Here is a 72,089-nt window from a genome sequence, read left to right on the forward strand (position 1 = left end):
CAATAACAACATGAAGATTCCTAGAAAAAAATCGTGGCAATGAGATACTCCATTGTAATTTAGTATATTAATCTTTTTCTGATCTATAGCCCTGTACTACTGGATACAGTAGCATTACTACTAGACATTTTAATTACCTAACGACATATTCATTTTGACTATATATGGATATGACAATAGTACCGTTGAGACTATATATGGACATTTTACCTAACGCCATATTCATTTTGACTATATATGGACATATTACCTAATGTCGGGTTGGCTATATAACCGACAGATGAGACTCATCAGCTATAAGACAGGCATGCATCATATGCATTTGTATGTTTTGATTGAGTGTGCATTTGTTTTTGTTTGCCTAATTGCTTAGCCATGTTTATCTACTACTTATTTTACTTGCTATACCTGAATCCTATCTATGATTTTTTTGTTTGTCTTGTTGATAAACCCCAATTTTGTGGTTTATCTTGTGCTCATTTTAGGGGATTTTATCACCTTTCCTCACATTTATTCAATGAAATAGCATGATTTTGTAATTCTCTCTTAAATTGTGCTCAAGTGTAAAAACATGCTTTTTAGGCCCTTAAATTGGTGATTTTAATTCACTTTAATTCCATTTGATGCCTTGATGTGTTTGTTGAGTGATTTCAGGTTCATAAGGCAAGTATTGGATGGAAGAATTGAAGAGAAAAGTATGTAAAAAGGGGAAATTCATGAAGAAATTAGCTTTTGGAGAATTGAGGGCCACGCGCACGCGTCATGCACGCGTACGCGTGCATTGGAGATTTTTGAAGCCACGTGCACGTGTACGCGTGAGTAGGGGTTTTGCCATCGACGCGCACACGTCAAGCACGCGCACGCGTTACAATCGGCACGTGACCCACTTGAAGCTTGAGCAAGGGGAGAGCACTTAGTTAGTCAACATGAGCCTTTAGTTAGTTTTCTAGAGAGAGAAGCTTCCTCTTCTCTCTAGAATTAGGTTAGGGTTAGGTTAATTTCTCTTAGATCTAGCTTTAATTTCATGTTTTCATCTTGTTTACTTTATGAATTCTTACTTCTACTACTTCATTCTCTTATTTTGTGATGTTAATTTTACTTTTATGCCTCTTTTATGTTTATGAATGCTCATGTTGGATTTGGTTTACTTTTAATGAAATTTGATGTTGATGTTTCTTTTATTGATGATTTGGGTTGTTGATTTACTTTTCTTGCAATTGGTAGTTAGTAGATTTTATCATTTCTTGCACATTTACCATGCTTTCCTTTTATGCCTTCCAAGTGTTTGATAAAATGCTTGGAAGGATGTTAGAGTAGATTTTCAGCATTCTTGGCTTGGAAAGAATAATTGGGCAATCTTGAGTCATGAAGACCTAACCTATGTTAGTGATCTAGAGTTGTTAGTTAATATGATTTCCATTGACTCTAATCTCTTGCTAATTCAATTAGTAAGTTGATTGGGACTTTTGGATTGAGGTTAACTAGTCTTGTTTGACTTTCTCTAATGGAAGATAACATACACCTTCTTCCAATATTGGAGATGACAAAATAAGATAAATTCTTGTTAATTATTGTTATTCGTGATTATGATGGAAAGCCTATGATCTCAATCCTTGCCATGAATGTCTCTCTTTATTAATTGCTTTCTTTAATTGCTTGCTTTACTTTTCTTGACATTTATTTTCTTGTCCTCTTATCAAATCAAACCCCACTTGTTCTCTCATAGCCAATAATTGACCACTTCATTGCAATTCCTTGTGAGACGACCCGATGTTTAAATACTTCGGTTAATTTTCATTAGGGTTTGTACTTGTGACAAAACCAATATTTTTTAGGTGAGAATTGTTTGTTGGTTTGGAGCTATGCTTACAACGAAGTTCTTATTTCTATAAGGGAAATTCTAGATTGACACAACAAATTCTTCATTCATCAAAATGGAGCCGTTGCCGGGGAATTGAAATGGTGCTATGTTATTGGCTATTGTAAATATTGTGAACATGTTTGTCTTTTGCTTATTTATTAGTTTTTGTTAGCTTAGGACTTTGTTGCTTAATTTTGTTAGCTTTTTCTTTTATTTGCTATTATGAATTCTCACCCCTTTGGCTATGAGTTTGGCTCAAATTATGTTGTAGGGAATGAAAGCTACAATGATAACATGCCTCAAGGATGGAACAATCAAAGAGGGGAGGAGCCTCAAGGGATTCATCAACCTTCTTGGCAACCACAACCTCCGGTTCCTTATGGGTATACTTCCAATCCTAATGCATATCAATCTAATGGATGTGGTGACCCTTATTGTGATTGTCAACAACCACCACCATATGCCTATGAACCACCCCCACAACATGGTTTTGAACCATCATACTCACAAGCCCCATACCACCAAACACCTCCATATGACCCTAATCCTTATCTACCATACCAACCGCCTTATGAGCCATATGAACCATACATAGAACCACCACAATTACAACACAACTACTTCCAAGAACCACCTCTATATACACCATCTCCATACCCTTACCAATATGAACCACCTTCCAACTACAACGCCTTTCCCTCAAACAATGAACCATCTCTTCCACCACCGCCCTCCGATGAAGCCCTCACGCAAGAACTAAGAGATCTTGAATCTCATATCCTAAGGCAACAAGAGGAGACGGACAAGGAGTTTAAGGAGCTAGAGGCCAAGATGGCTATCCTAGTGGAAGCCGTTAGCAACGTGGTCTCATCTCGCCTAAGCTCGTGCGATCAAAGCACTTCCATTGTTGAATGTGGAGAAGCAACCAAGGAGCTTAGTGAGGGAGTGAGTTTAGAGCTTCAAGGTGAAGAAGAGTGGTTGAAGCAAGAATTGTCACAAGGGGAGGAAGTTAAGACAATTGAGTCGGAAGGAGTAGTTAATGATCTAGGAGATGTTGAAAGTCCATGGGAATGTAGAATTAGAGAGCCTTCTTCCAAGATGCTTGATGTTAATATTAAGGAGGGTGTACAACCTCCAAAGCATATCATGGTGGAAAACTTTGAAGAGGTTGATCAAGAAATGGATTCAATCATTGATGAATTCTTGTCTACAATTGAATCCTCTCCCATTGGGCTTGAAATTGAGGTCAAAGAAAAAGATGCATAACCTCTCATGCCCTTGGTGAGTAATGAATAAGAGATTGAATTGGAAGAGAGCCACCAAGAGAAAAAGGTTGAAGTTGAAGGAAGTTGTAAAGAGGTGGATATAGTCAAAGAAGAGCACAAGGGAGTGGAGCTTGCAAGATCATTGGGACTACCCCTTCCTAAGTCACCATCCTACACAACATTCAAGTGGGTAAAATTCTTATCCCTAAGCTTCACTTTCTCACTTGAATATGGTTTGCTTGAAAATGATGGTCAACTTAGAGCCCTTTGTGGAGTTAAGAGTAAGAGAGAGTTGTGTAGTGGTTGGAGACATCATTCTAAGTTCATGATGGTTGCACGCTCGAAGTCGAATAGTAATGGTTGGTGTAAAACCAAATTGCAAGGGTCTAGGAGAATGTTTGGATGCTCAATTGAGAATTCACAAGCCTTGTCACCCAAATTTAACCATGGTAGTCAACCAGAAGATGGGTGCAAGAATAAGGTTTGGGACCCCGGAATCCATTTCAACAATCAAAACTCTTGGGGCCTTGTCATCTACCTAATCTTCCTTGAAGGCCTTGTGCGCCTAATTTGGGACCCCGGTTGACGTTGGAGATGCAAATATTGGTGGGGATTCAATGATGAATTCAAGCATAAATCTCCATAGCAAGGACCCCCACCAAATGTCCAACTTAAGGACTTAAACTAAAAGTGCTAGGTGGGAGACACTCCACCATGGTAAACTCTTTCCTTTTTGTCACTTTTGGTAAAATTAGTTTAATTTTATGTTTTGTTTAGTTAGTTGAGTCTAATTGGGAGTCTAGTAGGTTAAATAAGATTTTATGATGTTTTGGTAGTTGTTTGGAGGTTTGGAATGCTTGGTTTGGTGCAAAAACATAGAAAAATTTTGAAAAACAAAGCACCAAACCACGCGTACGCGTGATTCAAGCATTTCCAACGATCCACGCGCACACGTGATAAACCCCATTTTTAGGGTTTATCTTGTGTTGAATTCAGAGGGTTTTGTCAACTTTTCTCCCATGTATCCAATGAAATAGCATGGTTTTGTAAATTCTCCTTTAATTGTGCTTAAGAGTGAAAACATGCTTTTTAGGACTTAAAATAACTAAATTTAATTCACCTTGATTCTATTAGATGCCTTGATGTGTTTGCTAAGTGATTTCAGGTTTAGGAGGCAATGATTGGATCAAGGGAATGAAGGGAAAAGCATGAAGAAATAGAGAACTCATGAAGAAATGAAGGAATCGCAAAGCTGTCAAGCCCGACCTCTTTGCACTTAATTGATCATAACTTAAGGTACAGATATCCAAATGAAGCGATTTTAGTTGCGTTGGAAAGCTAACATTTGGGGCTTCAAAATGATATAAAATTTTCCATAGTTGCATCGTGTTTAGAGAGGCACACGCGCACGGTACGCGTACGTGACTCACTAAAGTGCAACTCGTGGCCAGCGATTTTTGGTGCATTTTGGGCCTAATCCAACTCATTTCTGATGCTATTTAACCCAAGGATTGAAGAGGGATGAGGAGTCTAGTCATTAATAGTTTAGTTTAGATTAGTTTTGGAGGAAAAGTTAGTTTTAGAGAGAGAAGCTCTCACTTTTTTCTAGGATTAGGATTAGGTTTTAGATCTAGATTAGAATTTCTATTATCTAGGTTAATTTCATGCTTAGATTTACTTTTTCTTTTGTAATTCTTCTTCTTCTACATCTCTTCTCTCTAATTTAGCATTTAATTATTGTAATTCTCTACTTTCATATTGATGCACTTTTGTTCTTCCATTTTTCTTTAATGCAATTTATCATTCATGTTCCTTTATTGTTGATTTGATTTGTTGTTGTTTAATTCCTTACAATTGAGTAGTGTAGATTTACTTTCCTTTGCAATTATACTATGCTTTCCTTTTATGCCTTCTAAGTATTTGATGAAATGCTTGGAAGGATGTTAGAGTAGAATTTTATGCTCTTGGCTTAGGAAGGTAACTTAGGAACTCTTGAGTTACTAATGTCCAAGTGATTGATGATTGGGAGCTATTGACTCTTGTTCTCACTAATTGAATTAGTGGAGAGTTAGGACTTATGGACTAGGATTGATATAGCTCATTTGACTTTCCTTTACTAGTTAGAGGATGATTTAATAGGATTGATCCTTGCCAATTCTCATGTTGTGGTTAGTGATAGGGATAGAGATCCTTGACCACCAAACCTTGCCAAGACCTTTGTAGCTATTAGTTTACTTCCTTGCCATTTATCTTTCATGTCTCTTATCAAAACCCCAAACATAACTCATAACCAATAACAAGGACACTTTATTGCAATTCCTAGGGAGAACGACCCGAGGTTCCAATACTTTGGTTTATAGATTTTAGGGGTTCGTTACTTGTGACAAACAATCTTTTGTATGAAAGGATTATTGTTTGGTTTAGAAACTATACTTGCAACCAGAATTCATTTGTGAATTTTAAACCACCAAAAATCTGTTCATCAACGCATCATCCACGCGTACGCGTGGATTGCATATTTTTGCCTCCAAGCCTTTTTCCCGAGAGTTGCGCAAACAACGCACGCGCACAGTGCCTTTCATGCAAAGCTGGTCACGCGTACGCGCACCTCACGCATACGCATCGCTCTCAAAATAACCCATCGACACGCACACGTGCTTCATGAGTACGCGTCGCTCCCATTTCCCCATTTCCACGCGCACACGTCACTAACGCATACGCGTGGTCTGCCTTGCATCAACCATCTTCTTTTCTTATCTTCTCTCTATTTCTTTCCTTCTTCTCCCTTCTCTTCTTTTCTTTCCACCCTTCTTCTACTCCTTATCCAACGCTCCCAAACACCATCAACCATTAGTCAGTTAGTTAGTTAGTTAGTTGTTTAGTTAGTTAGTTGTTTGGTTAGTTTAATTTTTGTTTAATTTTTTATTTTTCATAATTAGTGTTGGATTATTCATCTTGTTTACTATCTTTTGCTGCTGATTATTGATGCGATGTTAGTTTAACATCATTATTGTTAATCTTCATTATTGGACTCTATTGTTGAGGTTATAATAATTACTTGGTTTTGAGCTCTTCATGCTTAACTTTGTGAATGCCAAGCACATGTGACATTGCCTTCAAGCTTTTAACTCTTCTTGAATTGCATGATTTGGCCGCCATGTGATTTGCATCATTTACTTTGATTAGGCAATCTCTCGATAGATGATGTACATTTCTCTTAATGCATTGTTCTTCTTGATTATATGCATCCTTATGTCTTTGCCTTGAATGCTTTCATACTTCTTTATTGCTTGTTTGGTTGTCTTGACTGCAAGTTTAGAGCATCTCAAGCACACTAGGGTGAGTGAAGTGCATGTCCCTTTTTGGTGTAATTGTGACATAGTTCTTTTTATGCTAGTGTGTGTTCTAGACCGCAAGCATCTTAGAACCCACACACCCAATTCATTAATGTCACACATTGGGTCACTCACTTTATTCTAGTGATTCACCTCATTCCAACAATGTATGCTTCCTTGCTTTTGCATTTACTTTTCTTACTATTCTCCTTTCTATTTTTCATGGAGGAGTCATTATAAGCAAAAATGGAAGTGGGAGAAAGAACACGCAGCAATCGGTTGACCTACCAGCTGAAGGTGGCAATTCGGAAAGTCACTGTACCCCCTTGCTCATCTTTGAGTGCACCGAGGATGGTGCAAACTTTTTAAGTGTGGGGAGGTCGTCCGACCAATTGGCGCTTGATAGCAAAAATTCTTGTTGGTCTAGATTTTCTTCCTAAAGAAAGGAATTACTTCGTTGTAAGCATAGCTCCAAACCAATAAACAACTCTCACATCAAATTAAAATGTGGTTTTGTCACAAATACAAACCCCAATAAGAATTAACCGAAGTATTTAGACTCCGGTTCGTCTCACGAGGAATTGCAATGAAATGGTCAATTATTGGCTATGAAGGGGCAAAGGGGTTTTGTTTATAAAAGGGCAAGAAAAGTAAATCAAACAAGCAATTAAAGAGGACAAGTAGTAAAGAGAAACAATTATTAAAGAGAGACATTCATGGCAAGGATTGAGATCATAGGCTTTCCATCCTAGCCACTAATAATAATAATTAACAAGAATTTATCTTATTACGTCATCTCCAATGATGGAAGAAGGTATGAGTTATCTTCCATGAGAGAAAGCCAAACAAGACTAGCTAATCTCAATCCAAATGTCCCAATCAACTCACTAATTAAATTAGCAAGAGATTAGAGTCAATGGAAATAATATTAACTAACAACTCTAGATCACCAATCCAAATTGGGTGTTAATGACTCAAGATTACCTAATTACTCTTTCCAAGCCAAGAATGCTCAAAGTCTACTCTAAAGCTCAACCAAGTATTTTGTCAAACACTTGGTGGGTACAAAAGGAAAGCATGGTAAAAGTGCAAGAATGATAAATCTACCAACTACCAATTGCAAAAAAAGTAAATCAACAACTCAAATCATTAATGAAAAGAACATCAAACATTAGATTTCATTAAATATAAACAAATTCCAACATGAGCATTCATAAACATAAAAGAGACATAAAAGTAAAAGTGGCAAGAGAACTAAGAAGAATAGAGTAGTAGAAGCAAGAAATTATGAAGGAACTAAGATAAAATAGAGTAATTAATTCAAGATCCAAGACAATTTATCCTAAACCTAACCTAATTCTAAAGAGAAGAGGGAGCTTCTCTCTCTAGAAAACTAACTAAAGGCTCATGTTGACTAACTAATTGCTCCCCCTTGCTTGGACTTCAATTCTGCATGAAATACACTCAGAAATTGGGCCTGGGCAGCTCAGAAATTGCCCCCAGTGTTTTGCCTTTAAGTGGGTCACGTGTGAGTATCGGCGCGTATGCGCCATGTACATGTGCGCGTCGATTGGCCGTTTCTTCATCCGCGCGTACGCGTCATGTACGCGTGCGCATCGATATGCAATGTCATTTCTGCGCACGCGCCTTGTACGCTTTCGCGCCCCCTGAAGCATTCCCAATCTTTGTTTTCTCATGCATTCTCCACTTTGTATGCTTTTCTCCTCATTTCTTCCATCCAATACTTGCCTCATGAACCTGAAATCACTCAACAGCCACATTAAGGTATCGAATGGAATTAAAGTGAATTAAAATCACCAATTTAAGGGCCTAAAAAGCATGTTTTTACACTTAAGCAAAATTCAAGGGAGAATTACAAAACCATGGTATTTCATTGAATAAATGTGGAAAAAGGTGATAAAATCCCCTAAAATAAGCACAAGATAATCCACGAAATCAGGGTTTATCAAATCTTTCCACACTTAAACTAAGCATGTCCTCATGCTAAAATCAAGAAAGAAGCAATGGGTATCAACATTTATTCAATGCAAGCTAACTAAATGCAATCTATCTATATGAAACCTATTTACATGAATGCAATGGCTCAGTCAAAATAAATCAATCTCCAAGAATACACATGCAAGCACAAGGGCTAAGTCAATAGCAATCAAAGCAAACCACAATTGGATTGAATCATTGAAAGATTTTACAAACTTGCAAGAAAAGATGATCATGGGTGAAAACATGTAATTGAGCGATCGAACCCTCGTCGGATGTGTATCCGCTCTAGGCACTCAAGTGTATGGGGTTGATTTACTCAATTCTCCCATAATCATGCTTTCCAAGATTTGTTTCTTATCTAACAATCAACAATTACTCTATGCATGCATACAAATATTATGAGGACTTTCCCATAGGTTGTAATGGGACTTGGGTCAAGGTAGGATGCATATGGTCAAATGAGTTTGAGAATTGGATCTTTGATTAACTTAAACTTTCCACCTAACCTATGACAACTTATACAATTCTAAACAACCTAGCTATCCATTCTTCACTTTTCTACACACTCATGTATTCTCTTTTGATCACCACACATATGCATTGATTATTATTAAACTTCACCTTGGGGCATTTTTGTCCCCTTTTTATTGCAATTCTTTTTCTTTCTTTTATCATTTCATTTTTCTTATATATATATATATATATATATATATATATATATATATATATATATATATATATATATATATATATTCTTTTTGTTTTTCTCATTTTTTTCTTTCTTTTCAAACTAAAATGTATACAAAAACATCAATACATATGGTTCACACATGATTAATACATGAGTATGTTCCCAATTCCCAAGATTCTCAACACAAATACAAAAACACACTTTTATCTCTACCCAATGTTCTCAACTTTCCCAAAATCAAATGATGAACACTCTCACTAGTCTAAGCTAATCAAAGATTCAAATTAAGGACATTTATTATTTTTTACTTAGGCTTGTAATGTGCTACAATTAAGAACAAATGGGTTAAGCATAGGCTCAAAATTGGCTAACAATGGAAGATAAAAGGTAGGCTATTTGGGTAAGTAAGCTATTTGAACAATGGCCTCAATCATCTAAATGCATGTATACACAAGATAATGGACATAAAGAATCAAACAAATCAAAGATTACACTCTTAGGAAGAGAATAATGCACACAAGAATGAAAATAAGTGGTCATATGATGTAACCACACAATTAGGCTCAAAACTCACATGCTTGTATTCTTTGCTCAAAACATGATCCACAAAGTGTATAATCCAAGCAAGTCCTAAAAAATTTTTTAACCAATTGGGGTGGTGCCCTAGAAATGGAATTCTTGGAAATTTTCATCATATTGACTAAGCTTATTCTAATGCAAGGTTGTGATTTAGAAAACTAAAAAAAAAAATCTTAGTTTATCCCTTTTCCAATCGAAGCAAATTTCATATGCAAAGGGGATCAACTAGGTTTCAACGATTCACAATGTTTTTTTTTTTTCAATTTACAACCAAAAACACTAAAACAACTATATGATAAAAAAATCCAACCAAGATATGGAATGTATACAATCTGTTCACATCCTGGGTCGAGCTATCCGACTTGGGATGATTGGCGACAAAGCGACCGACCTCTTCAGGTCAGGCTACCCGACCTCTTCTCAAAGAGGTCGGCCAAAACCGACAGGAAAGCCTAATAAAGGGCCCAAATAGAGGAACACGACCCAAATCCAAAGGCAGTCCAAGCTTAAAGAGATAAAGGCGGTTCCCTTGAAGATAAGCTGACCCCACCCAAAGATAAGATAAGATAAGATAACTAACTTATCTTATCGGAAAGGTCAGCCCACACTACTATAAATACACTGGAGCACCCAGGTATAATTCATACTCTGATTCTACAATAAACCTGCTCAATACCCATGCTAACTTAAGCATCGGAGTCTCTTGCAGGTACCCCGCACCCTCCGGTGACCAAGGATCAGAAGTGCAGCCAGTCCAACGAGTCGGACACAACAGCTCCGGCCGCCACCAGCCAGTCGGACATGTCATCTTCGACCCGTACAGAAGATCTCACCCGAGATCGACCTACAATTTCAGGTAACCCTTGAAACATTGGCGCCGTTGCCGGGGAACCTGGAAGTCATCTCATCACCATGGCGGATGAACAGGATAACGACCACAACTCAGATTTAGAGGACAGAACGCCGCACAAAAATATGGGTGCCACACCAAAGGACACTCCGGAATCTAACGGAGACAAAAACTCATCACATCCGGGAGTAATAGAAGCACTTCAAGATCGCCTAAAGCAACTCGAAAAAGAAAGCCAGTACCAGCAAGAAGTCGGCAAGGATCTACAAAGAGAGGTAAGGCGACGTCGAGAATTAGAAGATAAACTTCTACAACTTGAAGCCGATCTCAAAGCAAAGACTAACCGGACCACCCCTGAAGACAACTCTTGCAAAGATCAGGATCCATTCACTAGGGAGATCATGAAGACTAAAATCCCCAAAGACTTCAAACTTCCGGATATGACTTTGTATGATGGCACTACAGATCCCAACCATCACCTCAGCAACTTCAGAAGCAGAATGTACCTCACCGACGCCTCAGACGCCGTTCGCTGCAAAGCTTTTCCAATGACTCTCACGAAGACAGCAATTAGATGGTTCGACAACCTACCTCCAAAGTCCATCTCCAACTTTGACGACCTGGCTAAAAAATTCCTAGCCAGATTCTCCATGCAAAAAGACAAGGCTAAACACGCCCCTAGTCTACTAGGTATCAAGCAAGGAGATCGGAAAAGTCTCCGCAACTACATGGAAAGATTCAACAAAACGTGCCTAGACATACAAAGCTTACCAACAAAGGCTGCCGTCATGGGCCTCATCAACAGCCTACGAGAAGGACCCTTCAGCCAATCTATATCAAAGAAATATCCCACATCCCTAGATGAGGTACAAGAGCGGGCAGAGAAGTACATCAACATGGAAGAAAATTCTCGACTTGGAGAAGCCTCGAAATCCAGTTTCACCTACCGAGATAAAGATAAAGAATCCAAGAAGAAGGAAGATCGAACAGGCGAAAAAATCAAAAAGTATCATAATTACACCCCTCTTCGGGTGTCCCTTGTGGATATTTACAAAGAAGTCTGTAACACAAAAAAGATACCCCCAGCTCGACCACTCAAAGGCAAAAAAGGAGGAGGAAATCGGAACGAATACTGTGAATATCATCGGGTCCGAGGACATTCCACCAACGAGTGCTTCGACTTAAAAAACATCATAGAAAAGTTAGTAAGGGAAGGAAAACTAAATCGGTATCTAGCCACCCGAGATGATGAACAAAGAAAAAGACGAAGAGATGAAGACGTCGGACAAGTTGAGCGATCACCTCGTACGCCAGAAAGACATGTCCATATGATACACGGAGGATTTGTAGGAGGTGGAATCCCCAAATCATCCCACAAAAGATACCTCAAAGAAGTATATCATGTCGAAGGGAAGGAGGAAGCACCCGACATCCCTGCAATCACGTTCACCAAAGAACACGCATCCGGTATCATCTCAGGACACGACGATCCCATGGTCATCACCATCATACTGGCAAATGCCAATCTCCACCACACATTAATAGACCAAGAGAGTTCTGCTGACATCTTATTCAAAACTGCCTTCGACAAACTCGGCTTAGAAGAAAAGGAGCTTAGAGCATACCCGAACAGCCTGTTCGGACTGGGAGATACCCCAGTACAACCACTGGGATACGTGTCGCTACATACAACCTTCGGAAAAGGGAACTAATCCAGAACACTCAAGATAGACTACATTGTGGTCAACGTGAGTTCAGCCTACAATGCTCTAATAGGTCGGACAACACTAAATCAACTCGGCGCAATAGTCTCGACTCCACATCTATGCATGAAATTCCCAACTACAGAAGGGATAGCTACGATAAAAGTGGATCAAAAGATGGCACGCCGCTGTTATAACGAAAGTCTAAACCTCAGATGTAGAGGAGAAGAGTTCCATACAATTGAGCTTGGTGGAGTTCAGAGACGTGAAGAACTCCGTCCACAACCCGACGGAGAAATAGAGAAAGTTCAGATCGGGGATACCTCGGACAAAATAACTAATATTGGCACGATCCTGAAGGGAGGCGCAAAAGAATTACTAGTACAGTTCTTACGAGATAATGTCGATCTCTTCGCATGGAAAGTTGCAGACATGCCAGGCATAGACCCCAACCTAATGAGTCACAAGTTGGCGGTCTATCCAGGATCTCGGCCGGTACAGCAGAGATGAAGAAAACTTGGGCCAGAACGATCCCAAGCTGTGGAAGAACAGGTACAAGCACTACTGAAGGCAGGATTCATACGAAAATTCAAGTACCCACTATGGCTAGCTAACGTCGTCTTGGTGAAAAAATCAAATGGGAAGTGGCAAATATGCACCGACTACACCGACCTCAACAAAGCCTGCCCAAAAGATCCTTACCCACTCCCAAGTATCGACATCCTAGTAGATGCTTCCTCTGGATATAGATACCTCTCGTTTATGGATGCATATTCCGGATACAACCAAATTCTCATGTATCCACCAGATCAAGAAAAGACCTCGTTTTTTACGCCAAAAGCAAATTACTGCTACATTGTGATGCCTTTCGGTCTCAAGAATGCGGGAGCTACTTATCAAAGGCTAATGAACAAAGTCTTTTCAGATCATATCGGAAAAATCATGGAGGTCTACGTGGACGACATGTTAATAAAGACACAAAGCAAAGAAACATTATTGTCCGACCTGGCCCAAGTGTTTGACACTATAAGGAAGCATGACATGCGACTCAATCCCACAAAGTGCACCTTTGCAGTAGAAGCGGGAAAATTCTTAGGTTTCATGCTCACACAAAGAGGAATTGAAGCAAATCCAGACAAATGCCAGGCTATACTCAACATGAAGAGCCCGACTTGTGTCAGAGAGGTACAACAACTCAACGGGAGATTGGCAGCCTTATCCAGATTCTTAGCAGGATCAGCGATAAGATCTCTCCCCTTCTATGCCGCTTTAAAGAAAGGAAAGAAGTTCGAATGGACAACAAAATGCGAGCAAGCCTTCTAGGATTTTAAAAACTTCCTGGGATGACCACCTATCCTAAATCGACCACGAGAGGAAGAACCACTCGTATTATACCTTGCAGTAGGAAGTCAGGCAGTAGCCTCAGCACTAGTTCGAGAGGATGACAAAGGGCAACAGCCTGTATATTTCATCAGTAAAGCGCTGCAGGGATCCAAGCTGAACTACCAAAAAATAGAAAAGTTCGCCTACACTCTCATACTGACATCTCGATGACTTCGCCCGTACTTCCAGGCCCACACCATTAAGGTTTGGACCGACCAGCCCATAAAGGGGATACTGCAAAAAATAGATCTAGCAGGCAGAATTTTACAATGGGCAGTCGAGTTATCCGATTTCAACCTCCAATATGAAGCTCGGACAGTCATCAAATCACAATACTTGGCCGACTTCATTGCAGAATTCACAGATACCCTGGAAACCCCCACAGAATGGAATCTCTGCATGGACGGGTCTTCAAATAAGACTGAAAGCGGCGCAGGTGTGATAATAGAAAGCAACCAAGGAACCCAAGTTGAGCTTTCCCTCAAATTTGGGTTCCCGGCCTCAAACAACGAGGCAGAATATGAAGCGTTACTAGCTGGTTTGAAGCTGGCTAAGGAGGTTGGAGCTCAAAAACTCAACATCTTCAGCGACTCACAAGTAGTCACCTCACAGATAACAGGGAGTTACCAAGCCAAAGATCCCACCATGAAAAAGTATTTGGATATAACCAAAGAACAGCTCGGACAACTCGGGGAATATAAGATCTGCTACAAACCCCGCGAACAAAATACCTGAGCTGATGCACTCTCAAAGCTAGCCAGCACCAAACCAGGGGGCAACAATAGAAGCCTCATCCAGAAAATGCTACAAAACCCGTCAATCTCAGAAGCAAAAAAAGTCCTAGCTATAACAAGTCAGGATCAAGGATGGATGACCCCCATAATTAATTACCTCAAAAAAGAAACACTCCCCATAAATGAGAAGGAAGCAAAGAGGTTAAAACGGGAGGTTCAGTACTACACCATCATAAACTACACCCTATACAAAAGAGGGATTTCAATACCATTGTTAAAATGTCTGCCGACCTCTAACACAAGGGAAGTTTTAGAGGAAGTACACAGCGGTATTTGTGGCAATCATCTCGGGGCACAAGCTCTCACCAAAAAGGTACTTCGGGCGGGATTTTACTGACCAACTCTACAAAGGGAAGCTACAGAATTTGTAAAGACATGTCCCCCATTACAGAAACATGCCAACTTTCACATCGCCCTGCCAGAAGAGCTCATCAGCGTAACTTCGCCTTGGCCATTTGCGAAATGGGGACTCGATCTTCTCGGACCCTTTTCCCAGGGATCAGGACAAGTCAAATTCCTTATATTCGGAGTAGACTATTTCACAAAGTGAATTGAGGCAGAGCCTCTAGCCAACGCCACTACTCAAAGAAGCCGGAAATTCGTATATAGGAATATTGTCACAAGGTTCGGGGTTCCATACTCCATCACCACAGACAATGGCACTCAATTCACAGATGCAGGCTTCAGGAAATTAGTAGCCGACTTGAACATAAAGCACCAGTTCACCTCCGTCAAACATCCTCAAGCCAATGGGCAAGCCGAAGCTGCCAACAAAGTCATATTGGCTGGGTTGAAACGGAGACTGCAAGATGCGAAGGGAGCTTAGGCTGAAGAACTTCCACAGGTCCTATGGGCATATCGAACTACACCACATTCCACCACAAACAAATCACCGTTCTGATTAGCGTACGGAGTGGAGGCAATAATCCCAGTAGAGGTCGAAGAAGGGTCACCTAGAGTAGTCCACTACAATGAAGAAGCTAACTCTCAACAGGTCCTATGGGCATATTGAACTACGCCACATTCCACCACAAACGAATCACCGTTCCGATTAGCGTACGGAGTGGAGGCAATAATCCCAGTAGAGGTCGAAGAAGGGTTGCCTAGAGTAGTCCACTACAATGAAGAAGTTAACTCTCAACTTCAAAGAGAAGAACTCGACCTACTTCCGGAAATTCAAGAAAGAGCTCGGATTAGGGAAGAAGCGCTAAAGCGCCGAATGGCTTCAAGATATAATCAAAAGGTAGTGCCAAGAGGTTTCGCGGAGAATGATCTCATCCTAATCCGAAATGATATTGAAATAACTCGACCCGGAGAAGGAAAGTTGGCAGCAAATTGGAAAGGACCCTACCGAGTCATAGAAGTACTTGGGAAGGGCTACTACGGACTATCCGAACTTGATGGACGAGAGCTTCCCAGATTGTGGCATGCCTGCAACCTAAAAAGGTACTATAGATAGAAAAGGTAAAAGATCTCATCATAGGATGCACTCTTTTTCCTGAAAAGGTTTTTTAAAGAGGCACCAAGTTGAGATCCAGATATTATCCGACTTAAAAGGATGAAAAACTCCAACATGTATATATTTGCGCTTTCTTTTGAATAAAAAATATTTTAGATATTCTACAAATTCTCAAGACGCATTAATCTGAATCATTCATCGTCCGATTATAAAGCAACAGATCGGCAGAAAGTGAAAAACAGATTCACTGCACGATCACGATAAAAGACCAATAAAGATGAAAACGCGATTCATCTAAAGGTCGACCAAAGAAAGACAGAAACCACCTTCTACAAATCAGCAAATATGAACACAGAATAATGCAAGAAGTTATCGAAAGTGATCCGAAAAAAGAACCTGACGAGGTCTTACGGATTGCTAAATAATAACTTAAAGACTGGCCGACGCTGAGAAATCGGACCAAGTCAACCCAAGTTATCAGTAAATCCCTGGAAAGAGGTCTGGCCAACCCTATAAAAGAGGAATTTCTATAACTTATAAGAGATCGACCTAACAAAGTCGGTCTCTGATGCGCATAAACGTGTTATGCTACGATTTAGGAAATTGCACGATCGGCAAAATTCCTTCCGGCAAGTGCACCGGTTATCGTCAAGTAAAAACTCACAATAGAGTGAGGTCGAATCCCACAAGGATTGGTTGAGTGAGCAATTCGGATTAGAAGTGTGTTCTAGTTGAGCGGAATCAAGATTGAGATGAGTATTGCGGAATGTAAAAGTGGCGGGAAAAGTAAATGACAAGAAATTGAAATGGCGGAATCTTAAATTGCATGAATTAAAGAGCAGAAACTAAATTGCTGAAATTAAAAGGGAATGGGGGTGATTGCATGAATTGAGTAGCAGAATGTAAAGAGAAAGTGGAAATCAGAATTGGGGAATTCATTGGGTTATAGGAGATATTGAGATCTCCGAATCAAAACATGTTTATCTCTTCCTCAACCAATGCGTTCATTAAATTTTGCTTGGCAATCTTATATGATTGGATCCCAATTCCTTGGCTCACCAATGCTCTCTAAAAACAAACAAATTCCCAATCCCTTGGTTTAAATGTTCATAAGAAGAGATGATGCTTGATCACTGATTATACCACACAATTTCATGAACCACAATTTGGTAGGATTACATGTCACAATATCCATCCAAACCCCAATCCAATCCACTGTGAGAAAGCTTCTCTAGCATGAATCCTCCATTCCTTTCCCAAGGCTCCGAAGGATTCCAAGTATGAGTAGTTTCTTTCCCAAGACAACTACTCAATGGAATTAGATCGAGAAGCTTTCTAACAAAATTCAAGAGAAAAGATTGAAGAAGAAGATAAACTATTATTGATTCATTGAATTACAATAGAGCTCCCTAACCCAATGAAAGGGGGTTTAGTGAATCATAGCTCTGAATTCAATTACAAAGAAAAGGAAAACTAGCTAAAAGTGAAAGTAAAAGTTCCCCCTCAGGGGCTGGATTCCCCTTCAATCCCCTCTTTTTCAAATGCAGAAACTAAGGCCTTTAAATAGGCTCCCTAAATTACAAAATGAAAATGAAATTCAAAGCAAATTACAATCAAATGAAAATAAACTATTCTAGATGATTCTTGTGGCCTTGATTTGGTGTTGTTGATGGGCCTTGCTTGCTTGAAGGGCTGAGTGACATAATTGATCCAAAAAGGATAATGATCCATTAAACTACACTCAAATGTTGCACCCCCTTTCTTGAGTCGTCACTTTGTTCTCTTGTCAACCTTGCCAATTTGATGCCAAATATAGACTATTATACCTCGTTGGAAAGCTATGGATGTCAGCTTTCTAACGCAACTGGAAGCACCTCAATTGGATCTCTACAACTCGAGTTATACTCCATGGAAGGTGAAGAGGTCAGCTGGCCTGATTGCATGTTGGTACTATGCTCTTCTATGCACATTACGGGGCTGTTTTCTCCCTCAATTTTTAGTATCCACCATGCATGCCATATATGCTTGGAAAGCTCTAGATGTCTTCTTTCCAATGCATTTTGAATCACCTCATTTGGAGTTTTGTAGCTCAAGTTATTTATGTTTGAAGAAGGCATGGTCAAGCTGTTCCATATAACACGTTTAAGCTTCAGTTTAAGGTTAAACTGATGCTTAAACGTGGAAATGGAAAAGGTAGCCCTGGAGGTCGAACACGTTTAAGCTCCAGTTTGAGGTCAAACTGGAGCTTAAACGTGGAAATGGAGAGAGCAACCCTGGAGGAGAAAACTTGGTCGAACACGTTTAAGCTCCAGTTTGAGGTCAAACTGGAGCTTAAACGTGGAAATGGCTCCTGGTGCTTTTTCCCATTCTGGCGTTTAACCTCCAGTTTGAGGTCAAACTGGAGGTTAAACGTGGAACTCCTTCCTGAGTGGCATTATCATTCTGGCATTTAACCTCCAGTTTGAGGTCAAACTGGAGGTTAAACGTGGAATGCTTCCTTGGTGAGACTTTTCATTCTGGCGTTTAACCTCCAGTTTAAGGTCAAACTGGAGGTTAAACTTCAATTCCAGCATTTCTTAGCCTTCATGATTCTGGCGTTTAAGCTCCAGTTTAAGCTTAAACTGGAACTTAAACTCCACATGTGATATTCAAGCTTCCTTTATTGATTTTGTTGCTTCCTTGCCTAGCCTCTTCTTTCCTGAAATCATCCAAACAATTGCATCAAAGTCTTGCAAAATTTCATGAGAATTCTTCCATTCATAGCATTCAAGGAATATAACTAAAAACTCATGGAATTTGCATCAAAATCTTCATGTTGAATGATTTAAGACAAGCATGACTATTTGGCCCAAAATGATTACTTAAGGCTCAAGAAAATGCATAAAACAACTAAAAATAAAAGAAAAAGGCTAGTGAAACTAGCCTAAGATGCCTTGCATCACAACACCAAACTTAATCCTTGCTTGTCCCCAAGCAAGTTCTGAATTATTGAGAAGAAAGAATGAAACAGAAAGTAAATTCATTAGCCATATCAGTAAGTAATTGACATTGATTAATGGGGTGTTCATGCAGAAAGTTGTTGCAGCATCACTTTATTGTTTCTTAGGTAAGAATGTCACTTTTTATGTTTCCACTAAAACACTGCTTATGGCCTCTTGTTATTCACATATCCTTGGCAAGTTTCTTTTCTTTGTTTTTCTTTTTCTTTGAGCTTATTTGCTCCTTGTTGCTCAGTGTCATGTGTTGCTCAAGCCTTTGGCATTTTCTTTTTCTTATTAGTGCACTACACATATCCACTACAGGCATTTTAGTTCACATTTCTTCTTGAGACATTGGTGCCCAGCACCTCTTTGTGTGACTAAATGTTTTGTATTTAGGTTGCTCTTGATAATGGACTTTTGGTTGATAATCCCGGGTTAGTTAACCCAAGTTACCAAGTGTTGAAACACTCCTCAGAACCTATTCATCCAAGCATATCCTTAATACATAAACACCACAGGCATTTGTCTCAGAAGTTCAAACCATTGGTGCCTAGCTTATTTTCTCAATTTTTTTGCTTTTTGGTTGCCCTTTTTCAGTGGCTTTTTCTTCTTCTTTTTCTTTCTTTTTCATGGCCAAAGACATTTATTCATCAAGATCCATAGACAGCATCCTAATTTCCACTAAAAGTGACAATTCTAACTTTATTTCTTAGTGAGCTGACTATTCAATCAAACATGCATACCACCACTTAATCTTATTTGATTTCTTACCAAATGGAATTGAGTTACTTTTGTTCAAACATTTCTTTTATTTTATGGAAACAGAACAAGCATGGCAAGCATACATTTAAGCAAGTGAAGTTTATCCAGACACTTAGACTATCACTTATTTGGAATTTAAACAAACAGACAAACAAAAACTGCAATGACTCAAACTTAAAGCAGGGGTGCATGCAAACTTCCAATATCAGCAATTCAAAGTACCAGCAATTAAGTGACAATACAACCTTTTAGCATCTTCTTTGTTGTTCATCATCCTTCCTAGCCTTGGTGTTCTCTTTGATGATGATGTATATTCCTTCCATGAGATTGATTGTCTTCCTGCAAAGCTATTAGAAGTTGCTTGTTCCCCAAGCACTTTGAGAATTGGTTAGCATGCATGTATGTTTGTAGGCCTCTGAACTTAGATTGGTGTGTGAACACCAAACTTAGTTCCTTGCCATATGCAGCAATTTGGATCATATGCAGAAAACCTCATGTGCTTTTATTAAGAAAATAACTATGAACTAGAAAAAGAAACTATGAACTAGAAATTAAACTATTGTTTAAGTAGTTTCCCTGATTGGTTGGAGCTAGTGACTAGTCATGCTGAGGTAGAAATGTGCTTTTAATGAAGTTTTTGGTGGAACACCAAACTTAGAATCTCACATTCACCCTTGAATTGTTTTGGTGTGCAACACCAAACTTAGCTCCTTGCAATACAGATAAATCTACTTAACTCTTTTATTGAAATAACTAGAAAAGAAGAACTACCTTTGGTTGGGTTGCCTCCCAACAAGCGCTTCTTTAACGTCATTAGCTTGACATGCTGTTCCTGACTTTCTTCCTCTTCCTCCAGTTTGTTAAGAGGAATGACTTCAAGTGGATAAAGGAGCTAGTTAGTGCCCCTTGTTGTGAATGCTTCTTTCCAGCAAGCTTTCCCTTGTGATTGGCTTGAGTGAACTTGCTTGTTGGCTCAGGAGTTGGATTGTTCTTCGACCTTCTCTTCTTCATGGATATGGTCCTTTGTTTCTCGGTCACAATCCTCATTTTGGTGCTTGTTTCTACTGCCTTCACATCCTTGATCTCAGAACTTGGTTGTTGTTGGACAGTTGGAGTATCCTGTTCATCAAAAGCTTCCTGAATTTGTGGTTCAATGAACCCTTCCTCTTTGCAACTCTCTGTGTCATTGGAGTGTGATCTCCCTTGATTGACTTTCTCCCTTTCTTGTTCTTCTGATTCCTCCCTTGGGTTTGCCATGGTATCACTAGAAGAATTGTGGGTAGGGATTTGCTTTGATAGATATCCAATTTGTGCTTCTAGCTTTTGAATGGCAGCACCTTGATTTTGTAAGTTGGATATCACTTCTTCCTTAAAGCCTTTCAAATCGGCCACATCTCTGCCCATAGTTGCAAGCATTCCTTCTATCCTGTTTAATTGATCTTGAAATTGTTGGTTCGGATTGGGTTGATGAGGTTGATTATCTTGGCTGTGATATGGTGGCTGGGAGTATGTGTTTTGTGTGGGCTGATAGAGTCTTTGGTTGGAGTGTTGGTAGTGGTATGACTCTTGTGTGTAGTGGAATGAGTCTTGTGGATAGTGAAATGAATTGTATGAATTTGAGAAGGAATTTTGTGCTGAGAAATGCTCAAGTGATGAAGAATTTGGATATGTAAAACTAGGAGGTGAGGTTGGATAATTCAGAGGTGATGGCTCTTGATGAATGGGGTGTGAATAAGTGAAATCTCCTTGGTTTTGATCTTCCCAGCCACAACTTGAGTAGTGATCACATTTACCAAAACATGGACCATTTTGTGGCTCTGGGAAGTACCCCGTTTCCTGTTCCTGATACTCCCACCCACCATGAGCATAATAACATGAATCATTCTGTGGTGGTGGAGAGTTTCTCATGGATTTTGATTGACCAAAAGATGATGGATACTCCTTTCTTTTTTGCAATGTGCCCAGTCTCAAACAATACTCATCCAAAGATAGTGGAAATCCCATAGTGAGGCAATATCACAAACAGCTAGTGGTTAGTATGCTAACAAGTGAATAAGCAAAGAAAACAAATTAAAATTTGCAGAAATTAGCAGTAATAAACTGAAACAAAAACTATTAACAAAAGAAAAGAAAAATTGCTCAATCTAGTTAACTTCCAATTGGAGAATTGTCAATCGAAAACCAATCCCCGGCAACGGCGCCATAAACTTGATGCGCATAAACGTGTTATGCTACGATTTAGGAAATTGCACGATCGGCAAAATTCCTTCCGGCAAGTGCACCGGTTATCGTCAAGTAAAAACTTACAATAGAGTGAGGTCGAATCCCACAAGGATTGGTTGAGTGAGCAATTCGGATTAGAAGTGTGTTCTAGTTGAGCGGAATCAAGATTGAGATGAGTATTGCGGAATGTAAAAGTGGCGGGAAAAGTAAATGACAAGAAATTGAAATGGCGGAATCTTAAATTGCATGAATTAAAGAGCAGAAACTAAATTGCTGAAATTAAAAGGGAATGGGGGTGATTGCATGAATTGAGTAGCAGAATGTAAAGAGAAAGTGGAAATCAGAATTGGGGAATTCATTGGGTTATAGGAGATATTGAGATCTCCGAATCAAAACATGTTTATCTCTTCCTCAACCAATGCGTTCATTAAATTTTGCTTGGCAATCTTATATGATTGGATCCCAATTCCTTGGCTCACCAATGCTCTCTAAAAACAAACAAATTCCCAATCCCTTGGTTTAAATGTTCATAAGAAGAGATGATGCTTGATCACTGATTATACCACACAATTTCATGAACCACAATTTGGTAGGATTACATGTCACAATATCCATCCAAACCCCAATCCAATCCACTGTGAGAAAGCTTCTCTAGCATGAATCCTCCATTCCTTTCCCAAGGCTCCGAAGGATTCCAAGTATGAGTAGTTTCTTTCCCAAGACAACTACTCAATGGAATTAGATCGAGAAGCTTTCTAACAAAATTCAAGAGAAAAGATTGAAGAAGAAGATAAACTATTATTGATTCATTGAATTACAATAGAGCTCCCTAACCCAATGAAAGGGGGTTTAGTGAATCATAGCTCTGAATTCAATTACAAAGAAAAGGAAAACTAGCTAAAAGTGAAAGTAAAAGTTCCCCCTCAGGGGCTGGATTCCCCTTCAATCCCCTCTTTTTCAAATGCAGAAACTAAGGCCTTTAAATAGGCTCCCTAAATTACAAAATGAAAATGAAATTCAAAGCAAATTACAATCAAATGAAAATAAACTATTCTAGATGATTCTTGTGGCCTTGATTTGGTGTTGTTGATGGGCCTTGCTTGCTTGAAGGGCTGAGTGACATAATTGATCCAAAAAGGATAATGATCCATTAAACTACACTCAAATGTTGCACCCCCTTTCTTGAGTCGTCACTTTGTTCTCTTGTCAACCTTGCCAATTTGATGCCAAATATAGACTATTATACCTCGTTGGAAAGCTATGGATGTCAGCTTTCTAACGCAACTGGAAGCACCTCAATTGGATCTCTACAACTCGAGTTATACTCCATGGAAGGTGAAGAGGTCAGCTGGCCTGATTGCATGTTGGTACTATGCTCTTCTATGCACATTACGGGGCTGTTTTCTCCCTCAATTTTTAGTATCCACCATGCATGCCATATATGCTTGGAAAGCTCTAGATGTCTTCTTTCCAATGCATTTTGAATCACCTCATTTGGAGTTTTGTAGCTCAAGTTATTTATGTTTGAAGAAGGCATGGTCAAGCTGTTCCATATAACACGTTTAAGCTTCAGTTTAAGGTTAAACTGATGCTTAAACGTGGAAATGGAAAAGGTAGCCCTGGAGGTCGAACACGTTTAAGCTCCAGTTTGAGGTCAAACTGGAGCTTAAACGTGGAAATGGAGAGAGCAACCCTGGAGGAGAAAACTTGGTCGAACACGTTTAAGCTCCAGTTTGAGGTCAAACTGGAGCTTAAACGTGGAAATGGCTCCTGGTGCTTTTTCCCATTCTGGTGTTTAACCTCCAGTTTGAGGTCAAACTGGAGGTTAAACGTGGAACTCCCTCCTGAGTGGCATTATCATTCTGGCGTTTAACCTCCAGTTTGAGGTCAAACTGGAGGTTAAACGTGGAATGCTTCCTTGGTGAGACTTTTCATTCTGGCGTTTAACCTCCAGTTTAAGGTCAAACTGGAGGTTAAACTTCAATTCCAGCATTTCTTAGCCTTCATGATTCTGGCGTTTAAGCTCCAGTTTAAGCTTAAACTGGAACTTAAACTCCACATGTGATATTCAAGCTTCCTTTATTGATTTTGTTGCTTCCTTGCCTAGCCTCTTCTTTCCTGAAATCATCCAAACAATTGCATCAAAGTCTTGCAAAATTTCATGAGAATTCTTCCATTCATAGCATTCAAGGAATATAACTAAAAACTCATGGAATTTGCATCAAAATCTTCATGTTGAATGATTTAAGACAAGCATGACTATTTGGCCCAAAATGATTACTTAAGGCTCAAGAAAATGCATAAAACAACTAAAAATAAAAGAAAAAGGCTAGTGAAACTAGCCTAAGATGCCTTGCATCAGTCTCCTACAAAAATAAGTTATATAAGTAATCCCTGAAAGAGACCTGACAAAGGTCCAAGAAAGAGGATTACAAAATAACTTAGAAAAGATCGACCTAACGAAGTCGGTCTCCTACAAAAATAAGTTATATAAGTAATCCCTGAAAGAGACCTGACAAAAGGTCCAAGAAAGAGGAATACAAAATAACTTAGAAAAGATCGACCTAACGAAGTCGGTCTCCTACAAAAATAAGTTATATAAGTAATCCCTGAAAGAGACCTGACAAAGGTCCAAGAAAGAGGATTACAAAATAACTTAGAAAAGATCGACCTAACGAAGTCGGTCTCCTAAAAAAATAAGTTATATAAGTAATCCCTGAAAGAGACCTGACAAAGGTCCAAGAAAGAGGATTACAAAATAACTTAGAAGAGGACGATATGAAGAAGTCGACCTCCTACAAACAAGTTATATAAGTAATCCCTGAAAGAGACCTGACAAAGGTCCAAGAAAGAGGATTACAAAAAGAACTTGGAAAAAGATGACGCAAAGAAGTCGATCTCCTACAACTAACAAAGTTATAAAAGTAATCCCTGAAAGAGAACTGACAAAGGTCCAAGAAAGAGGATTACAAAAATAACTTAGAAAAAGATGACGTAAAGAAGTCGACCTCCCACAAACAAGTTATAAAAGTAGTCCCTGAAAGAGACCTAGCAAAGGTCCAAGAAAGAGGACTGCAAAGGTAGCTAAGACGAGGACCAACGTAAAGAAATCGGCTATGGATTGCTAGAAATACAAGCAAGAGCAAGAAAGCCGAGAAACAAGTTGGACCCTCCCATTCACGACCTCAAAGGAGTCAACCCACAAGCAACGGGTGCAAAGCGATCCAAAGAGGCCGAGAAGCAAGGCTCCAACATCTCCAAAAAGTGCTAAGACAAGCGCAAACGAGCAGGATATAAAATACAATATTATAACGAGCTTCAGGGTCAGCCCCAAAAGCTTGAAAACTACTTGAGTTGCTAAACAAGCAACCCAAAGGAGTATCCACAGTCGAGAAAAATATCCAAACTACAAAAAAAGAGTTCAAAAGCCCACAAGCCGGGCTATTTACACAAAATATCCAAGAGAAATCAGCAAAGATCGGGAGCCTTTTCGACAGCATCAGTACAAGGAGAAGGAAGGCGAGTCTGAATAGGCACAGCATCCACGGTTCCATCATCCCGGTTCAGAATTTGGCAATCCGGATCAGACACAACTGGAGGAACTGAAGAGGTTGACACTTTGGCAGAAGACACAGGGGGAGGTTCAACATTATCATCATCCTGGTCATCAGAGACAATCTTACCATCCCTCACAACATTATCCAGGCTGAAAAGAGTAAGGTCGGCCTGGGGAGCAATAATCCGAACCTGCTCCCTCAAGTTCTCATAGGCAGCAGTTACGCTGCCAACAAGATGACCTTGGAGCTCGGAGTAATCAGCTCGGGCATTCTCCAACTCCTCCCTCAGGCGTACCACCTCCCGATAAGATGTAACATAACTGTCTTTATGCCTCAATGACGTGTCCACGGCCAACCGCACAGAAGCCGCCAGAGCAAGGGAACTCGCCTTTTGGTTCTCCAGATCCTTCTCCAACTTGGCTACCTTTACCTCAAGCTCTTCCTTCAGGCCCTTCATTCGGTCGAACTCCTGTTTAGCCTCCTCCATAAATTCTTTGGTGGCATGGAGAGGAAGATTCTGAGTAGTTCAGTATAGGGCAGCCCCTATATAGGCCATTTTAACACTGTTTTGGGTCATAAAATCCAGATGGCGAAGGATTGACACATCATCCATGGAGAGGGTACCGTAGGGACCGATTTGCTGATCTACGAACTCGATTGCATTAAAATCAGGGGCGTCAAGGTTAAAGGCCTCAATTGTTTTCTGTTTCTTGTTGGGAGGAGCACCAGAAGTAATGACAGAAGTCTGTGGAGATCAATCAGACGAACTCGAGGACTGGGGATCACCTTTCTTGGCCCAGGAGAACTCGGCACGGGCGGCTTCACTGGAACTTGAGAAGATCCCTCTCCGGCCGCCTTGGCCGAGATGTTTTGAGCAGCAGCAGCCTTCTTCGCCTTCTTGTAGGCCTTCATGGAATCATTGTTTTTTGACATCTCTGAAAATATAGAATCAACCATAATGACGAGTTACAACATAGGAGAAGAAAAACTAAGAAACAAGTATAGAAACAAGTCAGACAGTACCCAAAGCAGTTCGAACCAAAGATGGATCACTCAAGAATCTTTTTGTATCCAGATGGGGTGGTTCCCCCTACAAATCTTCAAGAACAACTACAAAAGCCCACTCAACCTCATTAAGCATCTCCCATGTATAACGTGGCACTCTCACATTCTTTTGCCACTCTAGAGGAAAAGCAGGCTCGTCATTCTCATCAAGAAAAAAGGGGCGGACCCCCTCAACAGCACGGACTCGGAAGAAATAATTCTTAAAATCTTTAAAAGACTCATCATACATGGCAAAAACTTTATGCCCCTGGGCCGATCTAAAAGAAACCCAGGAAGCTTTCTTTTTAGAAGAACCTCCAGGCTTGGCCGAGACAAAAAGATAGAGAAAAAGAGTTTGAGAAGGTGTTATGCCTAACTCTTGGCAAAGCAGTTGAAATATCTTGATAAAACCCCAGGAATTCGGATGAAGCTGGGATGGAGCAATGTTACATGACCACAACAAGTCGGTCTCGAAAGCAGTAAAAGGAAAGGTAACGTCCAACTGGCTGAAGAAATATTCATAGGCATAGAAGAAGGGACACTCCCACTCGACAAAAGTAGGAAAACAAACTCTCTCATCAGAGTCAGGAGCTACAAGCTCATAATCCCTCTCTCGAGCACTGTTACCACAAATCCTATGACGTTTTCTCAGCTCTACACAAAATTCAGCATCCACGACAGAGACACACATTAGGACAAGGGAGTTCAGCCAATCGGACATCCCCTCGGGAACTTTGGAAGACATCTCTACAACGTTATTGCGAGAAGACATGAGGCCAACTAATCCTACAAAAAGAAAAGAAGATTGGATTACTAAAAAACATATCGGAAGAGGGGCAAAGCAACTCGACTAATATGATACAGACAAACAAACAGAAAAGGAAAACCCCAAGACTCAAACCAAAGTCCTGGGGCATCCTTTGGAGGCAGTGACAAAGCAAGGTTTTCAGGAAAAATCTACAGCTTACGTCTCGACGTCCCCCAAACAAAACAAAATACAAAAAGTCATCAAAGCCACTATCTTTTTACAAAAAGCTTCGACAATGCCAAACATGCCAAGCAGAGAATCGTCAAAGACACAACCTTTTCTCCAGAATCAAACAAAAACCATCATCGAAAGCACAAGCAGAAACGGTGATAACAGGAAAAAGCCCTAAAAGCATCAAGCAACAGGAAAGACGAAAAAATTCATACAAAAGACAAAGAAACTCCAGAACACGCAACAATCAGGCACAGTAAAAGCAGAAAGATCCAAACTTCCTCCAAACAAAATCAAATTCAGACATAAAAAATGACAGAGGAGGAAAAATCGAACCTGGAAAATAGAAGAAAACCTCGAAAAAAAGCTGAAGAAGCAAGAAGCGACAGAGCCACCCCTCGAACGGAAAAAATTCACCGGAAGAAGACAGAGGGTGAAATCCAGAATCACTCCTTTTCCACAGAAAGCGGTAGTAGAGAAGGCGTCACAGGAAGAAACTGCGAAACTCTAAGGAAAAACGGAAAATGTGAGAGTAAAGGGAGAAGTTACGAAGAGGAACGAAGAAGAGAAACCGTTTTTGATGGCAAAGTTCAAAATAAAAACAATGGGAAACGGGGCATTTGAAGTCAATTAATGAGGGTATTAAACCCTCGCACGTTCCCAAAGTGCCGATATAAAAGCGCGCGCTTTTAAAGGAAAACGTTCCACATTCAAAAAGGCTCTACAAAGAAAGGAATCGACAAAATGCTTGAGTTCGGCTTCACTAGAGAAAGACCGAAGTCAAGGACTTGACCTCAGCAAAAAAAGACCGAGCTCAAGCAAGGACACTGTTCACACCCTGGGTCGAGCTATCCAACCTGGGATGATTGGCGACAAAGCGACCGACCTCTTCAGGTCAGGCTACCCGACCTCTTCTCAAAGAGGTCGGCCAAATCGACAGGAAAGCCCAATAAAGGGCCCAAATAGAGGAACACAACCCAAATCCAAAGGCAGTCCAAGTCTAAAGAGATAAAGGCGGTTCCCTTGAAGATAAGCTGACTGGTGCACGAATTATGAATCACACTTTTCACAACGCGTACCACTAACCAGCAAGTGCACTGGGTCGTCCAAGTAATACCTCACGTGAGTAAGGGTCGAATCCCACAGAGATTGTTGGTTTGAAGCAATCTATGGTTATCTTGTAAATCTTAGTCAGGAAGTCAATTATGTTTATCAGTTGAATTGCGAATAAACAATAGAGCATGGATTAAAGGTTACTTGTTATGCAGTAATGGAGAATATGTTGGAGTTTTGGAGATGCTTTGTCTTCTGAATCTCTGCTTTCCTCTGTCTTCTTGTTCACGCACGCACGTCCTCCTATGGCAAGCTGTGTGTTGGTGGATCACCGTTGTCAATGGCTACCTTCCATCCTTCCAGTGAAAACTACGCTCACGCGCTCTGTCACAGCACGGCTAATCACCGGTTGGTTCTCGATCCGGTTGGAATAGGATTTACTATCCTTTTGCGTCTGTCACTAACGCCCAGCCTTCAGGAGTTTGAAGCTCGTCACAGTCATTCAATCCTTGAATCCTACTCGGAATACCACAGACAAGGTTTAGACTTTCCGGATTCTCATGAATGCCGCCATCAGTTCTAGCTTATACCACGAAGATTCTGATTAAGGAATCTAAGAGATACTCATTCAATCGGATATAGAACGGAGGTGGTTGTCAGGCACACGTTCGTGGTTTGAGGAAGGTGATGAATGTCACAGATCATCACCTCCATCACAGTTAAGCGCGAATGAACATCTTAGATAGGGACAAGCGTGTTTGAATGGAAAACAGAAATACTTGCATTAATTCATCGAGATACAGCAGAGCTCCTCACCCCCAACAATGAGGTTCAGAGACTCATGCCGTTAGAGAATACAAAGTTTAGATCTGAAATATGTCATGAGATACAAAATAAGTCTCTAAAAGTTGTTTAAATACTAAACTAGTAGCCTAGGGTTACAAAATATGAGTGGACTATGATGGATGATGCAGAGGTCCACTTCTGGGGCCCACTTGGTGTGTGCTGGGGCCCACTTGGTGTGTGCTGGGGCTGAGACTTAAGCAATTCACGTGCAGAGGCCATTTGTGGAGTTGAACGCCAGTTTTTATGCCAGTTTGGGCGTTCAACTCCAGCTTTTGATCCTTTTCTGGCGCTGGACGCCAGAATTGGGCAGAGAACTGGCGTTGAACGCCAGTTTACGTCGTCTATCCTTGTGCAAAGTATAGACTATTATATATTTCTGGAAAGCCCTGGATGTCTACTTTCCAATGCAATTGGAATCATGCCATTTTGAGTTCTGTAGCTCCAGAAAATCCACTTTGAGTGCAGGGAGGTCAGAATCCAACAGCATCAGCAGTCCTTTTTCAGCCTAAATCAGATTTTTGCTCAGCTCCTTCAATTTCAGCCAGAAAAATACCTGAAATTACAGAAAAACTCACAACTCATAGTAAAGTCCAGAAATATAAATTTTTCCTAAGAACTACTAGAAATAGACTAAAAACTAACTAAAACATACTCTAAACTATATGAAATTATCCCCAAAAAGCGTATAAAATATCCGCTCATCACAACACCAAACTTAAACTGTTGCTTGTCCTCAAGCAACTAGACAAATAAAATAGAAGACTAGTAGGTTGAGAAGCAATAATATCTCAGAGTTTTTTTTTTTTTGCATGAAGCTCAGATTCTAATTAGATGAGCGGGACTAGTAGCTTTTTGCTTCTGAACAGTTTTGGCATCTCACTTTATCCATTGAAGCTCAGAGTGATTGGCATCTATAGGAACTCAGAATTCAGATAGTGTTATTGATTCTCTTAGTTTAGTGTGATGATTCTTGAACACAGCTTCTTTATGAGTCTTGGCCGTGGCCCTAAGCACTTTGTTTTCCAGTATTACTACCGGATACATAAATGCCACAGACACATAACTGGGTGAACCTTTTCAGATTGTGACTCAGCTTTGCTAAAGTCCCCAATTAGAGGTGTCCAGAGTTCTTAAGCACACTCTTCTTTTTGCTTTGGACCTTGACTTTAACCGCTTAGTCTCAAGTTTTCACTTGACACCTTCACGCCACAAGCACATGGTTAGGGACAGCTTGATTTAGCTGCTTAGGCCAGGATTTTATTCCTTTTTGGCCCTCCTATCCACTGATGCTCAAAGCCTTGGGATCCTTTTTATTACCCTTGCCTTTTGGTTTTAAGGGCTTTGGCTTTTTGCTCTTGCCTTTTGGTTTTAAGAGCTTTGGCTTTTTCTGCTTGCTTTCTCCTTTTTTTTTTTTCTTTCTTTTCTGCAAGCTTTGTTCTTTGCTGCTTTTTCTTGTTTCAAGAATCATTTTTATGATTTTTCAGATTCTCAATAACATGTCTCATGTTCATCATTCTTTCAAGAGCCAACATATTTAACAGTCTTAAACAACAAATTCAAAAGATATATGCACTGTTCAAGCATTCATTCAGAAGACAGAAAGCATTGCCACCACATTTAACTAATTAGAATTTTTCTTATTAAAACTCAAAATTTTATTGCTTCTTATTCAAAAGATCTACTACTTTATTCATGTTTGCTGATGATGAGAAAAATAAACTATAGCTTAATTGGAGATAAAATCAAAATAGATACTAATTACTACTATATGACTCCTAAGGTAAAATTAAAATAAGAACAGTTATCACAGAGTTAAGGCTAAGATTAGAACTCAACAACCTTGAGGTTTGGGAAGTGGATGTTCCTCTAGTCTGTGAGGTGCTTGGTCCTTCAAGAGAGAATTTATGGCGCTTCAGTTCCTTTAAATCACGCCCTTGCTCCTCTTGGAGTGGGTTGTTTTCCTTTAGGGGCCATGATCTTAGTGATCACGGATAAGCACACCAAACTTAGAGCTTTGCTTGTCCTCAAGCAAAAGAAAAAGAAGGAGATGGGTAGAAGGAGAGCTCCTCCCCACCATCCTGGCGTTTGAACGCCGAAACACGGCGTTCAACGCCCAAATGCTGCTCTCCTGGGCGTTCAACGCCCAGTTGTTGCCCTTTTCTGGCGTTGAACACCAGATAGCTATCCTTACTGGCGTTCAGCGCCCACTGGATGCCCATTTTGGGCGCTGAACGCCCAAAATGGCCTTCACTGGCGTTTTCTTGCCAGTAAGCTCCCTATCTCTGTTTTGTGTGTAGATTCCTTCTGTAACCCTGTAAACTTATGCAAATGATTCTTTACCTTAGTGTCAGTGAACTTTATATAAACAAATAAAAATAAAAATAGGGCAAAAATGCTTAGAGGATTGTTGCCCCATGGCTGGGTTGCCTCCCAGCAAGCGCTTCTTTATTGTCTTTAGCTGGTCCTTGCTGAGCTTTTAATCTAGCTTCAGCCTTGAGCATTCTTGCTCAATGTTTCCCTCAAGATAATGCTTGATTCTCTGTCCATTGACAATGAACTTCTTATCAGAATCAATATCTTGAAGCTCCACATAACCATATGGTGATACACTTGTAATCACGTATGGTCCCCTCCACCGGGATTTCAGTTTCCTGGGGAATAGCCTGAGTCTAGAGTTAAACAACAGAACCTTTTGTCCTGGTTCAAAGATTCTAGATGACAGCTTTCTGTCATGCCACTTTTTTTATTTTTCTTTATATAGCTTGGCATTTTCGAAAGCTGTGAATCTGAACTCCTCTAGCTCATTCAGCTGGAGCAATCTTTTTTCTCCTGCTAATTTGGCATCAAAGTTTAGGAATCTGGTTGCCCAGTAGGCCTTATGCTCCAGTTCCACGGGCAGGTGACATGCCTTACCATACACCAGTTGGTATGGAGAGGTCCCTATAGGGGTCTTGAATGCTGTTCTGTAAGCCCACAGAGCATCATCCAAGCTCCTTGCCCAATCCTTTCTACGGGTATTTACTGTCCGTTCCAGGATTCTCTTTAATTCTCTGTTAGAGACTTCAGCTTGCCCGTTGGTTTGTGGATGATATGGAGTGGCCACCTTGTGGCGAATTCCATACCGAACCATGGCAGAGTAAAGCTGTTTATTGCAGAAGTGAGTGCCCCCATCACTGATTAGTACTCTAGGGACACCAAACCTGCTAAAAATATGTTTCTGGAGGAACTTCAGCACCGTTTTAGTATCATTGTTGGGTGTGGCAATAGCCTCAACCCATTTTGATACATAATCCACTGCCACCAGAATATAAGTGTTTGAGTATGATGGTGGGAAAGGTCCCAAGAAGTCAATTCCCCATACATCAAACAACTCTATTTCCAAGATTCCTTGTTGAGGCATGGCGTAACCATGAGGCAGATTACCAGCTCTTTGGCAACTGTCACAATTACGTACAAACTCTCGGGAATCTTTATAGAGTGTGGGCCAATAGAAGCCACATTGGAGGACCTTGGTGGCTGTTCGCTCACCTCCGAAATGGCCTCCATATTGAGTTCCATGGCAATGCCATAGGATTCTCTGTGCTTCCTCTCTGGGGACACACCTACGGATAATTCCGTCTGCACATCTCTTAAAGAGATAGGGCTCATCCCACAAGTAGTACTTTGCATCAGTAATTAGTTTCTTTTTTTGTATTCTATTGTACTCCTTGGGTATGAACCTTGCAGCTTTATAGTTTGCAATATCGGCAAACCATGGTGCTTCCTGAATGGCAAATAGATGCTCATCAGGGAACGTCTCAGAGATCTCAAGGAAGGGGAGGGACGTCCCTTCCAATGGCTCTATCCGAGACAGATGATCAGCTACTTGGTTCTCTGTCCCTTTTCTGTCTCTTATTTCTATATCAAACTCTTGCAGAAGCAATACCCATCTGATGAGCCTGGGTTTTGAATCCTGCTTTGTGAGTAGATACTTAAGAGCAGCATGGTCAGTGTACACAATCACCTTTGATCCTACTAAGTAGGATCTGAACTTGTCAATGGCGTAAACCACTGCAAGTAATTCCTTTTCTGTGGTTGTGTAATTTTTCTGGGCATCATTTAAAATGCGACTGGCATAATAAATGACATGCAGAAGCTTGTCATGCCTCTGTCCCAATACTGCACCAATGGCATGATCACTGGCATCACACATTAGCTCAAATGGTAATGTCCAGTCTGGTGCATAAATGACTGGTGCTGTGACCAGCTTAGCTTTCAGCGTTTCAAACGCCTGCAGGCATGCTGTGTCAAACACAAATGGCGTGTCAGCAGCTAGCAGGTTGCTTAGAGGTTTTGCGATTTTTGAAAAATCCTTTATAAACCTCCTATAGAATCCTGTATGCCCCAGAAAGCTTCTGATTGCCTTAACATTGGCAGGTGGTAGTAATTTTTCAATTACCTCTATTTTTGCTTGATCCACCTCTATTCCCTTGTTTGAGATTTTATGCCCAAGAACAATTCCTTCAGTCACCATGAAGTGACACTTTTCCCAGTTTAAAACTAGGTTGGTTTCTTGGCATCTTCTCAAAACAAGTTTCAGGTGATCAAGACAGGAGCTGAATGAGTCTCCATATACGGAGAAGTCATCCATGAAGACTGCCAAAAATTTTTCCACCATGTCAGAGAAAATAGAGAGCATGCATCTCTGGAAGGTTGCAGGCGCATTACATAGCCCAAATGGCATCCTTCTATAAGCAAACACTCCGGATGGACATGTGAATGCTGTTTTCTCTTGATCCTGGGGATCTACTGCAATCTGGTTATAGCCTGAGTAGCCATCCAAAAAGCAGTAATAATCATGACCTACTAGTCTCTCTAGCATCTGGTCTATGAATGGTAAAGGAAAATGATCCTTTTTGGTGGCTGTATTGAGCCTTCTGTAGTCAATACACATGCACCACCCTGTAACTGTTCTTGTAGGAACCAGTTCATTTTTTTCATTATGAATCACTGTCATGCCTCCCTTTTTTGGGACGACTTGAACAGGGCTCACCCAGGGGCTATCAGAAATGGGATAAATAATCCCAGCCTCTAGTAATTTGGTGACCTCTTTCTACACCACTTCCTTCATGGCTGGATTTAGCCGCCTCTGTGGTTGAACCACTGGTTTGGCATTATCCTCCAGTAGGATTTTGTGCATGCATCTAGCTGGGCTTATGCCCTTAAGGTCACCTATGGACCACCCAAGAGCTGTCTTGTGTGTCCTTAGCACTTGAATAAGTGCTTCCTCTTCCTGTGAATTTAAAACAGAGCTTATGATCACTGGAAAGGTGTCACCTTCTCCTAGAAATGCATATTTCAAGGATGGTGGCAGTGGCTTGAGCTCTGGTTTAGGAGGTTTTTCCTCTTTCAGAAGAAAGTTCAGAGGCTCTTTCATGTCCCCTGAATCCTCCAAATCAGGCTGAACATCTTTAAAGATGTCTTCCAACTCTGATTCGAGACTCTCAGCCATGTTGATCTCTTCTACCAAAGAGTCAATAAGGTCAACTTTCATGCAGTCTGTTGATGTGTCTGGATGCTGCATGGCTTTGACAGCGTTCAACTTGAACTCATCATCGTTGACTCTCAGGGTTATTTCCCCCTGTTGGACGTCAATGAGGGATCGTCCAGTTGCTAGGAAGGGTCTTCCTAGAATGAGAGTAGCACTCTTGTGCTCCTCCATTTCCAGCACAACAAAGTCAGTAGGAAAGGTGAATGGCCCAACTCTGACAATCATGTCCTTAATTATGCCTGATGGGTATTTAGTGGAACCATCAGCAAGTTGGAGACATATCCGGGTTGGTTTAACTTCATCAGTTAAGCCAAGCTTCCTGATAGTGGATGCGGGTATCAGGTTGATGCTTGCCCCAAGATCGCATAAAGCTGTCTTGGTGCAATCACCTTCTAATATGCATGGTATCAGAAAACTCCCAGGGTCTTTAAGCTTTTCAGGAAAGCTTTTCAGAATGACTGCACTGCATTCTTCAGTGAGGAGAACTCTTTCTGTTTCTCTCCACTCCTTTTTATGACTCAAGATCTCTTTCATGAACTTGGCATAAGAAGGTATTTGCTCAAGTGCCTCTGCAAATGGAATCTTTATTTCAAGAGTCCTTAGATAATCTGCAAAGCGAGCAAATTGCTTATCCTGCTCCTCTTTCCGGAGTTTTTGAGGATAAGGTATCTTGGCTTTATATTCCTCAACCTTAGTGGTTAAAGAAGCCTTTTTAGAGGGGTTGTTGTCAGCACTTGTGTGTGTCTGATCCCTCACTGGCAATTGAATGCCAGAGTCAGAAGCTGGAGTGACGTTAGACGCCAGCTCACTGTCTGTTCCTGGCGCCTGAACGCCAGAAATGTGCCCATTTTGGGCGTTCAACGCTGGATTATGCCCTCTTTGGGCGTTCAACGCCAGATTCTTGCCCATTTCTGGCGTTGAACGCCAATCCTGCCTTCTTTCTGGCGCTGAACGCCAGTTTTGGGCATGGTCTGGGCGTTCAGCGCCAGCCTTCCACCCATTTTCTGGCGTTTTAGTGCCAGAATTATTTTTCCCTGGGCTCTTACTGTCCTCAGGGGAATCTTTGGTGGGTCGCTCATTTCTTGAATTTTTGATGCCTTGAGGTGGGGTATTTAATGTTTTCCCACTTCTTAATTGAACTGCTTGGCATTCTTCTGCTATTTGCTTTGATAGCTGCTGCTTTGTTTGCTTAAACTGTTCGTCCATATGTATATTAGCTATCCTTGTCTCCTGTAACCTGTCTTTGAATTCAGCTAGCTGTTTTGTTAGAAAATCTAATTGCTGATTGAATTCAGCAGCTTGTTTTACAGTACTGAATTCAGCAGTTACTGTTTTAACCTCTTCATTCATGGAAGGGTTGCTGCTTAGATACAGATGCTGATTCCTGGCAACTGTATCAATGAGCTCTTGAGCTTCTTCAATTGTCTTTCTCATATGGATAGATCCACCAGCTGAGTAATCTAAAGACATCTGAGCTCCTTCTGCAAGCCCATAGTAGAAGATGTCTAACTGAACCCACTCTGAAAACATTTCAGAGGGGCATTTTCGTAGCATCTCTTTGTATCTCTCCCAGGCATCATAAAGAGATTCATTATCTCCTTGTTTAAAGCCTTGGATGTCCAGCCTTAGCTGTGTCATCCTTTTTGGAGGGAAATATTGATTCAGGAATTTTTCTGTCAGCTGTTTCCATGTTCTTATGCTGGCCTTAGGTTGGTTATTTAACCACCTCTTGGCTTGATCTTTTACAGCAAATGGAAACAGTAATAGTCTGTAGACGTCCTGATCTATTTTCTTATCATGTACTGTGTCAGCAATTTGTAAAAATTGTGCCAGAAACTCTGTAGGTTCTTCCTGTGGAAGACCGGAATACTGGCAACTTTGTTGCACCATGATAATGAGCTGAGGATTCAACTCAAAGCTACTGACTCCAATGGAGGGTATGCAGATGCTACTTCCATATGAAGCAGTAGAGGGGTTAGAATATGACCCCAGAGTCCTCCTGGACTGTTCATTTCCACTTATGTCCATGATGGATCTATGGATATAACTTGGACTGATTTACCTTTTTATTTATTTTATTTTATAAGAAGTAAATACTTAAATAAAATAAAATAACTAAAAAGAATTTGAATTTTGAAGTAAAAAAAATTTTTTTTTTTCGTAAAAAAAGATTAAAAATAATTAGTTAAAAAAAAGGAAATTTTTGAAAAAGAGGGAAGATATTTTCGAAAATTAGAGAGAGAGAGTTAGTTAGGTAGTTTTGAAAAAGTTAAGAAACAAACAAAAAGTTAGTTAGTTAGTTGAAACAAATTTTGAAAAGATAAGAAGTTAGGAAGTTAGAAGAGATATTTTGAAAAGATATTTTTGAATTTAGTGAGGAGAGAGAAAAACAATAAGATAGTACAAGATTTAAAATTTTTAGATCTAATGCTCCTTGTTTTTGAAAATTTTGGAGGGAAAACACCAAGGAACACCAAACTTAAAAATTTTAAGATCAAGACACAAGGAAACTCAAGAACACTTTGAAGACTCACAAGAACACAAGAACATGAAGGAAGAACACCAAACTTAAAATTTTTAGAAAACCAAACCAAAATTTTCGAAAATCAAAGGGAAATCAACAAGAAAACACCAAACTTTAAGTTTTGCACAAGATTTAATAGAAAAAAAATATTTTTGAAAAAGAAGGTTTTGAAAAGAGTATAAAAGATTCTAACCCAATTACCAAGAACACAGATTAACGCTCTAGCCAAATGAGTTATGGGACCTTCAAAAATTTTAAGAAAGATTATTTTTGAAAACACCAAACTTAAAGTTTGGCACAGGATTTAATAGAAAAATTATTTTTGAAAAAGGTTTTAAAAAATACGATAGCCAATTATCATGAACATAAACACCACGTTCTAAATAACTGAGCTATAAGTTTAAAGTATTTTAACAAGGGATAAATAATAAAAGACTCTAAACCAAAAAAAAGAAAGATTTTTCCTAATCTAAGCAACAAAATAATCCGTCAGTTGTTCAAACACGAACAATCCCCGGCAACGGCGCCAAAAACTTGGTGCACGAATTGTGAATCACACTTTTCACAACGCGTACCACTAACCAACAAGTGCACTGGGTCGTCCAAGTAATACCTCACGTGAGTAAGGGTCGAATCCCACGGAGATTGTTGGTTTGAAGCAATCTATGGTTATCTTGTAAATCTTAGTCAGGAAGTCAATTATGTTTATCAGTTGAATTGCGAATAAACAATAGAGCATGGATTAAAGGTTACTTGTTATGCAGTAATGGAGAATATGTTGGAGTTTTGGAGATGCTTTGTCTTCTGAATCTCTGCTTTCCTCTGTCTTCTTGTTCACGCACGCACGTCCTCCTATGGCAAGCTGTGTGTTGGTGGATCACCGTTGTCAATAGCTACCTTCCATCCTTCCAGTGAAAACTACGCTCACGCGCTCTGTCACAGCACGGCTAATCACCGGTTGGTTCTCGATCCGGTTGGAATAGGATTTACTATCCTTTTGCGTCTGTCACTAACGCCCAGCCTTCAGGAGTTTGAAGCTCGTCACAGTCATTCAATCCTTGAATCCTACTCGGAATACCACAGACAAGGTTTAGACTTTCCGGATTCTCATGAATGCCGCCATCAGTTCTAGCTTATACCACGAAGATTCTGATTAAGGAATCTAAGAGATACTCATTCAATCGGATATAGAACGGAAGTGGTTGTCAGGCACACGTTCGTGGTTTGAGGAAGGTGATGAATGTCACAGATCATCACCTCCATCACAGTTAAGCGCGAATGAACATCTTAGATAGGGACAAGCGTGTTTGAATAGAAAACAGAAATACTTGCATTAATTCATCGAGATACAGCAGAGCTCCTCACCCCCAACAATGAGGTTCAGAGACTCATGCCGTCAGAGAATACAAAGTTTAGATCTGAAATATGTCATGAGATACAAAATAAGTCTCTAAAAGTTGTTTAAATACTAAACTAGTAGCCTAGGGTTACAAAATATGAGTGGACTATGATGGATGATGCAGAGGTCCACTTCTGGGGCCCACTTGGTGTGTGCTGGGGCCCACTTGGTGTGTGCTGGGGCTGAGACTTAAGCAATTCACGTGCAGAGGCCATTTGTGGAGTTGAACGCCAGTTTTTATGCCAGTTTGGGCGTTCAACTCCAGCTTTTGATCCTTTTCTAGCGCTGGACGCCAGAATTGGGCAGAGAACTGGCGTTGAACGCCAGTTTACGTCGTCTATCCTTGTGCAAAGTATGGACTATTATATATTGCTGGAAAGCTCTGGATGTCTACTTTCAAATGCAATTGGAAGCATGCCCTTTCGAGTTCTGTAGCTCCAGAAAATCCACTTTGAGTGCAGGGAGGTCAGAATCCAACAGCATCAGCAGTCCTTTTTCAGCCTGAATCAGATTTTTGCTCAGCTCCTTCAATTTCAGCCAGAAAAATACCTGAAATTACAGAAAAACACACAACTCATAGTAAAGTCTAGAAATATAAATTTTTCCTAAAAACTACTAGAAATAGACTAAAAACTAACTAAAACATACTCTAAACTATATGAAATTATCCCCAAAAAGCGTATAAAATATCCGCTCATCACTGACCCCACCCAAAGATAAGATAAGATAAGATAACTAACTTATCTTATCGGAAAGGTCAGCCCACACTACTATAAATACACTGGAGCACCCAAGTATAATTCATACTCAGATTCTACAATAAACCTGCTCAATACCCATGCTAACTTGAGCATCGGAGTCTCTTGCAGGTACCTCCCACCCTCCGGTGACCAAGGATTAGAAGTGCAGCCAGTCCAACGAGTCGGACATAACAGCTCCGGCCGCCACCAGCCAGCCAGACATGTCATCTCCGACCCGTACAGAAGATCTCATCCAAGATCGACCTACAGTTTCAGGTAACCCTCGGAACACAATCTAAGGTGAAAAATGCGATGACTAAGATAAAATAATTCCAAGATAACAAATATATACAATAGTCTCAAAGTGATCTCAAAGATAAAGTGCAAAATGAAATAAAGTAGCAGAAACTAGAAGATAAATGTCCAAAAGTTCACCACACAAATGCTATCCACCGGTCACGAATGGTGACCTCCCCACACTTTAGGATGAAGCATCGTCCTCGATGCTACTGCTGAAGCACAGGCTGTGGGTCAACATTGGTGCCGAGCTGTGGCTCAGGCTCAGGCTGTGGTGCTGGCTGTGAGTCCTCAATGGCTGCGGAACCGCTGTGGTGGCCTGTGTCTCTGGTGGTGTCTCCTGCTGAGTCGGCTCTTCAATATGCTCCTCCTCCTGATCCTGCTCATCGAAGGCGGGGGAGTCTGGGAGCTGAGGTAGCTCAATGCCCTGCGATACAAACACCTAGTCTATGCGATCGAGATGTCGAATGATATGACGCTCCCCGCGCTCCATGAAGCAAAATAGGCGCTGTACTAGCAGGTATGTCGGCTCAGGTGCTGGTGGTGGTGGCAAAGGTGTTGCGGCTGCCGAAGTAGAGGAGGGTCCTACTGTTGCTGTGGAAGATGAAGGCTGAGCGGCCTCCACCACTACTCTAGCTCAAGAACGGCGTCTGGATGGAGGCTTCTCGTGCACCCACCCACCCCACAGAATAGTAACCTCCTTGTCTTCGTCATCTGGGGGTGGTAGTATGGTGCACGAAATTGTGATTACACTTTTCACAACTCCGCACAACTAACCAGCAAGTGCACTGGGTCGTCCAAGTAATACCTTACGTGAGTAAGGGTCGATCCCACAGAGATTGTCGGCTTGAAGCAAGCTATGGCTATTTTGTAAATCTCAGTTAGGAGATTAATGATAATAGTGGTTATATTTATGAAAATAAATAACATGAAATAAACAGTACTTATAATTCAGTAGTGAGAAACAGGTTGAGGTTCGGGAGATGCTCTGTCATCTGAATCTCTGCTTTCCTACTGTCTTCTTCTCCAAACACGCACGGCTCTTTCCATGGCAGGCTGTATGATCCTCTCAGATGAAAACAAAACCATATGCACTGTCACCGCACGGCTAATCATCTGTCGGTTCCCGCTAGCATTGGAATAGGACCATTGTCCTTTTGCACACTGTCACTTGTGCCCCACATTCGCAGGTTTGAAGCTCTTTACAGTCATCCCTTTCCAGATCCTACTCGAAATACCACAGACAAGGTTTAAACTTTCTGGATTCCAAGAATGCTGCCAATTGGTTCTAGCCTATACCACGAAGGTTCTAACCTCTGGACTCGGTCCGTAGATCAGAAACCAAAGAGATACGTGGTGCACGAAATTGTAAATCACACTTTTTACAACTCGTACCACTAACCAGCAAGTGCACTGGGTCGTCCAAGTGATACCTTACGTGAGTATGGGTCGATCCCATGGAGATTGTTGGCTTGAAGCAATCTATGGTTATCTTATAACTATTAGTCAGGAAAACAATAAAATAATTCACTTATCAAATTTGATTGCAAGGAATAAAAGGGAAGAACACAAATTATACTTGTATGCAATGATGGAGAGTATGTTGTAGTTTTGGAGATGCTTTGTCTTCTGAAATTCTGCTTTTCTCTGTTTTCTAATTCACGCACGCACGTCCTCCTATGGCAAGCTGTGTGTTGGTGGATCATCGTTGTCAATCGCTACCATCCATCCTTCCAATGAAAAGGGTCCAGATGCGCTGTCACCGCACGGCTAATCATCTGCAGGTTCTCAATCGTACCGGAATAGGATTTACTATCCTTTTGCGTCTGTCACTACGCCCAGCACTCGCGAGTTTGAAGCTCGTCACAGTCATTCAATCCCTGAATCCTACTCGAAATACCACAGAGAAGGTTTAGACTTTCTGGATACTCTTGAATGCTGCCATCAATCTAGCTTATACCACGAAGATTCTGATTAAGAGATCTAAGAGATATTCATTCATTCTACGGTGGAACATAAGTGGTTGTCAGGCACGCATTCGTGGAGGAATGATGATGATTGTCACGTTCACACATTCATATTGAAGTGCGAATGGATATCTTAGATAGGAACACGCATGTTTGAATGGAAAACAGAAATACTTGCATTAATTCATCGAGACACAGCAAAGCTCCTCACCCCCAACAATGGAGTTTAGAGACTCATGCCATCAAAAGGTACAAATTTCAGATCTAAAATGTCATGAGATACAAGACAAGTCTCTAAAAGTTGTTTAAATACTAGACTAGTAAACTAGGTTTACAGAAAATGAGTAAACTAAGATGGATAGTGCAGAAATCCACTTCTGGGGCCCACTTGGTGTGTGCTGGGGCTAAGACAAAAGCTAATCACGTGCATAGGGCTGTTTTGGGCGTTCAACACCAGCTTTGGATCCTTTTCTGGCGTTGAACTCCAACTTGTAACTTGTATCTGGCGCTGGACGCCAGACTGCAACATGGAACTGGCGTTGAACGCCAGTTTACGTCGTCTATCCTTGATCAAAGTATGGACTATTATATATTGCTGGAAAGCCCTGGATGTCTACTTTCCGACGCAATTAGAAGCGCGCCATTTGGAATCCTGTAGCTCCAGAAAATCCATTCCGAGTGCAGGGAGGTCAGAATCCAACAGCATCAGCAGTCCTTTTTCAGCCTGAATCAGATTTCTGCTCAGCTCCCTCAACTTCAGCCAGAAAATACCTGAAATTATAGAAAAACATATGGTGATACACTTGTAATCACATATGGTCCCCTCCACCGGGACTTCAGTTTCCCGGGGAATAGCCTGAGCCTAGAGTTAAACAACAGAACCTTTTGTCCTGGTTCAAAGATTCTAGATGACAGCTTTCTATCATGCCACTTTTTTTATTTCTCTTTATAAAGCTTGGCATTTTCGAAAGCAGTGAATCTGAATTCCTCTAGCTCATTTAGCTGGAGCAATCTTTTTTCTCCAGCTAATTTGGCATCAAAGTTTAGGAATCTGGTTGCCCAGTAGGCTTTATGTTCCAGTTCCACGGGTAGGTGGCATGCCTTACCATACACAAGTTGGTATGGAGAGGTCCCTATAGGAGTCTTGAATGCTGTTCTGTAAGCCCACAGAGTATCATCCAAGCTTCATGCCCAATCCTTTCTACGGGTACTTACAGTCCGTTCCAGGATTCTTTTTAGTTCTCTGTTAGAGACTTCAGCTTGCCCATTTGTCTGTGGATGATATGGAGTCGCCACCTTGTGGTGAATCCCATACCGGACCATGGCAGAGTAAAGCTGTTTGTTGTAGAAGTGAGAGCCCCCATCACTGATTAGTACCCTGGGAAAACCAAACCTGCTGAATATATATTTCTGGAGGAACTTCAGCACTGTTTTAGTATCATTGGTGGGTGTGGCAATGGCCTCAACCCATTTTGATACATAGTCAACTGCCACCAGAATATAAGTGTTTGAGTATGATGGTGGGAAAGGCCCCATGAAATCAATACCCCATACGTCAAACAACTCAATCTCCAAGATTCCTTGTTGAGGCATGGCGTAACTGTGAGGCAAATTACCAACTCTCTGGCAACTGTCACAGTTACGTACAAACTCTCGGGAATCTCTGTAGAGTGTAGGCCAGTAGAAGCCACATTGGAGGACCTTGGCGGCTGTTCGTTCACCTCCGAAATGACCTCCATATTGTGACCTGATGAATGGATTTTTGATGGTATAGAATTTCACAAATAAAATCTCGTTGAAGTATAGTCTCTAAACCAACAATAATCATTTCATGCAAAAATTTGTTTGTCACAAGTACAAACCCCTAAAATCTATAAACCGAAGTATTTAAACCTCGGGTCGTCTCTCAAGGACTTGCAGGGTAGTGTTCTTGTTATTGGTTATGGACTTGTTTATTTTGGGGTTTTGGATGAGGAATGTGAATAGTAAATGGTAGGAAAACTTTATTCACAAAAATGGTCTTGGCAAGGTTTGGTTGTCAAGGGTCTTCATCATTATCACTAGCCACAAGTATGGTAGTTGCAAGGATTAATCCCACTTAGTCATCCTTAAATCGATTAACAAAGGAAAGTCAAGTGAGTTATACCAATCCTAGTCCATAAGTCCTAGCTTTCCACTAATTGGATTAATGAAGGCTAGAGTTAATGGCTATCAACTATCAATCAATTGGACACTAGTGACTCAAGAAATCCTAAGTTACCTTCTCAAGCCAAGAACATAAAATTCTAGTCTAACATTCTTCCAAGCATTTAATCAAACACTTGGAAGGCACAAAAGAAAAGTATAGTCAATCACAACAAGAATGAATTCTAACTACAATTGAATGTAAAGAATTAACAACAACAATCAAGGAAATCACAATTATCATGAATTACCTCAAATTGCATTATTGAAAGAAAATAGAGAGAACAAGAGTATCTCAATTACAAAACCTAGAAACAAAATAAGAGAAATTACAACAAGAGAATAGGGATAGAGAGAAGGACCAAAGTGTGGCAATTATCAATTGAAGGTAGAAGTAGAAGAAGACTTGAATTAAATCTAGAACTATAAGATCCTAATCTAACCCTAATTCCTAATCCTAATTCTAGAGAGAAGGGAGAGCTTCTCTCTCTAACTCTAACTATTTCTAAAACTAAACTATGACTAATGATTAAAAGTGTCTAAAAGTATGTTGATTCCCCTTTAATCCTTGGCTTAAATAGCATCAGAAATGAGTTGGATTGGGCCCACAAGGCTTCTAAAATCGCTGGCCACATTTGCATTAAGTGGGTCATGTGCCACCATCGGCGCGTCCACGTACTGTGCGCGTGCGCGCCCCTATGCGCGATGCAACTATGGCAAATCTTATATCGTTTCGAAGCTCCGGATGTTAGCTTTCCAACCCAACTAGAACCGCATCAATTGGACCTCTGTAGCTCAAGTTATTGTCGTTTAAGTGCAAAGAGGTCGGCTTGACAGCTTTCCGGTTCTTTCATTTCTTCATGAGTTCTCCAACTTTTCATGCTTTCTTCCTTCATTTCCTTGATCCAATCTTTGCCTCTTAAACCTTAAATCACTTAACAAACATATCAAGGCATCTAATAGAATCAAGGTGAATTAAATTTAGCTATTTTGAGTCCTAAAAAGCATGTTTTCACATTCAAGCACAATTAAAGGAGAATATACAAAACCATGCTATTTCTTGAATAAATATGGGTAAAAGGTGATAAAATCCCCAAAAATCAATACAAGATAAACCCTACAAATGGGGTTTGTCAACCTCCCCACACTTAAACCAAGCATGTCCTCATGCTTAAGCCAAGAGAGAAATAAAGGGTATCAACATTTATTCAATGTAAATAAACTATATGCAACCTAAACTATATGCAACTAAATGCAAAATGGTTTTACCTACTTGGTTAAAAATAAATCAATCCTCCAAGTCATACGTGCACAAGTAGGGCCAAGATCATATAACAATTCATGAATCCTACCAATTCGAATATCAAAAGGAAGTTCAAGTAGACTTGCGAGAAGAACGCTCATGAAAGCCGGGAATCAAGGAATTGAGCATCGAACCCTCACCGAAAGTGTTTGCACTCTAGTCGCTCGGTGTTTGGGGTTGATTCTCTCAATTCTCCCCTAATCATGCTTTCCAAAATTTGTTTTTCTTCTAACAATCAACAATTATTCAATGCATGCATACATGTATCATGAGGTCTTTTCTTTAGGTTGTAATGGGGCTAGGGTCAAGGTAGGATCATATATGGCTAGTGGACTTAGGATTTGAATCTTTGATTAACTTAAACTTTCCCACCTAACCTATATAATGACCTATACAATTAAGTACTAATCTAACTACCCATTCCTCACTTTTTCACATACTCATGCATTTTCTTTTCATTTCACAACACTTATGCATTGATTCTTATTGAGCTTCACTTTGGGGCATTTTGTCCCCTTTATTGCTTTTTTTTTCTTTCCTTTTCTATATACATTTTTCTTTTCTTTTCTTTTCTTTTTTTCTTTTTCACTTTTATTTCTTTTTCTTTTCATCTTTTTCTTTTTCTTTCAAACTATATACAAGAACATCAATGCATAAGGTCTATACATTTAATCAATACATGAGTATGTACCAATTCCCCAATATAAAAATACAAAACACAAACACCCTTTTATCCCAACCAATGTCCCAAAGTTTTCCCACTCTTGGATGACACTCACACTCACTAGCCTAAGCCAATCAAAGATCCAAATAAAGGACATTCATTGTTTTCCGCTTTAAGGCTTGTAATGTGCTAAAATAAGAACAAGTGGGTTAAGCGTAGGCTCAAAATCGGCTAACAAAGGAGAGTAAAAGGTAAGGCTATTTGGATAAGTGAGCTAATGAAATGATGGCCTCAATCATATAAATGCATGAATACAAGGAATAATGGGACATATAGATTCAAACAAATCAAAGATTACAATCATAGAAAGAGAACAATTACACGCAAGAAGGAAAATAAGTGGTTATAAGATGTAACCACACCATTAGGCTCAAATCTCACAAGCTTGTGTTCTTAACTCAAAACCATGTTCCAAAATAAATTCTTTCAAGCAAGTTTAACAAAAATTTTCAAATTAGTAGGGTGCCCTAAAAACATAGTTTTTTTTTTTTTTTTTTTGGAAAAGAAATCATTACCATAACCAAGTAGTCCTAATATGAAAGAAGTGGTAAGAATATGTACAAATTCTAACTAACATGCAACCTATCATGCAATGCAATAGCTACTCTAACAAAGAAAAATAAAAAAATTTGGTGTTGAAAAGGAAATTGTTACCCATGGAGATCGGTCGAATGACCTCCCCACACTTGAAGATTGCACCATCCTCGGTGCATGCAAAGAAGAGCAAGGTGGATGGGTTGCTACAATTGATGAGCTTCTTCGAAAGGTTGTGCGGATGACTTGTTCGTTGCCCAATTTAAAAGCTTTTCCGTTTCCTCCTTTCTTGGTGGCCATCCTAAAAGGAAAGAAAAAGAAAGAAAATTAAGCCTATAACAAAGATATCAAAGTAAATAGAACATAGGCGGGGGCTAATGCCAAATAAGAGTATGATTCTCTACTACATGGTAGCTACAACATGTGAGTGAGAAATCAATATAAGCAAAAAGCATATCAACTGATACTTGATGCAAGAGTAAAGTTAAGGCATGGAGAGTATATTGAGCATCAAGATCAAATAAGAATTGACAAAAACAAGATTAGTGATACGCATGAAAGCATTTGATTCTATCCTAACTCAATGATGAAGCGGTACAAGAAAAAAAACAAAGGGTAATGAATTAGGAAGGACTAAAGCACTAATCTTGTGTGTTGACAAATATTACAATTAATGTAACAAGTCATGAAGCACCAAAACAAATGCAAGAAATTCTCAACAATTGAGTGAGAGAATTCAACACCATTATTAAAATGAGAAATTTAGAAAATAAAATGAGAACAAATAGAATTAAAATGCAAAGAATAAAAGTATGCAAATGTAATAGACAAAAGGAAATGGAAGAAGAGAAAAAAAAAAATTTTTTTTATATATTTTTAAATTTTTTTTTTTAGTATTTTATTTATTTATTTATTTATTTATTTATTATTGTATATTTTTTTTTATTATTAAAAAAAATTTCTTTTTCTTTTTTTTTTTTATTTATAGTAAAAGAGAAAAGAAAAAAAAATCTTTCAAGAGAGGAAGAAGAAAAAAAATGAGAAAGAAAGAAGAAGAGAAGAGGAAACAAGGAGAAAGGAGGAAGGAGAAAAGCAGGATGCAAATCCGCGCGCGCGCACAGCGCGCTCACGCGTGGATGCAGCAGGGACGATCCGCGCGCGCGCGCACAGCGCGCTTACGCATGGATGAGGTTGTGCTCCCAGCACAATGCTAGCACAAAGCGCGCACAACTCTCTGGTTTTTGTACTAGAAGTTGCAGAAGTGAAATCCGCGCGCGCGCGCATAGCGTGCTAGCGCGCCGATGCCCCTTCTTTTTTTTTTTTTTTTTTGCCCAAAAAGCAGAAAAAATGCCCAAGAGCTCCCTATAATGTCCAAAACTCTTCTTTATTCAATCAAATATCAAACAATTCACAAAAATGCAATTTGATTTTAGGATTTATTCATCTACTACTAATGAATACAACATACTAACAACCAATCTTTACAAACAAATCAATATGAAATGAAAATCTACCTACAATGGCAACTCAAATCACTTATTAAACAAAACTAAAAGAGGATGGAAAGAGTTTACCATGGTGGGGTGTCTCCCACCTAGCACTTTTAGTTTAAGTCCTTAAGTTGGACATTTTGAGGAGCTTATTGTCATGGTGGCTTATGTTTGTACTCATCCTTGAATCTCCAAGGATCCTTGCTTCTCAATTGGTTGACAGAATTTCCAACCATTTTCGTCAAGCTTGGGCAAAGTTCTACCCAAGATATGAGTCCCCATAGTTGGTCTTCACCTAGCGAGCCGGGGTCCCATATCTTATCTTCGCACTCGTCTTCAATTTGATCTTCATACTTTTTCCTTCCGGGTGGTAGACATATAGAATTCTCTTTAGCACACCTAGCCTTCCGTCGAGACCCATGCAAAGTGGTATTCTTCCAATCATCGTTCCTATACCTTGAAGCTTTGACCTTAATGAGCCTAATTCCCAACTCGCAACCACTACACAACTCATTCTTGCTTTTAATTCCACAAAGAGCTCTAAGTTGTCCATCTGTTTCAATCAAACCATATTCAAGCGAGAAAGTAAAGCTTATGGATAAGAATTTTACCCACTTGAATGTTGTGTTGGATGGTGACTCGGGAAGGGAGACCTCCCCACACTTAGATAATGCAAGGTCTACTTCCTTGTGCTCTTCTTTGTGTATTTCCACCTCTTTGCGAGCTTCCTTGATTTCAACCTTTCCCCTTTTATCACATAGCTTGGTGTTGTCTTCAAGAACTTTGATTTCTTGCCTAATGGGAGGTGGTTCAATTTTGGATAGAAATTCATTGATGAATAGATCCATTTCTTGGTCAACCTCTTCATATTCTTCAATTTCGATATACACCATGCCAACGTTTTCCTCTTGGTAGCTCTCTTTCTCATTGCTCACCAAGGGTATGGGAGGTTGTGTACACTCTTTTATACTTTCAACTCCATGTCCAATGGGAGAGGATTCCATTGTAGAGAGAAATTCATCCATGATTGAATCCATCTCTTGATAAACTTCTTCCAAGTCTCCAACGATGATATGCCTTGGGGGTTGCGCACCTTCTTCAACTTCAATATCAAGCTCCTTGGAAGAGTGCTCCATGAGACTACATTCCCTTGGACTTTCAACATCTCCTAAATCTTCAACCACTTCTTCCTTTTCTTCAATGATTATAGGTTCCTCTAGTTGCTCCAATACAAAATTTGACTCCTCTTTCTCCACCGAATTTTCCAATTTCTCCTTCATACTTTGCTCTTCTTTTGACTTTTCACATGTGGTCACGGAAGTACCTTGAGTATTCAAGCATTGGTGGGCTAAAGTGTGCACCACCTTGGTCAAATTGGTCACAAACTCAAGTGTATCCCGCTTCATGGCTTCTTGTCCTTGGAGTAACAAAGTGAGAGGATCGTCTATTGGGGCTTGGGGTGAATAGGAAGGTTCATTATTTTGGAGGGAGGGTTCATGGTAGGAAGGTGGTTCTTCTTGGTAAAGGTATAGAGATGATGAGTATTGAGGTGGTTCTTGGGAGTAATCTTGATATGGTTGTGGTGATTCTAGAGGTTCTTGCTCATAATGGCCATAAAAATATGGTATGGATGATTGGTTATATGATGGATATGGATCATAAGGTGGTGTTTGGAAGGCTTGTGAGTATGGTTGAGGTTCATGTTGAGGATAAGAATCATAAGCATATGGTGGTGGTGCTTGATCATCACAAAAGGAGTCACCATAGCCATTGAATTGACATGTATTAGGATGGTAATTATACCTATAAGTATCCGGAGGTTGTTGCCAATAGGAGTGATCAATTCCTTGAGGCTCCTTCCATCTTTGTTGGTTCCATTCATAATGAGTGTCATCATTGAAGTTCATATTTCCTACAACACAATTAGAACCAAACTCATAGCCAAGGTGAGAATTCATAGTGGAAAAGCAAAATAAAACTAACAAAAACTAGCAAATAAAGAAAAAAGTGAGATATTCACACTATTCACATATATACAATAACCAATAACACAACACCATTGCAAGTCCCCGGCAACGGCGCCATTTTGATGAATGGATTTTTGATGGTATAGAATTTCACAAATAAAATCTCGTTGAAGTATAGTCTCTAAACCAACAATAATCCTTTCATGCAAAAATTTGTTTGTCACAAGTACAAACCCCTAAAATCTATAAACCGAAGTATTTAAACCTCGGGTCGTCTCTCAAGGACTTGCAGGGTAGTGTTCTTGTTATTGGTTATGGACTTGTTTATTTTGGGGTTTTGGATGAGGAATGTGAATAGTAAATGGTAGGAAAACTTTATTCACAAAATGGTCTTGGCAAGGTTTGGTTGTCAAGGGTCTTCATCATTATCACTAGCCACAAGTATGGTAGTTGCAAGGATTAATCCCACTTAGTAATCCTTAAATCGATTAACAAAGGAAAGTCAAGTGAGTTATACCAATCCTAGTCCATAAGTCCTAGCTTTCCACTAATTGGATTAATGAAGGCTAGAGTTAATGGCTATCAACTATCAATCAATTGGACACTAGTGACTCAAGAAATCCTAAGTTACCTTCTCAAGCCAAGAACATAAAATTCTAGTCTAACATTCTTCCAAGAATTTAATCAAACACTTGGAAGGCACAAAAGAAAAGTATAGTCAATCACAACAAGAATGAATTCTAACTACAATTGAATGTAAAGAATTAACAACAACAATCAAGGAAATCACAATTATCATGAATTACCTCAAATTGCATTATTGAAAGAAAATAGAGAGAACAAGAGTATCTCAATTACAAAATCTAGAAACAAAATAAGAGAAATTACAACAAGAGAATAGGGATAGAGAGAAGGACCAAAGTGTGGCAATTATCAATTGAAGGTAGAAGTAGAAGAAGACTTGAATTAAATCTAGAACTATGAGATCCTAATCTAACCCTAATTCCTAATCCTAATTCTAGAGAGAAGGGAGAGCTTCTCTCTCTAACTCTAACTATTTCTAAAACTAAACTACGACTAATGATTAAAAGTGTCTAAATGTATGTTGATTCCCTTTTAATCCTTGGCTTAAATAGCATCAGAAATGAGTTGGATTGGGCCCACAAGGCTTCTAAAATCACTGGCCACGTTTGCATTAAGTGGGTCATGTGCCACCATCGGCGCATCCACGTACCGTGCGCGTGCGCGCCCCTATGCGCGATGCAACTATGGCAAATCTTATATCGTTTCGAAGATCCGGATGTTAGCTTTCCAACCCAACTGGAACCGCATCAATTGGACTTTTGTAGCTCAAGTTATGGTCGTTTAAGTGCAAAGAGGTCGGCTTGACAGCTTTCCGGTTCTTTCATTTCTTCATGAGTTCTCCAACTTTTCATGCTTTCTTCCTTCATTTCCTTGATCCAATCTTTGCCTCTTAAACCTTAAATCACTTAACAAACATATCAAGGCATCTAATAGAATCAAGGTGAATTAAATTTAGCTATTTTGAGTCCTAAAAAGCATCTTTTCACATTCAATCACAATTAAAGGAGAATATACAAAACCATGCTATTTCTTGAATAAATATGGGTAAAAGGTGATAAAATTCCCAAAAATCAATACAAGATAAACCCTACAAATGGGGTTTGTCATGACCCATGGCAATGCCATAAGATCCTTTGTGCTTCTTCTTTAGGCACACACCTACGGATTATGCCATCTGCACATCTCTTAAAGAGATAGGGTTCATCCCACAAGTAGTACTTTGCATCAGTAATTAATTTTTTCTTTTGTTGCCTGTTGTGCTCCTTGGGAATGAACCTTGCAGCTTTGTAGTTTGCAATGTCTGCAAACCATGGTGTTTCCTGAATGGCAAACAAATGCTCATTAGGAAAGGTCTCAGAGATTTCAAGAGAGGGGAATGACATCATTTCTATTGGCTCTATCCGGGACAGATGGTCAGCCACTTGGTTCTCTGTCCCTTTTCTGTCTCTTATTTCTATATCAAACTCTTGCAGAAGCAACACCCATCTTATGAGTCTGGGTTTTGAATCCTGCTTTGTGAGTAGATATTTAAGAGCAGCATGATCTGTGTACACAATCACTTTTGATCCTACTAAGTATGATCTAAACTTGTCAATGGCATAAACCACTGCAAGCAATTCTTTTTCTGTGGTTGTGTAATTTTTCTGGGCATCATTCAAAACACGGCTAGCATAATAAATGACATGCAGAAGCTTGTCATGCCTCTGCCCCAGTACTGCACCAATGGCGTGATCACTGGTGGTGCACGAATTGCGAATCACACTTTTCACAACGCGTACCACTAACCAGCAAGTGCACTGGGTCGTCCAAGTAATACCTCACGTGAGTAAGGGTCGAATCCCACGGAGATTGTTGGTTTGAAGCAATCTATGGTTATCTTGTAAATCTTAGTCAGGAAGTCAATTATGTTTATCAGTTGAATTGTGAATAACCAAGAGAACATAAATTAACGATTACTTGTTGTGCAGTAATGGAGAATATGTTGGAGTTTTAGAGATGCTTTATCTTCTGAATCTCTGCTTTCCTCTGTCTTCTGATTCACGCACGCACGCCCTCCTATGGCAAGCTGTGTGTTGGTGAATCACCGTTGTCAATGGCTACCTTCCGTCCTCCCAGTGAAAACTACGCTCACGCGCTCTGTCACAGCACGGCTAATCACCGGTTGGTTCTTGATCCGGTTGGAATAGGATTTACTATCCTTTTGCGTCTGTCACTAACGCCCAGCCTTCAAGAGTTTGAAGCTCGTCACAGTCATTCAATCCTTGAATCCTACTCGGAATACCACAGACAAGGTTTAGACTTTCCGGATTCTCATGAATGCTGCCATCAGTTCTAGCTTATACCACGGAGATTCTGATTAAGGAATCTAAGAGATACTCAATCAATCGTATATAGAACGGAGGTGGTTGTCAGGCACACGTTCATGAATTGAGGAAGGTGATGAGTGTCACAGCTCATCACCTCCATCACAGTTAAGCGCGAATGAACATCTTAGATAGGAACAAGCGTGTTTGAATGGAAAACAGAAATACTTGCATTAATTCATCGAGACACAGCAGAGCTCCTCACCCCCAACAATGGGGTTTAGAGACTCATGCCGTCAGAGAATACAAAGTTTAGATCTGAAATGTCATGAGATACAAAATAAGTCTCTAAAAGTTGTTTAAATACTAAACTAGTAGCCTAGGGTTACAAAATATGAGTGGACTATGATGGATGATGCAGAGGTCCACTTCTGGGGCCACTTGGTGTGTGCTGGGGCTGAGATTTAGGTGAGTCACGTGCAGAGGCCATTTGTGGAGTTGAACACCAGTTTTTATGCCAGTTTGGGCGTTCAACTCCAGTTTTTGATCCTTTTCTGGCGCTGGACGCCAGAATTGGGCAGAGAACTGGCGTTGAACGCCAGTTTACGTCGTCTATCCTTGTGCAAAGTATGGACTATTATATATTGCTGGAAAGCCCTGGATGTCTACTTTCCAATGCAATTGGAAGCATGCCATTTCGTGTTCTGTAGCTCCAGAAAATCCAATTTGAGTGCAGGGAGGTCAGAATCCAACAGCATTAGCAGTCCTTTTTCAGCCTGAATCAGATTTTTGCTCAGCTCCTTCAATTTCAGCTAGAAAAATACCTGAAATTACAGAAAAACACACAACTCATAGTAAAGTCCAGAAATATGAATTTTTCCTAAAAACTACTAGAAATAGACTAAAAACTAACTAAAACATACTCTAAACTATATGAAATTATCCCCAAAAAGCGTATAAAATATCCGCTCATCAACTGGCATCACACATTAGCTCAAATGGTAATGTCCAGTCTGGTGCAGAAATAACTGGTGCTGTGACCAGCTTGGCTTTCAGCGTTTCAAACGCCTGCAGACACTCTGTATCAAACACAAATGGCATGTTAGCAGCTAGCAGATTGCTCAGAGGTTTTGCGATTTTTGAAAAATCCTTTATAAACCTCCTATAAAATCCTGCATGCCCCAGAAAGCTTCTAATTGCCTTAACATTGACAGATGGTGGTAATTTTTCAATTACCTCTATTTTTGCTTGATCCACCTCTATTCCCTTGTTTGAAATTTTATGCCCAAGGACAATCCCTTCAGTTACCATAAAGTGACATTTTTCCCAGTTTAAAACCAGGTTGGTCTCTTGGCATCTTTTCAGAACTAGTTTCAGGTGATCAAGACAGGAGCTGAATGAGTCTCCATATACTGAGAAGTCATCCATGAAGACTTCCAGAAATTTTTCCACCACGTTAGAGAAAATAGAGAGCATGCATCTCTGGAAAGTTGCAGGCGCATTACACAGCCCAAATGGCATCCTTATATAAGCAAACACTCCAGATGCACATGTGAATGCTGTTTTCTCTTGATCCTGGGGATCTACTGCAATCTGGTTATAGCCTAAGTAGCCATCCAAAAAGCAGTAATAATCATGACCTGCCAGTCTTTCTAGCATCTGGTCTATGAATGGTAAAGGAAAATGATCCTTTCTGGTGGCTGTATTGAGCCTTCTGTAGTCAATACACATGCGCCACCCTGTAACTGTTCTTGTAGGAACCAGTTCATTCTTTTCATTATGAACCACTGTCATGCCTCCCTTTTTAGGGACAACTTGAACAGGGCTCACCCAGGGGCTATCAGAAATAGGATAAATAATCTCAGCCTCCAGTAATTTGGTGACCTCTTTCTGCACCACTTCCTTCATGGCTGGATTTAGCCGCCTCTGTGGTTGAACCACTGGTTTAGCATTATCCTCCAATAAGATTTTGTGCATGCATCTAGCTGGGCTTATGCCCTTAAGGTCACCTATGGACCACCCAAGAGCTGTCTTGCATGTCCTTAGCACTTGAATCAGTGCTTCCTCTTCCTGTGGATTTAAAGCAGAGCTTATGATCACTGGAAAAGTGTCACCTCCCAGAAATGCATATTTCAGGGATGGTGGTAATGGTTTGAGCTCGGGTTTAGGAGGTTTTTCCTCTTCCAGAGGAAATTTCAGAGGCTCTTTCATTTCCTCTGAATCCTCCAAATTAGGCTGAACATCTTTAAAGATGTCTTCCAACTCTGATTCGAGACTCTCGGCCATGTTGATCTCTTCTACCAAAAAGTCAATAAGATCAACTTTCATGCAGTCTTTTGATGTGTCTGGATGCTACATGGCTTTGACAGCATTCAACTTAAACTCATCCTCATTGACTCTCAGGGTTATTTCCCCCTGTTGGACATCAATGAGTGTTCGTCCAGTTGCTAGGAAGGGTCTTCCTAGAATGAGAGTAGCACTCTTGTGCTCCTCCATTTCCAGCACTACAAAGTCATTGGGAAAGGCGAATGGCCCAACTCTGACAATCATGTCTTCAATCACGCCTGATGGGTATTTAATGGAGCCATCAGCAAGTTGGAGACATATCCGGGTTGTTTTAACTTCTTCAGTTAAACCAAGCTTTCTGATAGTGGATGCAGGTATTAGGTTGATGCTTGCCCCAAGATCACATAAAGCTGTCTTGGTGCAATTACCTTCTAATGTGCATGGTATCAGAAAACTCCCAGGGTCTTTATGCTTTTCAGGAAAGCTTTTCAGAATGACTGCACTGCATTCTTCAGTGAGGAGAACTCTTTCAGTTTCTCTCCAATCCTTCTTATGACTCAAGATCTCTTTCATGAACTTGGCATAAGAAGGTATTTGCTCAAGTGCCTCTGCAAATGGAATCTTTATTTCAAGAGTCCTGAGATAATCTGCAAAGCGAGCAAATTGCTTATCCTGCTCCTCTTGGCGGAGTTTTTGAGGATAAGGTATCTTGGCTTTATATTCCTCAACCTTAGTTGCTGTAGATTTATTTCCTACAGAAGTGGTTGAAGAGGCCTTTTTAGATGGGTTGTCATCAGCACTTGTGTGTGTCTGATCCCCCTCTGGCAATTGATTGCCAGAGTTAGAAGCTGGAGTGACGTTAGACGCCAGCTCCTCATCTGTTCCTGGCGTCTGAACGCCAAAACTGTGCTTCTTTTGGGCGTTCAACGCCAGATCCTTGCTTTTTTTGGCGTTGAACGCCAGTCCTGAGCATGGTCTGGGCGTTCAGCGCCAGTCTTCCACCCAATTTCTGGCGTTTTAGCGCCAGAATTATTTTTCTCTGGGCTCTTACTGTCCTTAGGTGGATTTTGGGTGGTTTGCTCATTTCTTGGCTTCTTGCTGCCTTGAGGTGGGGTATTTAATGTGTTCCCACTTCTTAATTGAACTGCTTGGCATTCTTCTATTATTTGTTTTGACAGCTGCTGCTTTGTTTGCTTCAATTGTTCTTCCATATTTATATTAGCCATCCTTGTCTCTTGTAGTCTATCCTTGAATTCGGCTAACTGCTTTGTTAGAAAGTCCCATTGCTGATTGAATTCAGCAGCTTGTTTTACAGGACTGAGTTCAGCAGTTACTGTTTTAACCTCTTCTTTCATGGAAGGGTCACTGCTTAGGTATAGATGCTGATTTCTGGCAACTGTATCAATGAGCTCTTGAGCTTCTTCAATTGTCTTTCTCATGTGGATAGATCCACCAGCTGAGTAATCTAGAGACATCTGAGCTCTTTCTGCAAGCCCATAGTAGAAGATGTCTAACTGAACCCACTCTGAAAATATTTCAGAGGGGCATTTTCGTAGCATCTCTCTGTATCTCTCCCAGGCATCATAAAGAGATTCATTATCTCCTTGTTTAAAGCCTTGGATGTCCAGCCTTAGCTGTGTCATCCGTTTTGGAGGAAAGTATTGATTCAGGAATTTTTCTGTCAGCTATTTCCATGTCCTTATGCTGGCCTTAGGTTGGTTATTTAACCACCTCTTAGCTTGGTCTTTTACAGCAAATGGAAACAGTAATAATCTGTAGACATCCTGATTTACTTCCTTATCATGTACTGTGTCAGCAATCTGTAAAAACTGTGCCAGAAACTCTGTAGGTTCTTCTTGTGGAAGACCAGAATACTGGCAACTTTGCTGCACCATGATAATGAGCTGAGGATTCAACTCAAAGCTACTGACTCCAATGGAGGGTATGCAGATACTGCTCCCATATGAAGCAGTAGATAGGTTAGCATATGACCCTAGAGTCCTCCTGGACTGTTCATTTCCGCTTAGGTCCATGATGGAGAAAGGGAGATGATGTAAAATAGAAGAAAAATATTTTTATTTATTTAATTATTTATTTATTTTGAAAACAAAATAAATTAAAATCAATAAAAATGGGTGAAGATTTTCGAAAAAAAAAGAGGAGAGAGAGAGTGGTTAGGAAATTTTGAAAAGGATATGATGATTTTTGAAAAAGGATTTAAATTTTGAAATAAAAATCTGAATTTTAAAGGTAAATTTCGAAAATTTGCTTTAAAATAGAGAGAGAAGATATTTTTGAATTTAAAGAGGAGAGAGAAAAACAATAAGGTAGCACAAGATTTAAAATTTTTTTAGATCTAATGCTCCTTGTTTTTGAAAATTTTGGAGGGAAAACACCAAGGAACACCAAACTTAAAAATTTTAAGATCAAGACACAAGGAAAACTCAAGAACACTTTGAAGACTCACAAGAGCATAAGAACATGAAGAAAGAACACCAAACTTAAAATTTTTAGAAAACCAAACTAAAATTTTCGAAAAACAAAGAAAAATCAATAAGAAAACACCAAACTTAAAGTTTGGCACAAGATTTATTCAAAGAAAAATTATTTTTGAAAAAGATTTTAAAAATAGGATAGCCAATTACTAAGAACATAAGCACCACGCTCTAGCTAATTGAGCTATAAATTTAAAGTGTTTTAACAAGGTATAAATAATAAAAGACTCTAAACAAAAAAGAAAAATTTTTCCTAATCTAAGCAACAAAATAAACCGTCAGTTGTCCAAACTCGAACAATCCCCGGCAACGGCGCCAAAAACTTGGTGCACGAAATTGTAAATCACACTTTTTACAACTCGTACCACTAACCAGCAAGTGAACTGGGTCGTCCAAGTAATACCTTACGTGAGTAAGGGTCGATCCCACGGAGATTGTTGGCTTGAAGCAATCTATGGTTATCTTATAACTCTTAGTCAGGAAAACAATAAAATAATTCACTTATCAAATTTGATTGCAAGGAATAAAAGGGGAGAACACAAATTATACTTGTATGCAATGATGGAGAGTATGTTGGAGTTTTGGAGATGCTTTGTCTTCTGAAATTCTGCTTTCCTCTATTTTCTGATTCACGCATGCACGTCCTCCTATGGCAAGCTGTGTGTTGGTGGATCACCGTTGTCAATGGCTACCATCCATCCTTCCAGTGAAAAGGGTCCAGATGTGCTGTCACCGCACGGCTAATCATCTGCAGGTTCTCAATCGTACCGGAATAGGATTTACTATCCTTTTGCGTCTGTCACTACGTCCAGCACTCGCGAGTTTGAAGCTCGTCACAGTCATTCAATCCCTGAATCCTACTCGGAATACCACAGAGAAGGTTTAGACTTTCCGGATTCTCTTGAATGCTGCCATCAATCTAGCTTATACCACGAAGATTCTGATTAAGAGATCTAAGAGATATTCATTCATTCTACGGTGGAACGTAAGTGGTTGTCAGGCACGCGTTCGTGGAGGAATGATGATGATTGTCACGTTCATCACATTCATATTGAAGTGCAAATGGATATCTTAGATAGGAACACGCATGTTTGAATGGAAAACAGAAATACTTGCATTAATTCATCGAGACACAGCAGAGCTCCTCACCCCCAACAATGGAGTTTAGAGACTCATGCCGTCAAAAGGTACAAATTTCAGATCTAAAATGTCATGAGATACAAGACAAGTCTCTAAAAGTTGTTTAAATACTAGACTAGTAAACTAGGTTTACAGAAAATGAGTAAACTAAGATGGATAGTGCAGAAATCCACTTCTGGGGCCCACTTGGTGTGTGCTGGGGCTGAGACTTAAGCTAATCACGCGTATAGGGCTGTTTTTGGGCGTTCAACTTGTTTCTGGCGCTGGACGCCAGACTACAACATGGAACTGGCGTTGAATGCCAGTTTCGTCATCTATCCTTGAGCAAAGTATGGACTATTATATACTGCTGGAAATCCCTGGATGTCTACTTTCCAACGCAATTGGAAGCGCGCCATTTGGAGTCCTGTAGCTCCAGAAAATCCATTCCGAGTGCAGGGAGGTCAGAATCCAACAGCATCAGCAGTCCTTTTTCAGCCTGAATCAGATTTCTGCTCAGCTCCCTCAATTTCAGCCATAAAATACCTGAAATTACAGAAAAACACACAAACTCATAGTAAAGTCCAGAAATATGAATTTTGCCTAGAAACTACTGAAAATAAACTAAAAACTAACTAAAACACACTAAAAACTATATGAAATTAACCCCAAAAAGCGTATAAAATATCCGCTCATCAATATGCATTGAAGCTGTCGTCCAATGACTACGTTGAGCTCAAATAGAATGGAATGGTTGTCAGGAATGCGTTCATAGATTCGAGAATAATGATGATTGTCACGGATCATCATCTTCTCCGGATTGAAGTACGAATGAGTATCTTAGAATAGAATCAAGCGTGATTGAATGGAAAACAGTAGTAATTGCATTGAAACACAGCAGTGCTCCTCACCCCCACCATGGGGTTTAGAGACTCATGCCGTCAAAGGTACAATATAAAATTTAAAAATGTCATAAGTTGTAAAATGAATCTCTAAAAGTAGTTTTTATACTAAACTAGTAACTTAGGTTTACAGAAAATGAGTAACTAAGTACAGATAGTGCAGAATTCCACTTCTGGGACCCACTTGGTGTCTGCCTGGGCTGAGCTTTCAAGATTTCACGTTCATATGCCCAAAGTAGGCATTAAACGCCACCCTGGGTGCCAGAATGGGCGTTTAACGCCGAAAAAGGTGCCAGTTCTGGCGTTTTACGCTAGAAAGTTTTAGGCTGAATTTGGATGCCGGTTTGGGCCATCAAATCTCAGACAAAGTATGGACTATTATATATTTCTTGAAAGCCCAACATTTCTACTTTCCAACGCAACTGAGAGCGCACCAATTGGGCTTCTGTATCTCCAGAAAATCCACTTTGAGTGTAGGAGGGTCAGAATCCAATAGCATCTGCAGTCCTTTTTCAGCCTCTGAATCAGATTTTTGCTTAGGTCCCTCAATTTCAGCAGGAAAATATCTGAAATTATAGAAAAACACACAAACTCATAGTAAAGAAAATAATGTAGAAATAAAAATATGTAGAAATAATAAAAAGGTGAATAAAACATACTAAAAACTAATAAAAATATAATAAAAAGTGAATAAAACATACTAAAAACTATGTAGAAATAATGCCAAAAAGGGTATAAATTATCCGCACATCACAACACCAAACTTAAATTGTTGCTTGTCCCCAAGCAACTAAAAACTAAATAGGAAAAAAAAGAAGAGAATGTACAATAAATTTTAAATATCAATGAAGCTCAGTTCCAATTAGATGAGCGGGACTTATAGCCTTTTTGCTTCTGAATAGTTTTGACATCTCATTTTATCCTTTGAAGTTCAAAATGATTGGCATCTATAGGAACTCAGAATTCAGATAGTGTTATTGATTCTCCTAGTTCAGTATGTTGATTCTTGGACACAGTTACTTTATGAGTCTTGGCCGTGACCCTAAGCACTTTATTTTCCAGTATTACCACCGGATACATAAATGCCACAGACACATAACTGGGTGAACCTTTTCAGATTGTGACTCAGCTTTGCTAGAGTCCCCAGTTAGAGGTGCCCAGAGCTCTTAAGCACACTCTTTTTGCTTTGGACCACGACTTTAACTGCTCAGTCTCAAGCTCTTCACTTGACACCTTCACGCCACAAGCACATGGTTAGGGACAGCTTGATTTAGCCGCTTAGGCCAGGATTTTATTCCTTTGGGCCCTCCTATCCATTAATGCTCAAAGCCTTGGATCCTTTTTACCCTTGCCTTTTGGTTTAAAGGGCTATTGGCTTTTTCTGCTTGCTTTTTCTTTTTCTTTCTTTTTTTTATTTTTTTTGCCAATATTTTTTTTTTCGCAAGCTTTTGTTTTTCACTGCTTTTTCTTGCTTCAAGAATCAATTTTATGATTTTTCAGATTATCAATAACATTTCTCCTTTTTCATTATTCTTTCAAGAGCCAACAATTTTAACATTCATAAACAACAATATCAAAAATATGCACTGTTCAAGCATTCATTCAGAGAACAAAAAGTATTGCCACCACATCAAAATAATTAGATTATTTTCAAGATAGAATTCGAAATTCATGTACTTCTTTTTCTTTTTCAGAAAACATTTTTCATTTAAGAAAGGTGAAGGATTCATAGGACATTCATAGCTTTAAGACATAGACACTAGACACTAATGATCATGTAATAAAGACACAAACATAGATAAAGCATAAGGCATAGAAATCGAAAAACAGAAGAATAAGAACAAGAAAATTAAAGAACGGGTCCACCTTAGTGATAGCGGCTAGTTCTTCCTCTTGAAGATCTTATGGAATGCTTGAGCTCCTCAATATCTCTTCCTTGCCTTTGTTGCTCCTCTCTCATGGCCTTTTGGTCCTCTCTTGTTTCATGGAGGATGATGGAGTGCTCTTGTTGAGGTCCATGAGTGGGCTCTGTTGTTTACTCCATCCTCTTTCTAGTGATGGGCTTTTGAGATGAATCTCTCCATATCCCTAGAGGTTTCTCCGGCCTTAGGTGCCATTAATGGTTATGGAAAAACAGAAAGCAGAGCTTTTTCCACACCAAACTTAAAAGGTTTACTCGTCCTCGAGCAAAATAAGATAGAAGGGAGTAGAAGAAGAATGATGCAATTAATTTTGAAAACTTATTGCTATATACAAGAGAAATTAAAAAGAGTTGAAAAGGGTTTGAAAAGATATGTAAGTTTTGAAAACGTTTTGGAAGGAATTGAAAAGAATTGAAAAAGAATAAAAAGGAATTGGAAAGATTATTAATTTTTGAAAATAGAAATTGAAAGATGAACGTTTAAAATATGTCTGATACAAAAAAATTATGAATTAAAACATGAAAAATTAAAAAAAATTGAATTGGAAACAAAATTACCTCCTTTGTGTCATCCTGGCGTTAAACGCCCAGAATGCTATCTATTCTGGTGTTTAACGCCCACTTGACTGCCATTTTGGGCATTTAATGCCCAGCCAGATACCCTGGCTGGCGTTAAACGCCAGGATTCCTTCTTTACTGGGCATTTTTCTGAATGCCCAGAATGCTATCCTTACTGGCATTTAAACGCCAGTAAGCCTGTCCTCTAGGGTGTACTATTTTTGATGCTGTTTTTGATTTTGCTTTAATTCTGCAGCTGTTTTTATGACTCCACATGATCATCAACCTAAAGAAAACATACTCTAACAATGGAAAATGAAATGAAAAAGTAATTAACATAGTTAAATAAGATTGGGTTGCCTCCCAATAAGCTCTTCTTTACTGTGTTTAGCTAGACTTTTACTGAGCTTTTAATTTAGTCTCAGTTTTGAGCACTCTTGCTCAACATTGCCTTCAAGATAATATTTGACTCTCTATCCATTGATAATGAATTTTTTGTCAGAGTCAATATCCTGAAGCTCTACATAACCATATGGTGACACACTTGTAATCACATATGGTCCCTTCCACCGGGATTTCAGTTTCCCAGGGAACAATCTGAGCCTAGAGTTAAACAGCAGAACCTTCTGTCCTGGCTCAAAGACTTTAGATGATAGCTTTTTGTCATGCCACCTTTTTGCTTTTTCCTTGTAAATTTTAGCATTTTCGAAAGCATTGAGTCTGAACTCCTCCAGCTCATTCAACTGGAGTAATCTTTTCTCTCCAGCTACCTTTGCATCAAGGTTTAGGAATCTGGTTATCCAGTAGGCCTTGTGTTCCAGTTCCACTAGTAGATAACAGGCTTTTCCATACATAAGCTGGTATGGAGAGGTCCCTATAGGAGTCTTGAATGCTGTTCTGTATGCCCATAGAGCATCATCAAGACCTCTTGCCCAATTCTTTCTACGGGCATTTACAGTCCGCTCCAGGATTCGCTTTAGTTCTCTATTTGAGACTTCAGCCTGCCCATTTATCTGGGGATGATATGGAGTTGCCACTTTATGGTTGATTCCATATCGTACCAGAGCACAGTCAAGCTGTTTATTGCAGAAATGAGTTCCTCCATCGCTGATCGGTATCCTAGGGACACCGAACCTGCTGAAGATATGCTTTTGGAGGAACTTCATCACTGTCTTAGTATCATTAGTGGGTGTTGCAATTGCCTCTACCCATTTAGATACATAGTCTACTGCCACCAGAATATAAGTGTTTGAGTTTGATGGTGGGAAAGGCCCCATGAAGTCAATTCCCAATTACGTCAAACAACTCAATCTCTAAGATCCCTTGTTGAGGCATGGCATAATAGTGAGGCAGATTACCAGCTCTCTGGCAACTGTCACAGTTACGTACAAACTCTCGGGAGTCTCTATAGAGAGTGGGCCAGTAGAAGCCACACTGGAGAACTTTGGTGGCTGTTCGCTCACCTCCGAAATGTCCTCCATATTATGATCATGGCAATGTCATAGGATTTTCTGTGCCTCTTCTCTAGGTACACATCTACAGATCATACCATCTGCACACCTCTTAAAGAGATATGGTTCATCCCACAAGTAGTATTTTACATCAGAAATAAATTTTTTCGTTTGCACCTTGCTGTACTCTTTGGGTATGAACCTCACAGCTTTATAGTTTGCAATGTCTGCAAACCATGGTACTTCCTGAATGGCAAAGAGTTGTTCATCTGGAAAGGTTTTAGAGATCTTAGTAGGAGGGAGGGACGCTCCTGCTACTGGTTCTATCCGGGACAGGTGATCTGCTACTTGGTTCTCTGTTCCTTTTCTGTCTCTTATTTCTATATCAAACTCTTGGAGAAGCAACACCCATCTTATGAGTCTGGGTTTTGAATCCTGCTTTGTGAGGAGATATTTTAGAGCAGCATGGTCAGTGTACATAATCACTTTTGATCCTACTAAATAAGATCTGAACTTGTCAATGGCATAGACCACTGCAAGTAACTCCTTTTCTGTGGTTGTGTAATTTTTCTGTGCATCATTTAAAACACGGCTAGCATAATAAATGACATCCAGAAGCTTATTATGCCTCTGTCCCAATATTGCACCAATGGCATGGTCACTGGCATCACACATTAGTTCGAATAGTAATGTCCAGTCTGGTGCAGAAATAACTGGTGCTGTGACCAGCTTAGCTTTCAGAGTTTCAAACGCCTGCAGACACTCCGTGTCAAAGACAAATGGCATGTCAGCAGCTAGCAGATTGCTCAGAGGTTTTGCAATTTTTGAAAAATCTTTTATAAACCTCCTATAGAATCCTGCATGCCCCAGAAAGCTTCTGATTGCTTTAACATTGGTAGGTGGTGGTAATTTTTCAATTACCTCTACCTTAGCTTGATCCACCTCTATTCCCTTGTTTGAAATTTTGTGCCCAAGGACAATTCCTTTAGTCACCATAAAATGACATTTTTTCCAGTTTAAAACCAGGTTAGTCTCTTGGCATCTTTTCAGAACAAGTGCTAGATGGTCAAGACAAGAGCTGAATGAGTCTCCAAATACTAAGAAGTCATCCATGAAGACTTTCAGAAATTTCTCTACCATATCAGAGAAGATAGAGAGCATGCACCTCTGAAAGGTTGCAGGTGCATTACACAGACCAAATGGCATTTTTCTGTAGGCAAATGCTCCAGATGGACATGTGAATGTTGTTTCTTTTGGTTTGAGGGTCTACTACAATTTGGTTGTAACCTGAATAGCCATCCAAAAAGCAGTAGTATTCATGACCTGCTAATCTCTCTAGCATCTTGTCTATGAATGGTAAAGGAAAATGATCCTTCCTGGTGGCTGTATTGAGCCTTCTATAGTCAATACACATACGCTATCCTGTAACTGTTCTTGTAGGAACACCCAGTTCATTCTTTTCATTACGAACCACTGTCATGCCTCCCTTCTTGGGGACAACTTGGACAAGGCTCACTCAGGGGCTATCAGAAATAGGATAAATAATCCCAGCCTCCAGTAACTTAGTGACCTCTTTCTGCACCACCTCCTTCATGGCTGGATTTAGCCGCCTCTGTGGTTGAACCACTGGCTTAGCATCATCCTCCAATAGGATCTTGTGCATGCATCTTGCTGGGCTAATACCCTTAAGATCACTTATGGACCACCCAAGAGCTGTCTTGTGTGTCCTTAGCACCTGAATTAATGCTTTCTCTTCTTGTGGATTTAAAGCAGAGCTTATGATCATAGGAAAAGTGCCATCTTCTCCCAGAAATGAATATTTCAGGGATGGTGGTAGTGGTTTGAGCTCGGGTTTAGGAGGCTTCTCCTCTTCCTGAGGAGTTTTCAGAGGTTCTTCTGTTCTCTCTGGTTCCTCCAGATCAGGCTGAACATCCTTAAAAATGTCCTCTAGCTATGATTCAAGACTCTCAGTCATATTGACCTCTTCCACCAAGAAGTCAATAACATCTGCACTCAGGTAGTCTTTTGGTGTGTCTGGATACTGCATAGCTTTGACAGCATTCAACTTAAACTCATCCCCATTGACTCTCAGAGTTATCTCTCCTCTTTGGACGTCAATGAGGGTCCGTCTAGTTGCTAGGAAAGGTCTTCCTAGAATGAGGGTTGCACTCTTGTGCTCCTCCATTTCCAGCACCAGAAAATCAGTAAGAAAGGCAAATGGCCCAACCTTGACAATCATGTCCTCAATTATGCCTGATGGAATTTTGATGGAGCCATCAGCAAGTTGGAGGCATATCCGGGTTGGTTTAACTTCATCAGTCAAACCAAGCTTTTTGATAGTGGATGCAGGTATTAGGTTGATACTTGCCCCAATGTCACACAGAGCTGTCTTGGTACAAGAACTTTCTAATATGCATGGTATCATAAAACTTCGGGGATCTTTAAGCTTTTCTGGTAAGCTTTTCAGAATGACTGCACTGCATTCTTTAGTGAGAAAAACTTTTTCAGTTTCTCTCCAATCCTTCTTATGGCTTAAGATCTCTTTTATGAACTTAGCATAAGCGGGTATTTACTCAAGTGTCTCTGCAAACAGAATCTTTATTTTAAGAGTCTTGAGGTAGTCTGCAAAGCGGGCAAATTGTTTATCCTGTTCTGCTTGGCGGATTTTCTGAGGATAAGGCATCTTGGCTTTATATTCTTCAACCTTGATTGCTGCAGGTTTATTTCCTATAGAAGTGGTTGGAGAAGCCTGCTTAAGGGGGTTGTTATTAGCACTTGCAAGTGTCTGACCCCTTTGTGGCGTTTGAACGCCAGAATTGGGGGCTGCATGGGCGTTTAACGCCAGATTGCCACCCTTTTCTGGCATTTGGACGCTAGAACTAGCCATCCCTTGGGCATTTAACGCTACCTTTTCACCCTTTTCTGGTGTTTGAATGCCAGAATCATTCCTCTCTGGGCTCTTATTGTCCTCAGAGGGATTTTGGGTAGTGGTTTGGTTATCCTTTATTAGTTGTTCCTTTCTTGGCTTCCTGCTACCTTGGATTGATACGTTCAGTGTTTTTTCACTCCTTAATTGAACAGCTTGGCATTCTTCTATTATCTGTTTAGATAGCTGCTGTCTTGTCTGATTCAATTGTGCTTCCATATTTTGGTTAGCATTTTTAGTGTCTTGGAGCATCTCGTTGAATTTTGTGAACTATTTTATTATAGTAAGCAATTGCTGATTGAGTTCAGCAACTTGTTCTTGAGGACTAAGTTCAGTGGATACTGCTTTAGCCTCTTCTTTCAGGGAGGACTCACTACTCAAGTACAGATGCTAATTTCTAGCAACTATATCAATGAGCTCTTGAGCCTCTTCAATTGTCTTTCTCATATGTATAGATCTACCAGCTGAGTGATCTAGAGACATTTGAGCTTTTTCTATAAGCCTATAGTAGAAGATGTCTAACTGTACCCACTCTAAAAACATTTCAGAGGGACATTTCCTTAGCATCCCTGTGTACCTCTCCCAGACATTATAAAGGGATTCATCATCCTCTTGTTTAAAGCCTTGGATGTCCAGCCTTAGCTGTGTCATCCTTTTTGGAGGGAAATATTGATTCAGGAATTTGTTTGATAATTATTTCCATGTTCTTATGCTTGCTGTGGGTTGGTTATTTAACCACCTCTTAGCTTGATCTTTTACAGCAAATGGAAACAGTAATAATCTGTAGATATCCTAATCCACTTCTTTATCACGTACTGTGTCAGCAATTTGTAAAAACTGTACCAGAAACTCGGTAGGTTCTTCTTGTGGAAGACCGGAATATTGGCAATTTTGCTGCACCATGATAATGAGCTAAGGATTTAGCTCAAAACTGCTTGCTCTAATGGGGGTATACAGATACTACTCCCGTATGCAGCAGTAATGGGATTAGCATATGACCCCAGAGTCCTTCTGGACTGTTCATTTCCACTTAGATCCATCATGGAGAAAGGGAGATGTTGTAGATTGTAAAATAGAAATAAAGTAAAAGAAAAATCAAAATATTTTTGTTTTTATTTTATTATTTAATGCTAACCGAATTCAAAAGTGAAGAAAATAAAATAATTCGGAACTAGAAAAATAAGCTTCAAAAATTAAATAAAATAAAATAAAGTAGATTAAAATAAATAAAAAAATTCGAATGCTAAAATGGCTGATGAGTTAAAAAGATTTGAAAAATTTTGAATATGATTTTTGAAAATGATTTTGAATTTTGAAATTTTAAAACTAAGATAAGATAAAATAAAAAAATTTAAAATAGAAATCTGAATTTTTAAATGAAATTTTTGAAAATTCAATTAAATAAATAGAAAAGATATTTTTGAATTTAATGAGGAAAGAGAAAAATAATAAAATGACACCAAACATAAAATTTTTAGATCAAAATTAAGAAAGCAAATAGGAAAACTTTGAATGTCAAGATGAACACCAAGAACACTTTGAAGATCAAGATGAACACCAAGAATAAATTTTAAAAATTTTTAAGAAGATAGAAACACAGAGGACACCAAACTTAAAATTTTTTATATTTTGGACACTAATGATTCGAAAATGTATAAGATAAACAGCAACAAACACCAAACAAGAAATTTTAAAGATAAAATAAGGAGAATTATCCAGAACAATTTGAAGATCAACAAGGAACTAAGAACATATAATTCGAAAAATTGAAAGGAAAATAAAATCATGCAATTGACACCAAATTTAAAATATGAAACTAAACTCAAACAGAAGACTAAATTATGAAGTTATTGGTTTTTTTTAAATTTTCAAAAATAGTTTATAAAAATAAAATAAGGATTTTAAAATTTTAACCAAAAACAATAATACAAGACTAAATGTTAGTGACTCTAAACTAAAAAGATAAATTTTTTTCCTAATCTAAGCAACAAAATAAACCGTCAGTTGTCCAAACTCGAACAATCTCCGGCAATGGCGCCAAAAACTTGGTGCACGAAATTACGATTACACTTTTCACAACTCCGCACAACTAACCAGCAAGTGCACTGGGTCGTCCAAGTAATACCTTACGTGAGTAAGGGTCGATCCTACAGAGATTATCGGCTTGAAGCAAGCTATGGTTATTTTGTAAATCTCAGTCAGGAGATTAATGATAATAGTGGTTATATTTATGAAAGTAAATAACATGAAATAAATAGTACTTGTAATTCAGTAGTGAGAAACAGGTTGAGGTTCCGGAGATGCTCTGTCATCTGAATCTCTGCTTTCCTACTGTCTTCTTCTCCAAACACGCACGGCTCTTTCCATGGCAGGCTGTATGATCCTCTCGGATGAAACAAAACCATATGCACTGTCACCGCACGGCTAATCATCTGTCGGTTCCCGCTAGCGTTGGAATAGGACCATTGTCCTTTTGCACACTGTCACTTGTGCCCCACATTCGCAGGTTTGAAGCTCTTTACAGTCATCCCTTTCCAGATCCTACTCGGAATACCACAGACAAGGTTTAGACTTTCCAGATCCCAGGAATGCTACCAATTGGTTCTAGCCTATACCACGAAGGTTTTAACCTCCGAACTCGGTCCGTGAATCAGAAACCAACGCATTCAAGCTGTCGCCCAATGACTACGTTGAGCTCAAATAGAACGGAATGGTTGTCAGGCATGCGTTCATAGATTTGAGAATAATGATGAGTGTCATGGATCATCATCTTCTCCGGATTGAAGTACAAATGAGTATCTTAGAATAGAATCAAGCGTGATTGAATGGAAAACAGTAGTAATTGCATTAATTCATTGAAACACAGTAGGGCTCCTCACCCCCAACCATGGGATTTAAAGACTCATGCCATCAAAGGTACAATATGAAATGTAAAAATGTCATAAGTTACAAAATGAATCTCTAAAAGTAGTTTTTATACTAAACTAGTAACTTAGGTTTACAGAAAATGAGTAACTAAGTGCAGATAGTGCAGAATTCCACTTCTGGGACCCACTTGATGTGTGCCTAGGCTGAGTTTTCAAACTTTCATGTTCATATACCCAAAGTTGGCGTTAAACGCCACCCTGGGTGCCAGAATGGGTGTTTAACGCCGAAAAAGGTGCCAATTCTGGCGTTTTATGCCAGAAAGTTTTAGGCTGAATTTGGACACCAGTTTGGGCCATCAACTCTCGAGCAAAGTATAGACTATTATATATTGCTGGAAAGCCCAAGATGTCTACTTTCCAACCCAACTGAGATCGTGCCAATTGGGCTTCTATAGCTCTAGAAAATCCACTTCGAGTGCAGGAGGATCAGAATCCAACAGCATCTGCAGTCCTTTTTCAGCCTCTGAATCAGATTTTTGCTCAGGTCCCTCAATTTCAGCCAGAAAATTCCTGAAATTACAGAAAAATATACAAACTCATAAAAAAGTCCAGAAATATGATTTTTGAAAAAAAACTAATAAAAATATAATAAAAAGTGAATAAAACATACTAAAAACTATGTAGAAACAATGCCAAAAAGGGTATAAATTATCCGCTCATCATAGTGTCACGTCATCGTCTTCCCATGGGACATTGGCTAGCTCAATCATGCTGGTAACCAATGTAAAAAATGGCAGTAGGCCACGAATGTTCGCGCGCCACATGCTCTGCTTGATCAACCGGGGGAAGTCTACCTCTTTCCCCTCCATGACACAGCCAATAAGAACTAGCATATCCATCGGAATCTCTGAAAAGTGAGTGGTGGGCAATACATAATGGCCGAATATATGCTGCCAAGTCTTAGGCTCTCTCGACAGATAAGTGAATAGCTTCCCCTTGTGTTTCTTGTTGCCAAAATCCATTACCCAAGGGGCGTCCGGTGTGGCAATCACGCCCTTCAGTGCCTCATAATCAAAGGTCATGCAGTGGATAGATGCCTCTGCCTGCTGATAGACGCATGTCTCATCAGTACGAGGTCGGCAAAGCAATGCCTCCCCAATAGCTGCCTTAGTAATCAAGATCTCCCTACCCCTCAGGTGGACTGAATCAAGAGTGGCATGAAAGAAGTTGCAGTAGAACTCCCTCACCCACGAAGTGTTTATCCTCCCCAAATCCCTATCAACAAAATCCAAGCCCAATTCCAGAATACGAGCATTGATGGCGCGTCTCAGGTCGTTGGCAAGGACCAATTTTTTTCAATGTTCAGATTCGTCTTCCGATATTTGGGGAAGCGAAGCTCACAGTAGAGATTGGGAAACTTGATTGGGTCGGTGGATAGTAACAATTGATTCTCTTTATCCACGTCATTCACCGAATTCTTAGCATAGTTGGCATAAAGAGAAAGGGTAGAGGCTTTGGAGCGCTTCCTCTTCTTTGAGGTAGTAGCTATGGCTTTTCCTTTATCTGACATCTTGAAAAATAGATGTGATATGATATAAGCAACTAGCCAAGTAGATGTATAGCACGCAAGGTAAGACATACTCATGAAGTGAGTGAAGAAAAGAGAAATCTTGGAATGCAAGTAACAAAATTCAGAATTCAAACCAAGTCACAAACCAAGAATTCAAACCACAATTGCACAATGCTTGTTTGTTAAGCCTAAGAAACGCCATATTCAAAAGAATGATTAAAGGGGTTATGTTCAAAACACAAGGAAGAAATCAGTTGGTTAATCAAGTTAGACTTAGAAATTGATTCAAAAGTTAGTGATACGACGGTTACTGGCTTAATTAAAAGAAGTGCACAAGTATGGAAGGTAAGCACACTCAAAATCATGAGGGACATTTAGTCATTGATGATGAAATACAAGATTGCAAAAGAAGCAATTTATTAAAAGTAAATCAACAATCAATGTAAAAGTCACTAGGTTCGCCTTAATTGGTGTTGGTAAAGCCAAAATATTGAAAAACAAGTTAATCAAGAAACATTCAACACCAAATCCAACGAGATATAAAAGTCATAAGTTGAAACAAGAATGGAAAACCTCATGATCTACGTGACTTAATGTGAATTAGGTATGAATAGAATGAACCAATTCAGCCACATGGATTTAAAACTTTCAATCCTGTGAGTTTATGCAAAAGAGGCTCAAAAATCTCAAAAGAGTTCCAAGTTATGGTCAATCTGAAATTTCACTCAAACTATTCAATGCATAGATGTAAATCAGCATTATAAACAAGCAAAGAATGTTATAAGTATGACCAAAACTTGTAAATAAGTTCTTGAGGAGTTTCCAAAACCATTTAGCAAACAAAATTTTATTGACACAGAATTTCATCAAATAGAAGCTTGTTGCACCAAAAAAAACAATGTTATTTCATGAAACATGGTTAGGAAAAATCTGGCAGCATTTCAGCAGTAAATCGGCCATTCCCCAAACTCAATCAATCAATTCAAATTCCATATGAATGCATTACAATTAAACACAGAAACCAGATATGGATTCACATCAATTGAGAACCTAAGCTAACAAACAGCAACAAAACATCAAT

The 72,089-nt window shown here is 39.7% G+C and overlaps 1 pseudogene; it reads left to right on the plus strand.

The window, feature by feature from the left end:
• The first annotated feature begins 10,983 nt into the window (after positions 1 to 10,983).
• On the plus strand, positions 10,984 to 40,470 carry LOC148548068 (uncharacterized; annotated as a pseudogene).
• Positions 40,471 to 72,089: the final 31,619 nt, after the last annotated feature.

This window comes from Arachis ipaensis, chromosome B8 (assembly GCF_059453495.1).
Source record: "Arachis ipaensis isolate K30076 ecotype BB chromosome B8, ASM5945349v1, whole genome shotgun sequence".
Classification (NCBI taxonomy): domain Eukaryota; kingdom Viridiplantae; phylum Streptophyta; class Magnoliopsida; order Fabales; family Fabaceae; genus Arachis; species Arachis ipaensis.